General features: G+C 50.8%; 1 protein-coding gene and 2 long non-coding RNA genes across 3 annotated transcripts; 2 read left to right on the top strand and 1 right to left on the bottom strand.

The window, feature by feature from the left end:
- The first annotated feature begins 6,631 nt into the window (after positions 1–6,631).
- LOC147579550 (uncharacterized) lies at positions 6,632–9,826 on the top strand. The gene is made up of 3 exons (XR_015254066.1): positions 6,632–6,782; positions 7,209–8,646; positions 8,923–9,826. It is a non-coding gene; the product is annotated as an uncharacterized LOC147579550 (long non-coding RNA).
- Positions 9,827–11,175: 1,349 nt separating this feature from the next.
- On the top strand, positions 11,176–12,848 carry LOC147579549 (uncharacterized). Its single transcript, XR_015253191.1, has 3 exons — positions 11,176–11,342; positions 11,604–11,763; positions 12,635–12,848. It is a non-coding gene; the product is annotated as an uncharacterized LOC147579549 (long non-coding RNA).
- Positions 12,849–35,494: 22,646 nt separating this feature from the next.
- Positions 35,495–56,787, bottom strand: ASB13 (ankyrin repeat and SOCS box containing 13). The gene is made up of 6 exons (XM_086715043.1): positions 56,637–56,787; positions 48,760–48,947; positions 47,592–47,742; positions 45,388–45,522; positions 39,400–39,591; positions 35,495–37,724 (listed from the first exon to the last, which is right to left on the bottom strand). Exons 1-6 carry the CDS (start codon positions 56,677–56,679, stop codon positions 37,597–37,599), a joined length of 837 nt encoding a protein of 278 aa, XP_086571169.1. The 5' UTR covers positions 56,680–56,787; the 3' UTR covers positions 35,495–37,596.
- Positions 56,788–70,503: the final 13,716 nt, after the last annotated feature.

Raw genomic sequence — 70,503 nt, 5'->3', positions numbered from 1 at the left:
ATAGATAACAACATAATATGTTGAATAATGTTTAATACACATAATATAAAATAACTAGTATTTCTTAAGTGCTTGTGATCTAACTGGCCCTTTACCTGCTGAGTCTCATTTAATGACCAAAAACCCTTCTCATTTTGCAGATGAGGAAACTAAGGCTCAAAGAGGTAAAACCCAGTGCCGATCATCTCTTGGGGTTCACGAAGCCTGGCTCGATGTCTCACTCTGGGCTCTCTTCGTGTTCACATAGCCTTGCTGTTCACGATCTGTACACTAACCCCACACCTCCATCGTCTGCCCTTCCAGTCTGTCCCCCTCTGGACAAGAGTCCCTTGAGGGCAGGGACCAGGTGTCTGTCTGCCTTGTGGCCCCAGCCCTTTGGCCACTGCTGACTCACAAGCTATCAGCACAATAGCAGATGCCAGCCAAGGGCTAGAAGGACAGCCAAGGCAAGAAGAGGACATCCGTCCCTGTCCTACAAGACTCTGGAAAGTCAGAAAGGCCGTCAGCCTCCATGGTCACCCAGAGGAACAGAGTGGGAAGAGGAGAGGCGGGAGCAGCCGACCCCTCCCCCCGCCAGGAAGGAGATGAGCAAGTGTCTGCTGGAGGGGACGCTGAGGAACATAGCCCGTCTCTCAGAAAGCCTCCAGCCACGAAAGGAGCCAAGGACCACCGCATGCACACATCAACACACACACAGCTGTGCGCACACACGCAGGCATGCTTGTGCACACAGGCGCATACACACAACAGACCCACCATCTACACAGGACCTGCTGTAACAGCAGAGGCCTCAGCGCCCGCAGAACCGGACTGAGACCGGGGGTCACTGCCACCAACCACACTCTCACTCAGGTAAGCCAAACTGCTATGCATCCCCTCTTTCTTCTAACTTCTGAAAAATCGTAAAGCGTAACGCACATTGAGAAGACTGCATAAAACTCAAGCGTTCATCGATGTTCGTGAAGGAATAGCAGGTAGGAAGCAACCGCGTCAGCACCCCGTCTTGTCTGCTCAGCTGCAGCGACTAACCCTGCAGGCTGAGCGGCTTTCGGGACAGACACACGCGGACGTCCTCCTCCGTCCTGGTCAGGGCGCTGGGGCCTCCTTCGGGTTTCAGGCTGCTGCCTTCTCCCGGGGCCGACAGCGGAGAGAGGAAGCCGGCTTTCCGGGGACCCTTATAAGGGCATGAGTCGCATTCGGGAGGCCCCACGTCCACGTACCTCGGCATCAGGGAGGGGGCAGGGTTTCAACATGCGAATCTGGGGGCCGGGGGGAGACAGGGGCCACAGGGCGCAGGCAGGGGGCAGAGCATGGCCGGGCCCCAGAACCTCCCTGAAGGTTCTCGGTCCTCCCTCCTCCCAACCATCCCTGCTGCCCTCACTTCCAGCGCTGCCCTCTAAGAGCTTTGTCTGGCTTTGACTGCAACCACTTCTTACCTTTCCCCCCCCACACCCTGGAATACTAGGGAAGCGTCACGGTTGAACTGTGTCTCTCCAAACTGGGGACGTTGAAGCCCTTAGCACCCAGGACCTCCGAATGTGACCTCACTTAACAATAGAGTCTTTGCAGATGCGATCGGTTAAGATGAGGTCACACCAGAGTAGGGCGGCCCTAATCCAACATGCCAGGATCCCTATAAAGGGGGGGAAATTTGGACACAGAGGTACACACGAGGAGAACACCACGAGCCAGTGAGGGCGGCGGTGGGGCTGATGCCTCTACGAGCCACGGAATGCGAAACCAGAAGCAGGAGAGGGGCATGAACAGACTCCCCTCGCAGCCTCGGGAGGGTCCAGCCCTGCCCCCCACCCTTTATCTCGAACCTCCGTAATTTCTGTGGTTGGAGCCCCAGTGTGATGTTTTGTTACAAGAGCTCCGGCAAATGGAAACAAATAACTAGAGCCTCGAAGGGGGTATAAAAGAGAGGCCTCCAACTGGGTCTTGGATCGTTGTTTCACGCCAGGCCAGCTGCGTGTTAATCACCAAGCGTGTTCCGAAGGCCGCGGACCTGCCCGTGTCGGGGGAGAAGAGGTGGGCATTGGAGAGTCGGATGCGGCTCCAGCCGTCTATGGGACGGCTGAAGCCCGAAGGCATTCCTTGGGGCGCCTGTGCTCGGTGCTCCAGCAGGTGGGGGACCCGGCTGGGCCCCAGGAGGAAGCAGGCACAGGTATGCTGACAGCGAGTTGCGACGGGACTGGCTCCCGCCCGCGTGGTCTGCTCTCGCGCCTCCAAAGGGAAGCTGAGCTCTCTGCCCAACCCGACCTCATGTTCTGTTCCTTATTTCTCTGTGTGTCCGGTAAGGTGAAAGAGAAAAGTCTCCTTTTGAGTTAGCGGCGTGAGGAAAACTGAAAGAAAGGTGGTTCGAGGCTTTGGTGACGTGTGAGTTGCTTTAGAGGTTTTCAAGGAAGCACGTGAGCTTTTCTCAGCTCACGTGAACGGCAGGCGTCGGGCACACGTCATTCTCAGGAGACGTCTGCCTCTTTTCTAAACTACTGGGTCAAGAATTTGGTTAGAGAAGAAAGACAGGAAGAGGAAGGGGGAGGAAGAGGAAGAAAAGGAAGAGAGAGAGGAGGGAGAGGAAGCCGGCTCCCGGCGACAGCGCGTGCACGGGCTGCGGTGGCTGTGGTCCCTTCACGACGACCTCCTGGGCCAGGACAGGGCTCCCTGCCTGCCTCAGCCGCCCCAGCGCTCTGGCAGGTGGGCGGGCCCTGGGAGCCGTGGTGGGACAGCAGGGGACAGCATCGCTCCCGGCTCTGGACCGAGGTTTCCCCGAAGCACCCGTCTTCTGTGCACGCGGTCCTATTTGGAGGTGCCAGTTTTCACAGACATCTGATGACATGGCTTCGTTTTCAGGTCCCTCAGAAGAGGAGGGACAGACAACGGCAGCCAGAGGAAGCCAGGCACAAGGCTCTGTCTGCTCCCACTCATCTGAGCTGTAAGGACAAGGCGAACCTACTGGGCCGTTCGCCATGGGCCCTGCAGCTCCCCTGGGGTGGCGGGGGCGTGGAGGGGACAGCCAGGGCACTTCCGGGGGCCCGAGGTTGTGTTTCTTGAGCTGGGTGCTCACGTGTATAAAATTTCACCTAGCTGAACACTCTTGGCATGGGTGTTTTTCTGTAAGTATATTCACTGGCAAGCTAAAGAGAACAAGAGAGAGAGAGAGAGAGAGAGAGAAGGCCAGCACAGCTAAGCCACTCTTCAAATGTTCGGGGTTTCTGCAGACTTGTGTGCTGGCTTGTCCTCTACGGAGGACTTCCTTCCTGCGTCCCATAAAAGTTGTAGTAACGTCTCATGCCCCAAATCAGGAAGAACCTGCTCTTGGATTTCGCAAGGGGGAAGTTCTGAAGTCCACTGTCCCATTGTCCACACTGGACCCCTCAAAGTGAACCGGCACCATGATGCGGAGGTCTGGGTGACCCTCGGGCCCCGGGACGCGGAGCAGGGCCCTGTATTCAGCTAATGCGGGCACCTGCACAGACGTGCGTGTGCACTCCCGGCCAAGACCCTCCCCGCCTGTCTCAGAACTCGACTCCGTTCCCCTGACTTGAAGGATCTCCACGTGCGTCACCACAAGGTTCTTCTGAGGAAGACCTAGAATGTGAGGTGTAAACTGAGGCCGCAGGGGGCCAGAATCAGGGTGCAGCCTGAGCAACATTCCTCAGGCAGCTCGACGGCCAAAACTCGGGTGAAAACACCACCTTATTTCCCAGAACAGGCATCAGGCACGCTGAGTCCCACGCCTCATAAAACCTAGTAAGTAATATCTATCTCCACCTGAAAATAGAATCGGGCTTTAAAACCAGCCCACAGCTGAGGTGCCTGGGGGGCTCAGTCGGTTAAGCGTCCCACTTGAGCTCAGGTCATGATCTTGCGGTTCGTGGGTTCAAGCCCCGCCTGGGGCTCTGCGCTGACAGCTCAGAGCCTGCTTCGGATTCTGTGTCTGCCTCTCTCGCTGCCCCTTCCCTGCTCGCGCTCTGTCTCTCTCTCTCTCTCAAAAATAAATACACATTACAAGAAATTAAAACCAGCCCACAGTTCCAAAAAGGCATACAGAGCAAGAAAAATGGAAAGATAAGTTCGTGTTCTCAAATGTAAACATCATGCCCACGAGCAAGCGTGGACCTTGTTGGGGAGACCCTGTGAATATCCTCTTGTGCTCTGTCATCCCCTTCAGTGCCCACAATGTCCCCAGGGTAAGTCCTGAGGACTTCAGGATGCCTCCAGAAATACCTCACTGACTCACAGTAAAATCTTTATTTGGCAGACTCTCTCGCGTCACACTTTTCCTAAGGCATCTTAAGGCAAAACTGTCCCCGAAACAGACTGGGGAGCCGCTCCCAAGCCAGTGAGCTCCCTGAAAGCCGGGGCGACCCCTGCCCATCTGAGTTGGGCGTCACGGACAGGTGAGCATCGATCCCGTTGTGAGTGGAAGACCAGAAACAGGGAGGCGATAAGACTCCCCGGGGCTGTTCATACTTCTGCCTTTAGGTCTCAAAAGAGTCGAGAGTGTACAATATTTGAGCCATGAATTCTTCTTTTAATGTTTATCTATGGAGAGAGAGAGGGAGCGAGAATGAGTGGGGGAGGGGCAGAGAGAGAAAGAGACAGAGAGAGAGAGAATCGCAAGCAGGCTTCGTGCTGTCCGTGCAGAGCCTGACATGGGACTTGAACCCACAAACCGTAAGATCGTGACCTGAGCAGAAATCAAGAGTCACATACTTAACCAACTGAGCCACTCAGGAGCCATAAATTCTTTAAAAGGTGACACGTATCCACGTACATGATACATTTGTAATAAGAAGTCCAGGAACAGAGATCAGGAGGCAGTAAGTCCAAGTTCAAGTTCTAATGGCATCGCTTTCTAGTGCTTAATTTTGGGGGTGAATCTTGTCCTCTTCTCTAGGCATCAACGTCCTTCTATATCAGCTCGAAGGAGGGAATCCGATGACCTCTAGGGTCACCTGTGTCTGTTTCAATTCTTCCCGGGTTGTCCCATCTCAGCTTTCAACCCCCCTCAGCAGCGGTGCCTTGTGGGGTCCGACAGTCCCCACAGGGCCCCAGCCGCCGGGTCCAGCCAGGTCACACCGGTGGGTCTAACTGCTACGAAACTTGAGGTCCGGCAGGCCCAGTGCCTCCCAGGGGTCGTTGAGTGACCCCCGAGTCAGTGGCCGCGAGTGGGTGCAGAGGCCCCCGTCACAGAGCAGTCAGCACTGAACCACGCAGAACGCAGCTTCCCTGGGAGCCAGAGCCCCTTCCCTTCACCGCACGGATTAATGTGCTTTCCCGCTTAGGAAATGCCGTGGGGCTGGACACCGAGGACAGCAAGTGCCGCCTGTGGCTTCCGGCCTCCCGGAAGCAAAGAACGGAGAGGTCACATATCATCGCGAACTGGGTGGGCAGGGGCCTCTTCCGGACTTTCTGCCATAAAAGAAACAGAAAGGGCTGATACCAGTTCTAAGGAAATCACGTATCAGATCGGTGCTCGAGGTGAAGGCTGGTAACTAGAAGCCTCTCTCCTGGTTTCCTGCTGACTCGTCTCTGCTTCCTCCCTGGAGAAACCGAGGCATGTAGCCGGGTCAGTGGGAACCAGGTCCAACGTGTTCAGCAAAGGGCTAATTTTAAACTGCCTCACGGGGCGCCTGGGTGGCTCAGTCAGTTAAGCGTCTGACTTCGGCTCAGGTCATGATCTCGCAGTCTGCGTGGTCCGTGAGTTCGTGAGTTCGAGCCCCGCGTCGGGCTCTGTGCTGACAGCTCAGAGCCTGGAGCCTGCTTCCGATCCTGTGTCTCCCCCTCTCTCTGCCGCTCCCCTGCTCATGCTCTCTCTCTCAGAACTATATAAAACGTAAAAAAGATTCACACTGCCAAGAAAGAGTTGGAGGCGTGTGCGAGGTGGAGAGGAACGATTCCAGTCCTTCAGGGCAGCCATACTGGACGCCACCAGTCGGGCTATCCCAGGACGGGCGTCCAGAAGGGGCCCCGCTGCCTGTGTCCCTCTCTTCTTTCCGCAGACGTGATGTGCTCTCAGGTACCTTGCTTGGACTCAAGCCAAACTCGAAGAGAAGGTCCTTCTAAACCCACCCTTTCCAAAGCGTAAGTGGTTCTCTCAAGAAGCTCCCCGCACTGTCTCAAATACCACCTCTTTCTAGAACGGCTCTCTCATGCCCAGAAGCCTCGCATTTGGGGGCCGGGCAGGAGCTGGGGCTTGAGCATTCCCGACACCCACACATGATCCCCATCAAGTGCCCCCACCCACACCTCCCCTCGACCTTGCTAACATTTGATGCTATTTTCTCAATCTTATGGACACCGGGGACCATCCCGCCCACGCCGACCGTTTGCACGGGGCCTGACACAGCCCCAGGCTCCCGGCGAACTCTTGCTACAGATGGTTCGGGGAGGGACACGAAAACTCAATCCGTGCGTTTGGAGTGAAATGCAGGCTTTGTTCCCCCTTAGAGAGAAGAGGCACCCTCCTCCTCCTCCTGGAGGTGAACCAGGAGGCACATGCCTCCCCCGAGGGTCCCAGCCTGGGGACAGGCTGCCCCTCAGAAGAGCTGAGGGCTCAGCGAAGAACATGCAGGCCCGAAGAGACTGAGAACTCGAGAGCAAATCACCCAGAAAGAAGCTCTGGGTGTTTCTGTTGACACCAGTAGGATGTGGATTTTCTGTTGCTGAACAGAAGCCCTCTGCTAAAATCGCCTTTGGAAACCTTTGCTGTTCGTAGGCATCTGTGATCGCAAAGAAGTAAAACCAGTATGCCTGCTACAGAAGTGGCCTCCGAGGTGAGCCCTCACCCCTCCCCCCCGCCAGACTGTCCTCCTATAGATACTCTGGAGCCTCCCAAAAGTCCCATCAGACACCCCGACTTGTCCTGCACCCTGAGACGGCGGGTTCCCGGGCAGGATGGACAGCGTGAAGAATGAGGTGTTCTAGAAGGCTGGTCTGGAGGGATTCCGCAGACCAGCGGCAGCTGGCAGCAACGGAGGCCAAAAGAGAGGAAGGAGGGAGTGCGAGAGCCCCTCCGGGGAGAAATGGCCTGATGGAGTTAGACGGCGGGCTTTCACAAAGGACAAAATGGGCAGGGAGGGGGGTTAGCGCCTTGGTTACATGAACCGCGATGCCCGCAGGGTGGTGGAGGCGGCTATCTTGGCCTTAGACGGTCCGCAGCGTCGTCCACTCTTTTAGTTTCGCACCCTTTGCTTTGGCAGGGGCGGCGTGGGAGCTCCAGCGGGCACGCGGGAGAGTCGCGGGCCTGAGAGTGTGAGAAATCACGATTCTGCTGAAAGCAGCGAAGGCAGAGATGGAGACACCGTTCCTCCTCTTTCACGGCAAACACCCCGCGGGGTCACGGGGCAAATATCACCGGTGCTGACACGTGGCCACGGGGCTTGGCGCCTTACGAGGCAAGCTCAGCTACAAGGCCCTCCCTTCCAGGAGGTGTTCTGGAACACGTGGGGCAGGTCGCCCCTCCGCAGAAACGAGCCGGACTACTGCCATTCGGGAGCTAGAGGCCAAAGCAGCGTCCGGTAGAATCACACCGTCCAACAGCCGGGGAAGCCGTGGAGGAAGCCAAGACGGCCCGTGGCCTCGTGGCCTGGCGTGCAGACCTCCTGTGGGCACCCGTCTGGGGCCCCTCCACATCCGGCGTCGCCACCGCGTACCCCTTTCACTCTGAAAAGGGCCAGATGTGGGCCGCCAATGATCCGGACCACCACCTCCAGGACTGACACGTCTGGGAACGTAGCAACACCAAGTCCTTTTCTTTGTTGACCGGGACAGCCCGGAGGAGAGATTTGGGTCCGGTGGAAAGCGACCCCGAGCCTTCCAGCACAGCGTCTCGTGCCTTCGGGGCACGCTGCGGGGCTGGGAGGGGGGCCCTCTCTCCCGGGGGTGCGTGCTGTGGGCCCTCCCCCCTTCTCTTCTGTGATGGGGGGGTGAGGACAGCGCCTGCACACGCGGGGGGGGCGTGCTGGTTGCCTCCCCCCAGGCACACACCATGCACACACCGTGCACGCGGGCTGAGCACTCGAAACACAAGCTCGACTGCGGTCCCGGTCTCCCGGGGCCCTCAGAGGTGTGGGGGGCTAGCCTGGGCCAGTGTCGGGCACAGGGTCAGCAACCGTGAGGCAAGGGCAAGGACTCGGGGGTTCACGGCTGAGGAAGGCAGGAGAGGGGCTGGAAGGTTCTCACGTGGTTGACAGTCCGTATGGATTCCGCCAGCGGATGGGGATACTGTGTCACGCCAGGGCCTCCTTTTTCCCCCAGGCAGCTGTGCACGGCTCGACTTCGGGATTTCCCTGTGCACGGGTTACGGAGCAAGGCGGGCACGACCTGTCCAAAGAGGAGAAGGTCAAGGCCCAGGAGAAGAGACCCAGGGCAACTGTCCTGCGCCCCGATCCCCCCCACTGCTGTCCTAGGAGGCAGGAGGGCCCTGCTGGAACCCATCCCTCTGGTTACTGTCCCATCAACAGCGAATCTTGGCATCCGCGCTGCTCGCTGATCCGGACAGCCTCCAGACAGCAGGATGTACCCTCGCTTTGCATTTAGAGCCTGAGCTCCGTCTCTCCTAGTCTCTCCGCACAGACCGCCGTGCCTGAGACCCCAGCCAGGGCAGAGTGAGGGGTCTGACCCCAAAGGCGCAGTCAGGTATCTGAATGCTGACCTCCTCTTTTGCACTAAAATGCTTGTGTGTTATCAGAGGGGAGCGCACAAGAACGAAACCGCTTGAGCCTCTGCGTCCTCAGGCTGCGGTCGGTCCCTGGGGCACACCGCTAGTGGATGTGTTTGCGGACTCGCGTGTCCTTCAGGTCTGCTCACCAGCGCCGGAGCCACCAAGTGGCCGGTTTTGATTTATCAGGTCACTTCAGCACCACACACCGAAGCATCTCGGCAAATGTCCTCTTCCCCTGTCTTGCCTTCCAGACTCTCCCAGGCTCTGGCGGACCAGCGAGGACGAGCACGTCTGGTGGTGTCCACTCTCTTGTCGGTGTGCCCCGTCTGTGCGTGTGCGTGTGCAATGCCATCGTGGACGAGGATCAGGTTGGGGATCTGAGGGGAGGCTCACTGTGGCCCACCGCCCTCAGCGGTCCGTTTGGCTCTTGGCCACGGAGAGGAGAGAACTACGGTCTCTGGGTAACTCACTCTCTCTTTGGCCTTGTAAGGAAATATCTAGGGAAGACAGCAGAAGGTGTGTCGGTGAGATTTGCAGGTGGCATCAGAAGGTATGAGAGAAAAGTGGGTTCTTCCCCTGCCCCTCCCTCCCCATCCACCTGGCCCCACCCCCTGGCACGTAACTTCTCTTTCTTTTTTTTTTTGTTTTTTGTTTTAAATATTTATTTATTATTGAGAGACAGAGAGACACAGCGTGGGCAGAGGAGGGGCGTAGAGAGGGGGAGACACAGAGTCCGAAGCAAGCTCCAGGCTCTGAGCCCGACGCGGGGCTCGAACTCACAAACCGCAAGATCGTGACCCGAGCCGAAGTCGGGTGCTTAACCGACTGAGCCACCCAGGCGCCCCGGTAACTTGTCTTTCTTTCCTCATTTCCCTCTGGCATTTCACCTCCCTGCCTCATCGCCCACTCAACGTATCTGGAACCTACTCTGTGCGACATTTTGTGTGAAGGCCTGAGGATACAAGGATGGATGAGGCCGCATCCCCACCCGGAAGGTCCAAACGGAGGCCGTCCAGGAGGATAATCTTGGGTCACGTCACCCCGAGCGCTGGGCAAGGGGAAAACGGAAGCTGAGTCCTTGGCTACTACTTCTTGCAAGTGAACGGTTCAAAGAGGAAAGCCTTCCGAGCTTCAGGCCTTACCTGGAAACCTGCAGCCAGCCGCCCAGAAGGAACTCGCTGAAGCATAGAGTCTTAAGCTTAGGAGATGGCCTCCGTGTGGTTGGTAATGGCCAACCTGCCCAACCAGACCCCCTAAAGATGGCGGGATGGAACCAGGGTTCCCCTGGAAAGGCCTGCCGCCTTCCCACAGAAGCGTGGAAGGAAGGAGGGGCCGCCTGGACAGGTTTCCGAACCCAGGCCACTTAGGCCTGGCATTTTTTTTTTTTATTAAATTTTTGTTTTAAATGTTTATTTATTTTTGAGACAGAGAGAGACAGAGCATGAACGGGGGAGGGTCATAGAGAGAGGGGGACACAGAATCCGAAGCAGGCTCCAGGCCCTGAGCTATCAGCACAGAGCCTGACGCGGGGCTCGAACTCACGGACCGCGAGATCATGACCCGAGCCGAAGTCGGACGCTTAACCGACTGAGCCACCCAGGCGCCCCAGGCCTGGCATTTTTGTCTGCTTCTTATTGAAGTCCGCAAGCCAAGCCATGTCACGGGGTGACACTGACAATCAGGAAGCAGACAGAAGACCTGCGTTCACAAGCCCCTTGAATCTGGTGACTTCTCCGTTAGTCAAGACTGAATTTCCCGAAGCAGACAAGGTCTGGGCATTTGGAAGGGCTTTTGTTTGCTTGTGTGTTGTGTTTTGTTTTGTTTGATGGGAGGGGGATGTGGGGGCAGCTTGGAAGTGACAGAGGGTGACCGTTGACCTTTTACCCAGTTAAGGTCCTAAGGGCCCAGAGCCCAAGCATGTGAACAGGTGGTTAAGGGACCTGGGAAGCCAAGCCACAGGCTCCCCCTTAGCCCTGCTGATCAGGAAGCATAATGCAGATAATAGTCAATCCATGGAATCCTTGGACAGCCATGTGGGGGGTTACCTCTCCCGTTCCAGCAGAATTATGGTGGCCAACTGAGAGACGACTGCCGGGAAGACAGGACTTGATGGTGCACAGTCCCTCCCGCCTGGAAGCATGCTTCTTCAGGACTGGGCCCCGCCAGAGACTCAGCCTCACATCCGCAGCTGTCTGTCCCACCTCCGTCACCTCCCTGCAGGCTCCGGGAGGCTTAGCTGCTAGAGGTGGTAGACTCTGTGAGGCTCCAGCCCATCGGAGAGCTTGGTGGCGTCCCCAGGGATTCCGGGGATGGACGTATGCAGGCCTGGTGTGTGCAGGGGCCATTACTGAGGCTCACAAGCCCAGAGAACCTGGGCGGGGCTGGGGAGGCAAATGGGAACCTCTCCTGGGCTTTAGGAACATTTGTTCATGTACAAATTCAACAACCTCAAAGCTGCTGCCTGTGGTTAGTGGGGGGGATGGGGGGGCATCTAATGAGGGCCATTTAGCTAAAGCTGTGTGATCACTTTGTGGAATATTTCTCAGGAAATCGAAGTCTGCCAGGAACTCGGAATCTGGGTGTGCTCGGCTCTGCACACTACCCCTGACGGTCATGGGATCCCCTGAAACCCACCCCGCCCGGCCCACCCTAAACTCAGCGTTTTGGTCAGGTTTGTTTTGCGCTGTCTCATCACAAACCCTGTGGTTTTCAAATGCCTCCTCCCTGCCCTGGTCCACGAGGTTCCTCTATCCCCAGGAGGGTCTGGTGTCCAGAGCCAAAATAAACCCCGGGCATTGGAAAAGAGGGCTGAGAGCCACGGGTCCTTCTCTCTGTAGGGTTCACACACGTCCACTGCGTTTTAGCTGCGCACCACGGCCGGCTAAAGGCGTCTCCGTGGCCCTGGCTGCTAACGTTCCGTGAGTTTCTTTAGGTCAGCAGCTGCAGTGGAAAAGACCCCTTTCCTCCAATGGTCATGAACGTGGGTGTCCCTGCCCTACCACTGCTGGGAAGCAAGGACAAACCATTAACAGATGCTCGAAGTGGGGCACAGTCCACGAAGTGGGGCTCAAGGACAGTCTTGGCTGGCTTGGGTAAGGGTTCTGCTTTCGTTATGTCCCTAAAGGATAAACTGCTAGCGTTTCACAGCCGGGGCTCAGATGCCATCAGTCCTCTCCTGTAATAACCCACTGCAAGATATAGAATCTTCGTTAAGTAAGCAAATATTTATCATAACTGAGATGCAAATAGGAGCCTGAGTAGCAATTGATTTTCATTCTTCTTGGCTGTGATGTTTTAGCTATTTATTTTTCTTTTTTTTAATGTTTAAAAAAAATTTTTTTTTCATCTTTGAGGGGGGTGGGGGGAGAGTCAGTGGGGGAGGGGCAGAGAGAGAGAGGGAGACACAGAATCCAAAGCAGGCTCCAGGCTCCAAGCGGTCAGCACAGGGCCTGACGCGGGGCTCGAACTCGTGAACTGTAAGATCGAGACGTGAGCCAAAGTCAGACGCTTGATCGACTGAGCCACCAGGCGCCCCTATGCATTTCTTTTTTTATCTTGAGACCTAACATCCTTATTATTTTTCAAAGTGTTTAGATAAGGTGAGTCCCCAAAAAGCTGCGGTCACTTATTCCAGTGCCATTCAATGGCCACAGTCAGCAAGGTCTACCCAGGCTCTAACGTAAATCGTGTTGGCAACTGAAATAGGCCTGTCTTCTTGGGTGGGTTCCTGTCCTGTCATTTTGTATGGACCTCACAAGACTGTAACCTAAACCGAAGTTGTGGGAAGAAGAAACACTAAGGAGGGTGAGAAAATGGTATCTCAGTAGATGAAGCAAGAGACTAAGTCTCTCACAGACCCGGCATCAGAAGGAAGCTCATGAAATAATTTATCGAGTGACTTCTATAGGCCAGTCCTGTGCTAAGCAAGTGCGTACGTATCACATCATTTCGTCCTCCCAACAGCCCTCTGAAGTAGATCTTCTTACCTCAATCCTACAATCAACAGCTGCGGAATCCATGACTGTGCCAAGGACACACGGCCACTCAGAGGCACAACCGGGTCCAGGCTGGGCCATCTGCCTGGGCTCCTAGTCCCTGGGGTCCTGGGGTCCGTCTGGATCTGGTTCCCTTGGTCGTATACTCAGCACCTGACAATAAATTACTTTTCTTCCATGGCTTCAGTCTCCTGAACAGCCCTCCTACAACGAACGTCATCGTCAACCATTGGCTCAAGAACCTCCTGGAATCCAGTGCCCGGCACAGGCTGAGCTCTGTGAGCGGGAGGTTCTGCTAAGCTCCCCCGCCCCTCGGCCACAGGTATGGTACAGATTGAACATGACGGGGTAGAGGGATCGATACACAGAGCCGGCTCGTGGTTGGCACCCCATGGATGGCCCCACCAAGCCTTGCTGGAGAGCCCACGGCCACCAAACTTCTCTTCTTCTGAACACGCTGTGACACTCACTTAGCACGTCTGCTCCCCACCACGACACAGGATCTGCCCCTTACCCGTTGAGCCTGGCCCTGGCTCACCTCTGTGTCCTCCAGCATCTAGCAAAGTGCTGACAGCATAGACGAGGCCCCCAAACATTGCTTAGTCGATCCCCAAAAAGCTCTCTACCCAAAGCACTGGGCATACCCCCCCACCCTTGCCAAGGCTGGGGGCATGGTTGATTCTATGTGTGACCTTGACTAGTCTAAGGGAGGAGAGCTGGGAAGGATTATTTTTCTGGTGGGTGTCTCAGGGTGGTTTAGCATTTGAATGGGTGCTCAGAGTGTGGGAGGAGACTTCCCCTATGGGGGGGATGGGCATGGGGAGCATCATCAATCCTGAGGGCGAGAATGGAACAAGAGGTAGAGGCAGGGAGAATTAGCTCTCCGAGCTGAGACATCCACTTTGTCCTACCCTCAGAGGGACGCTGTTTCCCAAGCCTGGCCCTTGGGTTTGACGCGGAACTATGGCGTCCAGCCTGCAGATGGTGGGATTTCTCACGTCCTTAATGGCAAGAACGAGTTCTTCTGTGTATCCTGTGTGTCCCGTTGGTCCTGTTTTTTCCTGAGCTTCCTCACCTAATACACTGAGTCCTCCTCTTTCTCTTCCCACCAAAGCCATTGAGACCATCAACCCCCTTGGCACAGAATGACGCAATTCTCTTCTTTGAATAACTGCAGGGTGGTTGTTGTTGTTGTTGTTTTCCAGTCATTCTTGTCCTGAGCGATCTCAAGTGTTCTTAAGGACTCTTGAAGCTCGAGGAGACTTCTGGTGTATCGGCTGTCGGAGGAACCTTGCGGTCCCTCCGCTGTCGGTGAGCAAACATCAGATCCAGGCGTCTTTAGAAGGGGGTGGTTTGAGTTTTCTTTGGCTTTGGGACCGGGCAGAGACCCCCAGGTACCCCCGGAGGCTGTGGGGGGAGGGGGCGATGAGATCATGTCTGCAGAGGCCCGCAGCCCCTTGGAAGGAGGTCCCTCTGTAAGTTCTTGGAAAAGCCCCCCCTTCTAGCCATTTCTGCTCACACCGGCTCGGTTTTCCTGGTCTGGCTGCCGCTACAAATAGCCTGCGTGCTCTCGCCAAGTTTCCGTCTGCTTGCCCTCTGCTCTCTTCTCATGGTTGGGTTTCTCCCTTCGGGACCAGGTGTATGTCTGACACATGAGCCTGGGGGTAAAACTGTGTGGTCTCCCCCCATCCCCGTTACTTAATCCTTCAGATAACTCTAAAGGGTGTTTGGGGATTGGGGGAACATGTTTTGTTTTTTCATTTGAACGCATTCCCTCCCTCTATCCGGATACAGCAGCCTGGGAAGGGAGGGAGAAGGTAAGTTTTCTCAGTAGGAGATGTTTGCCCGTGATTTGGGATTTGGGGACAGTCCTCTTTGGGCTCCTTCTCAGTGCACTGGTGGGGACGCGGGCAGGGAGGCCCTGTGGCTCCCTAAACAGCCCCACCCGGGACTCCACGGGACTGGGCTCCAGTCTGGCTTTTCCCGTGGATTTTCTTGGGGGTTGATGGAAAATCCTTTACATCTTTAGTTTGGATCCTCTCACCTGCAAGATAGTCACTGTCAGCTTTCCACAATTTTCCCTGTGGACATGAAGGTGCTCAGGCGGAAGTCGCTGACCCAAGGAGGTTGGGGGGGGGGTGCGGGGCAGAGGGAGTGGGAGCTCCCCAGCTGGTGGGGGAGGGTGCAGGCCCTGCGGCCGATGCATGGGCTGGCTGGGACGGCAGACAGGAATGCAGGTGGCTGCTGGGACAGGGAGGGCTGGACAGGCAAGTCGGGGCAGGCGGCAGGACCTCGAATAACAGGCCAAGGACGTTGGGGTTTGCTCTGAGGACCAAAGGTCCTCAGCAGGATGTCAAGGGGGCTTGGTGAGACTACAGACAGGAAGATTCGGCCAACGCCTGGGGGAGAGGGCGGCCCTCACGTACGTGACATTAGAAGAGGGCCCAGGGGGGCCCCTGGGTGGCTCAGTCCATTAAGCATTCGACTCTTGGTTTCAGCTCAGGTCATGATCTCACAATAGGTGAGTTCAAGCCCCACACTGGGCTCTGTGCTGACAGTGCAGAGCCTGCTTGGGATTCTCTCTCTCTCTCTCCCTCTCCCCCCAAAATAAATAAATAAACTTCAAAAAAAAAAGTTTAAAAAAAAAAGAAGAAGTAGAAGAAGAGGGCCCAGTGGAAACCCAACAACTTTGAGACGTCAAGGCAAGAAGGAGCCTTGACCTCTGGAGACAGGGCTGGAGCCAGAAGCAGGATTTCTGAAGGAAGGAAGAGTGCTATGCTTCAGAGCGAGATCCTCGCCCCCATGCTGGATGGTGGTCACGCAACTGAACCAGCATAGTGACCTCGCCCCATCGCCCAAGGGCGGGAGGGGGAGGGCAGGGCAGGGCAGGACTCGGCATTCTGCTTTGAAGGGAAGGCCAAGGTGCCATAAAGCAGGGGCCCTTGGTGGCTGACCGTCTTTTCCGCACTGGGAGATGGAACGGGGCCATGGCTACTGCGGGCTCTCAGTTGTACCCCTTAAACGGACGTGATGTTCTACGTCAAGCGGGCCTCAGGGAGGCCGAGGGGTGCGGCAGGTTGGGGCTCCGGAGTCCCACCAACATCCAGGATGGAATCCCAACTCACCTCTACTAGATATGTGACTTTGCACACATGCTTTACTTTCTCTGGACCTCTGCTCCCTCACTAGCAAGCTAGCCATCCTGGTAACATCTATTCCGTAGAGACAGTCTGAGCACGCGTAAAACACCGAGAGCCACACCTGGTATTTTGTAAGACCACCATAAAATGAAAATCGAATTAATAACGAGCCTCTTGAGATTGCGGAGGTAAGAAGGGCAATTACCCTCGCGTTCCTGATGAGGCAATGAACCTTCAAAGGTTAAACAATGTGCAGAATGGCAGGGCCGTGCAAGGGTAATGCTCGGGAGGCTGGCCCCCCTTCTCATACTTGGGTCAGGGAGGAGGGATGTGCCGGCCTGAGCCTTACGCGGTGTCTGGTGTTCAAAAGGAGGGGGACAAAAGCTATGGAGGGCCATGTGCTGGAGGCTGATTTCCTGGAGGGCTCAGGTGGGCAGAATTAGGGCTCCGCCGGCTCCGTGAGAGCACACACAGCTGCATTTCCGCACAGGTTGTGGGAGGCGCTGGATTTTCCTCTCCGGAGCACGGGCCCCAGGCTGGCTGGAGAGCTCTGGGTGCAGGCCCCGCCACGGTCGCGGCTGCGGTCAAGGCTCCAGCTCCGGGCTGGGCGGTCTCGCAGCAGAGGGGACACAGGAGCCCGAGCCTAGAGACCAAGTCTTTCCAGCCCCACACCTGCAGGGCCACCTGCCAGGCTAAGAAAGAGCCTGGAACAGAGCGAGTGCTCAGGAGATGCTCAAAGCCTGGACGCACGAGTGGGTGAGTGACGCCTTCCTCTCCTGGGTGGCAGGGGTACCGGCCCAGTCTGCGGAGGGTGGGGGGGCCATCTCCAGGCCCCAGGAAGGGGTCCCGCGCCTCCCCTCCTGCGGGGACCCCTCGGGCTCCAGGTGTGCTAGGGCCGGACCCGCCCCGCCTCCTGGAAAGGTGAGCAAAGGGGTGCTCCCTTCCCAAAGGAGGCCGCGGGCCAGAGCGCAGTCCCCGCCGTGCCAGGGGAGGCCCAGGCCCGCTCGCTCCCTGACCCCAACCCCCCCCCCCCCCCCCCCCCCCCCCGCCGACTCTGCAGGCCCCCTCCCAGCCCTGCCCCACGGGGACTGTCCCTCCTGCGGCGCGTTCCCCACTTCCCCGGGCAGACCCTCTCCTTACTGGTGCTTTGGAAGTGAACCCAGCTCTGGGCTTTGAGGTCAAGATACATTTTTTAACTTGTCCCCCTTTGTTTTGTGCTGGTGTTAGGGCTGGTTTGGATCCCCGCGTTGGGGGAGCAGATGCGCCGCAGGGTGGGGGGCGGTGGGCAGGAAGGGCGCAGCGTCCTGGCTCTGTGAGGTCCCTCAGGTGAGCGGGACAGGGACAGACAGGAAGACGCAGGGAGCCCTTAATGCGAGTACTCGGCGTCCGTGTTCTGGAGCGACCCCTGGTGCCTGGGGTCGTTGAGGGGCAGGACGCAGGCCTCCCCCCAGGGCCGATGGGGTGGAGGGGGCGGGGATGCGTGCGGCCCCAGACTAAACAGGAGACTGGAAATGCTGGCTCGCAACAAGGCTATTTTTACATCCTCCATATGCCAGAATTCCAAGGCACTGAGATACGATTTAAAACAAAAAGAAACAAAAAAAGAAAGGGTAGAAGAAAAAAAAATAAAGAACACCCACTAATGAAAATTGTTCTTTCAACAACATTTCTACGGCCTTATTTCACCTGGCCAGCTGGTTGGGAGAATGGCGATTTCTGGCCCCACCCCAGGCCTAGGGAATCAGTCTCAGGAACAGGGCCTAGAACTCCGTTTTCGTCACCAACACCCCCTCTTGTGCGCCACTGCTGTGGGGGGCTGCTGCTGCCAGCCCCTGGGCCCCGTGCTGGAGACACGGAAATGTTCAAGTACAAGGGCATTCACAGCACCGTGAAGGCACTGCCATTAAAAAGCAACAATCAGCATTTCTCATTGCAACGGTCTCTGAGCAAGGCTAAGGCAGAGCTCTTGTTGGGAGATGAGTTGTTGGAGGAGACCGTGGAATTTGCAACTGGGGCTCGGCCCTCCTCCCAATTTCTGCCCGTACCCCTAAGCCTTAGAACAGCAGAAAGGTGGAAGGTTCTAGTTTCCAGGTGCAGAGGGCCTGGCAGCCACCCTGGGAGGCAGGTGAGAGAAGGCAAAGGTCGTGAGGGCCCGAGGACGCTGCGGACAGGCTGGGGGCCCAGTGAAAGGCCTCTCTCTTACAGAGGAGGCAGGTGAGAGCCACAGAGATTCCCTGGGCAAAAGTAGGCCTGGGCAGGGAGGGCAGCAGGCTGGCTCATTGGTGCCCCCATGTGGCCAAACACAAAAGGCCAGTCTGGGGACCCATAGTGCAAGTGCCACTTTGCCCCAACCAACCGGCACCTTTCACCCCTGTGGGTCACTGGCCTTATGCTAAGGAAGCCTTAATTGAGACTAAGACTCAGGCTATAAATGTGTGTCCTACCCGTGGCTGGCCAATATCTTGGACCGAACCCTTGGCTCCTTTATGAAAGCTGAGGACACGTGGGGGACCCCAAGCTTATAGGAGCAGAATGGTGACATTAAAAAGCTAACCTCCAGGGGCACCTGTGTGGCTCAGTTGGTTAAGTGTCCGACTTCAGCTCAGGTCATGATCTCACAGTTCGTGGGTTCGAGCCCCGTGTCGGGCTCTGTGCTGACAGCTCAGACAGAGCCTGGGGCCTGCTTTGGATTCTGTGCCTCCCTCTCTCTCTGCCCCTCCCCACCCCCTGCTCACACTCTTTCTCTCTCTCAAAAATAAATAAAACATTAAAAACATTTTTTTTTTAAAAAGCTAACCTCCAGAACCTCCCCTTTGGTTCTGTCTTCAGCAGTTACAGAATTCCAGAACAGCCTCTTAGCCACCCATCCCAGTGACTAACTTCCTATTCAGTATCAAGGGTTAAGACACACAGGGCCACCTGGTCTCTGTGCACAGTAGGGACAGTGCTTCAGGCCCACAATACTTGTAACGTCGAACTCTTTTAAAATGAGAAGAAAACATGAATATAATAATAATGAATCTATAATAATGAGCCCAGCCTGGATTAAATTCATCTTTGTACCAATACAGTGGTTAATGTAAAAAATTTTTCTTAGCAGAGGCAGAGACCATGAGAGCAAAAGTGTGTAGGGCTCACAACACTCATAATGTGGGCCTCAACGTGACATGCCTCCAGAAAGCTCTTATTAAAGTAAAATTATAGAGGTGCTTGGGTGGCTCAGTTGGTTAAGCATCTGACTTCGGCTCAGGTCATGATCTCACAGTTCATGAGTTCAAGCCCCGCGTTGGGCTCTCTGCTGACAGCTCAGAGCCTAGAGCCTGCTTCAGATTCTGTGTGTGTCCCTCTCTCTGTCCTTCCCCTGCTCACACTGTCTCTCTCTGCCTCTCAAAAAAGGAATAAATGTTAAAAAAAAAAAAAAAAAGTTCTAGGGGTGCCTGGGTGGCTCAGTTGGTTAAGCGTCCGACTTCGGCTCAGGTCACGATCTTGCCGTTCCCGAGTTCAAGCCCCGTGTCGAGCTCTGTGCTGACAGCTCAGAGCCTGGAGCCTGTTTTGGATTCTATGTCTCCCTCTCTTTCCCTGCCCCTCCCCCACTCATGCTCTGTCTCTGTCTCTCAAAAATAAACATTAAAAAAATGTTTTTTAAATAAATAAAGTAAAATTCTATTTCCAGAGATAAGGAACACGATTAACACATTCTCACCTGTTTGCAAAGAAGTTCATTTGTTCTCTGACGCAGGGCAGTCATTTGAGGGAGCGAGGTCAGGCCATGCAGCCAGAAAGGTGAAGTCGTCTGAAGAAGTGATGAAGGGAAGGGAGACACTTAGCGTTGAGACAGGAAAACTCAGAGGGTTGGGCAGATGGACTGTGGGGCACGCAAGCCATCTCCACAGGCAACAAAGCAACAAGAAGAAACTAGAAGATACGCCCAGGTTCCTCTCCACCTGCCGTCTCTTCCTTACAATGTAATCTTGAGTAAATGGTTTAACTTCTCAGAACCTTCTCTCATCTGAAAACAAGACAGGCACACTTACCTGGGATAGCTTTGGGGATACATCGTGCATGCTCAAGAAATAGGGCTCAAGGATACAAAACCGGTATACAGAAATCTGTTGCATTTCTACACACTAATCACTAAGTAGGAGAAAGAGAAATTAAGAAATCAATTGCCTCGACAGTTGTACCAGAAATAACGAAATACTCAGGAGTAAACTTAACCAAGGAAGCAAAAGACCTGTATGCTGAAAACTGCAAAATGCTGATGAAAAAAAAAAAAACTGAAGAGGGCACAAATGGAAAGATATTCCATGTTCATGGATTGGAAGAACAAATATTGTTAAAATGTCCGTACTGCCCAAAGTAATCTACAGATTTAATGCAATTCCTATCAAAATACCAGCAGCATTTTTCACAGAACTAGAACAAAGAATCCTCAAATTTGTATGCAACCACAAAAGACCCAGAATAGCCAAAGAAATCTTGAAAAATAACAAAACTGGAGGTTATCACAATCCCAGATTTCAAGACATACTACTAAGCTATAGTAATCAAAAATGGTACTGGCACATAGATCAATAGAACAGAATAGAACTTACATGGTCCATTATGACAAAGGAGGCAAGGATACGCAATGAGAAAAAAGACAGTCTCCTCAACAAATAGTGTTGAGAAAACTGGACAGCTACATGCAAAAGAATGAAACTGAACCGCTTCCTTACACTATATACAAAAATAAACTCAGCATGGATTAAAGACCTAAATGTGACACCTGAAACCATAAAATTCCTAGAAGAAAACCTAGGCAGCAATTTGTTTTTGAAATTAGCCATAGAAACATGTTTCTAGGTATATCGCCTATGGCAAGCAAAATTAGCAAAATAAGACAAAACAAAAGAAAAATTAAAGTATTGGGATTATACCAAAATAAAAAGCTTCTGCACAGCAAAGGAGAGCATCAACAAAGCAAAAAGACAACCTACCAAATGGGAGAAGATATTTGCAAATGATACATCTGCTAAGGGGTTAACATCCAAAATATATTAAGAACTTATAGAACTCAATATCAGGAAAAAAAAAACCAAATAATTAAAAATGGGCAGAAGACATGAACAGACATGTCTCCAAAAAGATGGCCAACACGCACACGAAAATGTGCTCGACATCACTCATCATCAAGGAAATGACAGTCAAAACGACAATGAGATATCATCTCACACCTTTCAGAATGGCTAAAAGAAACAACGCAAACAACAGGTATTGGAGAGGATGTGGAGAAAGGGGAACCCTCCTGCACTGTTAGTGGGAATGCAGACTGGTGCAGCCACTCTGGAAGACAGAGGGAGGTTCTTCAAAAAATTATAGAGTTACTAGAGGTGGGTGCTTGGGTGGTTCAGTTGGTTAAGCGTCCGACTCTTGACTTCAGCTCAGGTGGTGATCTCACCATTTGTGGTATCAAGCCCCTTGGGCTCTGTGCTGACACCATGGAGCCTGCTTGGGATTCTCTGCCTCCCTCTCTGTCCCTCCCCTACCTCGTGCGAGCATGCACTCTCTCATACTCTCTGTTTCTCTCTCTCTCAAAATAAAGTTTTTTTTAAAAGATTAAAAAAAATAGAATTACTATAAGATCCAGTAACCCCATTAGTGGGTATTTACCCAAAGAAAACAAAAACACTAATTCAACAAGATCCATGCACCCCTATGTGTATAGCAGCATTACATACAATAGCCAATTTATGGAAGCGGCCAAAAGTGCCCATCGACACATGAACAGATAAAGAAGATGTGCTATGAATACACAGTGGAAGATTAGCCATAAAGAAGAATGGAGTCTTGCCATTGGCAACAACACGGATGGGTCTGGAGAGGATAATACTAAGTGAAATAAGCCGGTCGGAGAAAGACAAATACCGTATGATTTTACTCATGTGGAATTTAAGAAACAAAACAAAGAAAAAGACCAGAAAAACCAGGCTCTTCAATACAGAGGACACACTGATGGTCACCAGGGGGAGGGAGGGACAGCAAGCAGGTGGTGGGGACTAAGAGTACACTCCTCACGATGAGCACTGAGTAGTGTATAGAATTGTTGAATCACTATATTGTCCATCTGAAACCAATACAATGCTGTGTTAACTATACGGGAATTTTCAGAATAAATAAACTTTAAAAAAGAGAGAAATGGAAGCTTCATAATAGTGACAAGGAATCAGGTTGTGGGAGCATTCGTGTCTTTATAAGAGAGACCAGAGCTGACTCTCGCCACCGTGTGAGGACATGGCAAGAAGGCTGCCATCTGCATGCTGGGAAGAGAGCTCTTACCAGGAATCAAATCTGCCGGCACTTTGGTCTTGAACTTGCAGCCTCCAGAACCGCGAGGAATAAATGTCTGTGGCTAAGGTGGCCCAAGCTGATGAAGACAAATCATCATCGTCGTTGTTATTTGCAGAAAAAGTAGCCATGTTTCCTTTAGTCCCAAGGATAGAGCAAAGGCCCATGATTCAAAAGCTTCCCTGTCCTCTCAGAGCAAATCCTGACTTGTCCAAAGATGGGCAGATGCCCTCTGGTGGTGGTGGCCAGTCCCTGCCTCAGGTAGCAGGGCCCCCTCAGCACCGGATGGTGAGGCGGCTAGAGCTCAGGACAGACGGCCAGACCAGGGCACATACACTCCCTTGGGAGATACAGGGGAGGGAGGAGGAAGCCTTCTCTCCCTGGGAGAGAGGGAGGACCGGCCTTGGGAGAGAGAACCTTCACAGAAGTTTCCAGAAAAATCGCGAGCGATTTCCTCCATTGATCCTCCAGGAGCTGGCCCATCACTGACCACCCTGCATGGCAGGGCTGGTCTCTGATATAGAAGCCACCCAGCTTTGTCTCTGGTTGTTACAGACTCCGGCTTGAGGACAAGGCTCTGCAGACTGGTCGTGAGGCCAGGATGTGCCGATCACTACTGGTTCAAAGGTGAGAAAGCCCAAAGGGCAGTTGAACTTCTGTCTGCTGTGGGGGTGAAGCTGGTGGTGGCCGACATCTTGGCCAGAAGGCTACTTCTTTCTGGCAGGTTCTGGAAATCTCCATGGAAGGCTTCCTGCCTTGTCTGGTCAACAAGCTCAGGGCAGGGACGTCATCACCTGTTCACGCCATGCTGCAGCTGAAGCTCAAACTCCGCTATGAGGCAGCCCCCTCTCTTTAGCCACTGACCCCAGAAATGGCCTAGCCAAGCTGTCCACTCTCGGACCTCTCGGCGTCTCCAGGGGGCTTCGCCTGCAGTCATGCTACTCGTGGCTCAGTGTCTATGTGGAAATGATAACAAAATAAAGTCCTGAGATGTTCGGGCTCTTTCCTCAGTGCCCAGAATGCACCGGAGAGACGGGGAGGGCGCGGCAGCACCCCTCCCCCGCACTGTGGGCACCCGGGGACAGGACACGCCATCCTGAGGCACACCCAGGCAGGTGCACCAGGATTATGGCTGATGAGAGCCAGGACCCGGTCGCCACCCTCAGGGCACCTACGGTTTGGGCAACTCCACAAGCTCATGAATTAATTATTAGAATGGCGTCTGATCAGACTGTCACAGAAGCGTCAGGTGCTTTGAGTGCGGCTGTAAGTAACACAGGCGGAAGCCCAGAGAGGGAGCGCGTCTTCAGTTGGAAAGAATTTATGAAGATTCCGAAAAGGTCTCACATGAGCTGAAGCCCTGAAAACCGAGGAGTTTAGCTCTGAGCTGGCGAGCCTTCCACACAGTCTGAGCTCATTTTCACAGCGAGACGGAGAAGAGGCAGAGAAGGCCGCGTGGGGTTTGCAGCTGGCCAGACGCCTCCTCGTGTTCACAGGATGTCTGGCAGGGGGCGGGGGGGTACCGATTACGGTGGGAGACACAGATTCCAGTCCCAAAGCCACAGATCTCCAGCACGAATCTCCTTCCAGAACCACCAGCTGCACAGACAGGGTCTGAGCCATGCACTAGAAAACATGGAAGCTGGACGAGAAAGTGCCAGAAAGAGTCAGAAGGGAGGGACCCAGATGGGTGTCAGAGTCACTAAAAATACGTAAAAACCAGGGGACGCAAACCACCACCTAGGGCCGTCACTCGACCAAGGGGACAGGCTGGCGGGGGGGGCATGGCAGTCCCCTCCTCTTCCCTACCAGCCCTCCCGGGTTCTAATGCTAACTTCTCGTCCTGTCCTTGTCACCAGTCGCTCAAAAGAAGGCGCCCATTCTGCAGAGGAGAAAGGGATGCTGGGAAAGAGAATGGAAGAGACTATGACACTTTCGTCCCCAAGGACATGGGCCCCCCTGGGTGTGCAGGTCAGGCACCCTCTGCAGCACTCCGTGCCTCAGGACCAAGAGTGTCCGCAGGGTCTCTGCTCTGCAGTTTGGAGACACTTGCAGAAAAACAGAGCAAAACCTGGGGCTTGAGTACTCCCACCCTGTCATAAAATGCTTTTGGAAGACGGAGCATTAGAAATGACGGCCCAGAGACGTCATGGAATCTGCTTCCCCGGACAGAGTCCCAGGCACCCACCGTGGGCCGTCAGTCCTGTCCCCGAGTCCGGGAGCCTCCAGCTGTCCCCTCCAGCTGCCCACGGTCACTGTGGGCAGCCCCACACCACATCCTTGCTCCCCGGCCTCCGCCTTCTCGTTCCCCACGCAGCTGGACAGGAGTTGTTGACTTGTGTGGCCTCTTGTTTTCGACAAGGATCAGAAAGTTCCAGAAGTCTTTTTGCAGCGTTACACTGTGAAGGTGGTACCCTCCTCTGAGGACTTCAGCACTGAGTGAAGTTAGTGACCTGAAATGAGTGAATGGGGGAGGCTTTATGGACAGATCCATAAAAACAAGCAGCAGTGGTAGGAAATGCTGGGTGCTATTTAACATCTGTTATTTGTTTTCTTATAAGTTTTATTCATCTAAGTCGCCCTTAACTATTTGTTCTTCTTTCTTCGTTAATAAGAATATCTTCGTTAAACAGAAGCTATTAGGGACGCTTGGGTGGCTCAGTAGGTTAAGTGTCCGACTTGGGCTCAGGTCATGATCTCACAGTTCATGAGCTCAAGCCCCATGTCGGGCTCTGTGTTGACAGCTCAGAGCCTGGATTCTGTATCTCCCTCTCTCTCTGCCCCTCCCCTGCTCACGTTCTGTCTCTCTCAAAAATAAACATTAAAACAATTTTTTTTAATTTTTCAGTTTTTTTAAAAAAACTGAAGCTATTGGGTGGGGCCTCCAATAAACAAGGCTTATGTAGCTGGCAGACCCCGCTTTGTCCCTGCTCCTTGCTTTTTCTTCCTGCCTGGAACAAGGACATGGTGGTTGGAGCTGTGGCAGCCATCTTGGGACCACTTGGGAAAAGTCAAGAAAGTTGAAAAACTTTGGCACTGGCATATTTAAGCTTTGACAGCAGGGGTTGGCCAACTATGGCCCATGAGCTGAATCTGGCCCACCACCACCGAGGGAAATTCTAGGAGGAGGATGCGTTTGGCATGTCTCAATACATGCACATGACCTGGGCACAGTGGCAGACTCTGGCTAGCTGTTCGCCAGTATCCATGCTTGCAAACTCTCCACCAGAGAGCTATGCTACTTTCTCAGCCCCGCCCCATCGAGGGGGAACCTGTTCTCCCCAATAGGCTATAAGTGGCAGTGGCGGGCATCTCCCCCCAGTATCCGCCCTGGCTGAGGTGGGGGAGAAGGTGTCTTCCACGTGTCCTTTCTTCCCTTATCTGTGGGAAGAGATTCAGAGAATCCCAAGGCCCTACGTGTTGACCACAGGGAGCAGAGCCCTCCCACCAACCCACGTCCCCAGTGCCATGGAGAAAACGTAAACTATATCGTATTATACCCCTGGGGCTTGGGACTATTTGTTACAGCAGCTGGCTCCCCTGACCACTGCAGAGACTGAAGAATGGAGCCTTGGAGAAGGCTCAGAGTGGAACTCTCAGGCTTTCAAGAGGACGGTCCCATTCCTTCTCCCCTGAGGAACCGACTCACAAGGGTGACGAGACTGGACGCCGAGGTTTTTACAGGACAGAATGAACCTCTAGGCTGAGCTTGTTGCTGGAAACATGTGGAAATAGTGGGACTGCTTTCGGGGGGCTAACTCCCCCAAATAAAGATTGCAGGGACTCTCTTCCTGTCGCTATTTGGGTTACATAAAAGGAGAGAGAACCTTCCCAGCTTGGCCAAGGTCAGAGAGCCAAGGATGCCCTCGAGCTTTTGAGTGCCAGCAAGGACCAGCTGGCCCCTGCGGGGAGAAAGGAAGTTCTGTACTCTGGGAATCTCGGCTCTGTTGATGCTACAGGCTGAGTGGGGAGTTAGGCCGTTAGCACACGGGCGGGACCGAGGCTCCCCGGCCCTCATTTCCACCAGTTCTTTTTGTTCTGGACTTGGCTGTTTCACTGCCTCTGCCTCCTGGCTCTGAGCGGCAAGGTCAGATGCGTGACCTTAGAGCGCCCCTGTCAGGTGACTGGGAACCAGGGTCCTCAGGTGGGTGAGGGAGTGGCCGCAGGGCAGCCTGCCCCATTTCTCCATCCCTTTATGTTGTTTTATACGGCATCCCATTTTCCCAGGAGCTGAGGCTTGGGTTCACCAGGCCAGCCACCCCCACACTTACCCTGTTGGTCACCCATCCAGTGGACGGTAGTCCGGATTGACAGGCACCACCCTCCTCACTTTTCTCCCTCCCTCTCATACCTCTCACAGACCCTGCGCCCCCCTTCGCTGCTTGCTGCCCATCTTCCAGAACATTCCAGAATATGCACGCGTGTTTCTGCTCTTATCACCCCCTGACTGAAATCGGTCCCCGGAATAAAACTCCCCTGCGCTCCTTCCCCTGGCATTTACAGCCCAGCCATCTCCTCCTCCTTATTCACGGATCAGCACCTCACGTGTCCTGTGCCACGGAAGGTGGTCTTTTTCTCTGTTCCCTGCGCTCCCTTCACGGGGGTCCCCGTGGACTCCCGACACCCACTCCCCCCAGTGATAGTGTGGACAAATCTCAGTGACTCCTTGTTGGCGACTGGTTCAGGGTTGGACGTGAATTCAAATCTACCCCTTGTCTTCTGAGTGGGGCGGAGGGGGGGGGGTGCTGTAGAAAGACAAGGGACATCGGCTGGGGGGATTTAGGGAATGCTTCCCCCTCCCACAAGAGAACAACAGAAAAGAGATGATGTCGCTTCCTCCTCTGGACACTGTCGTGTGGGGGCGTCACAGTGGCCCTCTGCCCAGGGGACCACCTGCGATGGTCTAGGGCCGGGGGTTAGATGACCTGGGGCCTGCCCGCAGCTCACTCCCTATTCCCTGAGAGAACACAGTTTAAAAAAAAATTTTTTTTAATGTTTATTTTTGAGGGGGTGGGGAGACACAGAATCTGAAGCAGGCTGCAGGCCCTGAGCTGTCAGCACAGAGTCCGACGCGGGGCTTGAACTCAGGAACCCCGAGATCAGGACCTGAGCCAAAGTCGGACGCTCAACCGACTGCTCCACCCGAGTGCCCCAAGAGAACACATTTGTCTTTAATGTCAACTTATTTATTTTGAGAGAGAGAGAGAAAGCGGGAGTGGGGGGGGGGGCTGGGGGCGAGGAGAGAACCCCAAGAAGGCACAGTGCTGTCATTGCAGAGTATAACAGGGGCTCGATCTTATAAACCTTGAGATCATGACCTGAGTCGAAATCAAGAGTCGGATGCTCAACCCACTGAGCCACCCCGACGCCCCCCACTTTGATTCTGGGGGTCTCCTTGTGGTCGAATATACCCTAAACGCTCCTAAAAGCCTCAGCTTTCCTGTCCCTCACCTTGGGCTGCTGTCCCATTCCCTCCCTGCAGGAAATCATCCCGACCCCAGGCAGCGGCCTTCCCCATGTCCCCCCGGGAGCCCGCCACAAGCCCAGGGGGGCATCCTGATTTCCTAAGGGGACCAGATGTCCCAGCTTGGGCCAAAGGGCCTCCTGAGGAAATAGGGTGAGGCCCAGGACACAGTCTGGCAAATTCCCAAAAGTGAGAGGCCCTCCCCACCCTGCCATGTGCTTGGATGTGGCTGCTTCCCGATATGAGCGGGTATCTCACGGAGAGACGCTGTCTCAAGGTGACCTTCTGGTGGGCAGCACTGTCCCCCTAAGCTGCGTCTTTGTTCTCCGTGTCTCGGTGCAGAAAGATGGCAGGATTCGTCCCCTTGACCTCACAAAGCTGCGGAGGGCCGGCTTTCCAAAGGGCCTTGACTTGCTTGGAAGTAGAAGAAACACCAAAGAACCCCGCTTCGCGGGGCAAGGGCTTACCCACTGGTAAGACAGAGATTTATCTGACGTCGCGGGGCCCCTTCCGTTCATCAATCATTTCCTTCAGCGGCCGGAGCGGCCTGAGGAAAATGGTTTGCAGCTGGTGTCAGGTAATGTGCCCTCCTCTGTCGGCACCACATTCACCGGGCAGCTGGGCCACAGCTGGACGCCTAAGCAGAGGGCGGCACGGGGGACAACACCACCGTGTGCCTTACGGTCAAGGCCTGCAGAGCGCGTCTCCGGGGCCTCAGCCTTAGGAACCTGGTCCCTGGGGTGCCTGTGGGGGCTCAGGTCATGATCTCGCGGTTTGTGGGTTCGAGCCCCGCGTCGGGCTCTGGGCTGACAGCTCGGATTCTGCTTCGGAATCCTGTGTCTGCTTTGGATTCTGTGTCTCTGTCTCTGCCACTTCCCCGCTCGTGCTCTGTCTCTGTCTCTCAAAAATAAACATTAAAAAAAATAATATATTTTAAGAAAGAGAAAGAGAAAAGAGAGAGAGAGAGGAAGGAAGGGAGGGAGGGAGGGAGGGAGGAAGGGAGGGAGGGAGGGAGGGAAAAAGAGAAAGAGAAGGAAGAGAAAGAAGGAAAGAAAGAAATGTGGTCCAAGCGGTTCCTCCAGGAAGCATGGAGCAGGGTCCACACGGGAAACAGCCTGGCTGGGTGCGGAGTCTCGAAACTCCGTGTTTCCCTAACAAATGAGGCTTCAAGGACATTTCATTACACCCGGGCTAGAAAGTAAAACAACACTGGTGAAGGGCAGACTGCAGCAGACAAGGGCAGTGGCCTCACGGTGTGGCTTCTCCCGATACCCCCACCAGCAGCAGCAGCCCTGGAACTTACTAGAAATGTACCTCAGGCCCCACCCCAGACCCACCGAGTCAGAAACTCTGGGAGTGGGGCTCAGCGATCTGTTTGAACAAGCCCTCCAGGTGACTGATCGGCGCTGAGAGCAACTGGAATAGATCAGGAAGGTTGCATGACCACCATTGCCGCCCCCCTGGTAAATCGGGGTGCGGGATTTGACGTTTCAGCTCCGTCTGACCCTGAGCCCCGGAAATCCCAGCCTAGCTGCTTTCCTACATTACCGCCCTGACAAAAAGCAAAAAGCTCAGGAGGTAATAGGCTATATCTTCACAAATGCCAAATCTAAACAACACTGGTGCATAGCAAATGATGGGTCCTAGGTTCAAGGTCAAACGGCATCACCACGTTGAGTTATGACAGCGAGACTGGCGAACCACTCAGTCGTTGTGGTAGCCAGGGTTCTCCAGGGAACTAGAACTAACGGGGTATAGAGAGATAAGCGCAGGTATAAGGGTTTATTATCAGAGTCGGCTCACGTGGTTGTGGAGACCGAGAAGTCCCACCGTCTCCCATCTGTGGCTGGAGAACCTGGGAGCCGCTGGTGTGATTCAGTCCAAGCGCAAAAGCCTGAGAAGCAAGGGAACCTGTCGTGTAAGTCCGGGTCTGAGAGCAGGACAAAAGCGATGGCCCAGCTCAGGCAGGGAGGGCAAACCCTCCCGTCCCCCACCTCTCTGTTGTACGCAGGCCCTCAGCCGAGCGGGCAATGCCTACCTTGCCCATGGCCGCCTGCTTTACCCAGTCTTGCAAACACAGTGCTCATCTCTTGTGAAAACACCCTCACGCGTGTGCCTGGAAATGATAACTGGAAATAATAGCTGGAAAATAACCTTCCAGCTACCTGGGCGTCCCTTGGCCCCGTCAGGGTGACACATAAAATTAACCCTCACACCCCCCATAGAATCCCTTTCTCTCCATCCACCCTCAAGAGTCCTGTCTGTGAATGTTTCCAGGTAGTAACTAGGCTATGCTGGGCCAGATTTCTGATTATCTCTAACCTATATATTGTTGCTTTCTTTATAATCTTTTTAGTGTGTATTTACTTTGAGAGAGTAGGGAGGGGGTGGAGGTGAAGGGCGGAGAGAGGGAGACAGAGGATCCCAAGCAGGCTCCACACTGTCAGCGTAGAGTCTGATGTGGGGCTCGAACTCACGAACTGTGAGGTCATGCCCTGAGCTGAAACCATGAGTCAGAGGCTTACCTGAGTGACCCACCCAGGCACCCCAACATTGTCGCTTTCTCACCTGACTTTTGCCCAGTAGCTTGAGAAACTTTTTTCAAATCTCTCTCACTCTCCCCCTGCCATTGTTGGCTCAGACTGGCCTCTCTGGTGACACACAATAGATCTGGAAGTGCACCTGTGATGAGAAGGAACCACCCGATGGTACAAACTTGTAAAACCCTTCCAGGTTCCCACAGCCCCTCTAGCATCCCAGGAAAGCTTCCCCGCCCCCTCCACCTCTTCCTGCTTTTTCTCATGGTCCGTACAAATCGGAAGCCTATCTTGGAAATCATGTTTTGTTTTGCTGGGCTCCGGTAGATGCAGTCACGTTTCTTGACCATCTGTCCTTTGGACTCCATCATACGTGCTTACGGGACATGGTTGCCCATTCCCGACAGCCCCCAGCAGGAACCTGTGTTTGCAGCTGGCCGGCTGCCTTACTCTGGGTTTCATTCCTCCGGGACCCGGGCAGAAGCCCGCAGAATGTCCTAACCATCACAGTTAAGTGTTTCTAGAATGTGAAGGGATACGTGCTTGGAGGCTGCTGGTCCGGGAACCTGTAATATTTGTTTCTGTGAAGGAACGTGTTCAAAATAAGAACGGAAGGCCCCCGTCTTGGGCCACAGTCTCCTCGTCACTACAAATGTCAGTTGGCTTCATTGAGGCTTAGTTATTACGCTGCCCTATTGTAGGGCCGCACAGGCGTGATCCGCGGACAAGGTCAGACCGTCTGGGGAAGGCCACCCGAGCCCTTCAGGTGCAGCTCTCAGGTCTGGGAATTGCTCGTTGGTGGGACAGCGGGGGCGGGGAGAGGCGGATGTCATCCAGGCGTTCAGATAACATCGCTCTGGTCGGCGCCATAGGCATCCAAAGCTGCACCCTACTGTCAACCTGCTCTGAGTGGAAAGTTCCCATCCCCACACGGCATTGGCTGGTGTCCCCTCCGGTGATGCCACAAAGGACAGCTGGTTTCCCTTGCCTGCCCTTCTTCCATTTCCAGTCTGGTATATGGGATTAAAGCATATTGTTGCTATGTTCCTTGAATAAAATTGTATACTCTTTGTTTTAACGTCCATTATTTGGAGAGAAGGAGACAGCGTGAGCGGGAGAGGGGCAGAGAGAGAGGGAGATGCAGGATCCGAAGCGGGCTCCGGGCTCCGAGCTGTCAGCACAGAGCCCGACGCGGGGCTCGAACCCACAGACCATGAGATCATGACCTGAGCCGAAGTTGGACACTTACGTGACTGAGCCCTCCAGGCGCCCCCTCTTTGTTTTTTGTTTGTTTGTTTGTTTTTTTAATTTTTTTTTTTTTAACGTTTATTATTTTTGGGACAGAGAGAGACAGAGCATGAACGGGGGAGGGGCAGAGAGAGAGGGAGACACAGAATCGGAAACAGGCTCCAGGCTCTGAGCCATCAGCCCAGAGCCCGACGCGGGGCTCGAACTCACAGACCGCGAGATCGTGACCTGGCTGAAGTCGGACGCTTAACCGACTGTGCCACCCAGGCGCCCCGCCCTCTTTGTTTTTTTTAAAAGAAGCAAGGGACCCCTCTGACTTCCATCCCCCACTCACCGCCACCAAAAGAAAAAAACCTAACAATGAGTCATCTACCACAGAAACGTACAGCCAGTAAATGGCCATTTTATAAGGCTTTGTAAACTACACAGCACCGTGAATATAAAAATGAACGTAGTTGCACTGATTGACCCAAGACCCGGGAGCTGAATCCCGGGCATCCCGCTTCCCTGCTCTGCCGAGAGCAGAGTTAGCTCTTCGTCCTGTGTGAGGCTCAGGCCCCAACCACCACGTTTCTGGACACAGCACTTGCTCCCGTGTCTCCTCCCCGAGAAATGGTCCCTGAAATCCTTCAGGGCCAAGCTTCGTTTTTATGGATTTTTTTTTCCCAACTTTTTTTAAATTTATTTATTTTTGGGACAGAGAGAGACAGAGCATGAACGGGGGAGGGGCAGAGAGAGAGGGAGACACAGAATCGGAAACAGGCTCCAGGCTCTGAGCCATCAGCCCAGAGCCCGACGCGGGGCTCGAACTCACAGACCGCGAGATCGTGACCTGGCTGAAGTCGGATGCTTAACCGACTGCGCCACCCAGGCGCCCCTGGATTTTTTTTTTTTTTTAATCCTTAGTGACCAGCAGAGAACCTGAAATGAAACAACTGGTTTAAAGTAAATAAAAAGAAAGGAACAAAGGATAAATGTACGGAGGGAGGGAGGAGGGATGGCTGGCTGGATGGATGGGTGGAGAGAGGGCAGGAGGGGAAACTGAGTGCATGGAGGGAGGGAGGGAGGGAGGGAGGGCTGGATGGGTGGCTAGAGGGAGGGTAGGCTCGCGGGCGGGCGGGCTGGCTGGCTGCACGAGGAAAGTGAACTGAGGTTTGAGTCAACGTTCCTGCCTCCTGTCCCATCTGGCACTCTGTCTCTAACACAGCAGAATGAGTCTCAGGATTTGCATTAACAACAGGAAGCAATGGGGTTTTCTGCATCGATCACGCAGAGAGCAGGAAGCCGAAGTAATCGCACAACCTGGCTCCGGGTTCAGCTTCAACTTCTCTCTCCACTCTGACGTCTGGGTCCCCAGAACCACACACCTGCAGACCAGCTGCTGGAAAGGAAAATTTCATATAAAGAAGTAAGTGTGTGTTTGGGCGGTGGGGTGGGGGAGACCTCTCATGAATCTTCTCTCCCTTGATTTATGGTTTTGAGACATTAGGCTTATAGGAGGCGCCTTGTTTAGATTGGACCCGCTTAAGACACAGTTTCATTCAAACTGCCGGAGATCACAGGACTTTCACACCAACATAATGGGGCTCGGCTGTCAATGCCATGAGGTGCCCACACGGAGGAAAGAGAGAAAGCAAAGCCCCAGGGCTGGAGGTGTTTTCTGGGCCATTACAGGGAGAAGAATAAAGGCTACAGAGCAGCCCTGAGGCCGGGACAGCCGCCAGCCTGCTGGCCCTCCTGACGGCTGTGGGACAGCAACTCATGACGTGAGCACACAGGGGGCCTTGTGTGCAGGGCCCGCGTCAGGCCCACGTTCATGAATAACGGAGCGCGGCGGCTTGAAAGTAAGGGTGGCTTGCTGCCCCCGGACAGAAAGCACGGCCAAGCAACCCAGGAGGGAAAGGGGACGTGCTACGAAAGGCATTCTTTTTGTCCCCAACAACTTCAAAGCTTTGCGCAGACTCATCCCGAAGTAAGGACGGGATGCCACGTGCAGCATTTCAGTGAGTGCGAACATCAGCGCGGGAAGGAGGAAAGGAGGAGACGCCTCGTCCTTCCGTCGTGACAGGAGGGGGCCCAGAGAGGGGCAGGACGGTGCACCTCCCCTCGCTTCAACCTGTGGGGGGGCCCGCAGCGCCCCGGAGCCCGAAGATGGGTCTTCCTAGTGAACCAGGTCCTCAGGCTCCCATCTCTCCAAAGAGGAGGATTTGTGGCTGGGAGCGTTGCCCAGAGCCACATCTAGAAGGTTCACAATCACCTAAGGGCTAAAACCTCAGACGAGAGGCGGGCAGGCCCCGGGAGCCACACGGCACGCTCAGGGCTTTCGGAGTCTAGTTTACCTAAGAAAGTAGCTACAACCTGTTTCCCTGCCCAAAAATACGGGCCGTGAGCGAGTGTCAGCAACTGTTGTGAAACGTAAGGTCTCCCGACCAAAATAGGACCTCGTAGCCGGTACGAAGCTGCAAAGTATTTTTTTTTTAATTTTTTTTCTATGTTTATTTTTTGAGAGCGAGAGACAGAGAGCATGAGCTGGAGAGAGGCAGAGAGCGAGGGAGACACAGAATCGGAAGCAGGCTCCAGGCTCTGAGTCATCAGCACAGGGCTTGACGCAGGGCTCGACTTCACAGACTGAGAGATCATGACCTGAGCCGAAGTCGGACGCTCAACCGACTGAGCCACCCAGGTGCGTGGCCCAAGCTGAAAAGTATTCCTAAACAGAGTCCACTTTATAACAGTGGCAGGGATCTCTTCCTCTTTTCTTAAAAGACATTTTTGCCATTTGTTCCTCCTCTGGGCCTTACATTGTTATTATGAAAAAACACAAAACACCAAAACACATAGAGAATACACCCATGTTACCTGTTTGCTGCCCAACCTGAACAAATAGAATTCTGTGTTTGCTTATAACTTTAAGAAATTAAATGTCACAGAGAGATGACACTCCCTTTGTGCCTGTTCCCAAGTCACACGTCCCTTCCTTGCCTGGAGGAGACCCCAGCATGACATTGGCTCCGTGATGGTGTGCATTGACTATACACACAGGTATCCTTAGATACTCAGGATATGAATGGATCCATACTGCACATAAATAAGGTGCACAACTTTTTTTTCCATCTCCCATTCTAAGTCTTAAATCTATTAGCATTTAGATTAGTCTATTAGTGAAAACATGTAACTCTAATTCGTCTTCACCTTAACAGAACATAGGCATTATAAGAATATACTCTCCAACTGTTACCAACACTGCTGTGCTAAACGTCCTCATACACGTCTCTGCAAGATATGCCTGAGTTTAACGTACGTTTATGAAAAGAGAAATACTGAGCACGTGTGGTATGCACTTCTAATGGGGCTCAGTATCATCTACTACCCTTCAAAATACACACTTCAACTGACACCCCATTAGCTGTGTCCCCCTTATGCCCCATCCACATAAACTATCAGACCTTTTAACTTTAATCAGGAAGATGCTATATATTGATATCCTTTTGTTGAATTAAATATTTACTAATCTGCATTTCCTTGATCATTACTAACCACCTTTTCCCTTCAGGGGACATTCGAGGTTTCTCTTTCATAAATTTCTTGTCCAGAGTCTTGGCCGGTTTTCCTTCATCTGTTGGGTTATGAATCCTTTTCTTAATGATTTCTAGGTCTTTATTTATTTTGATTACGTCATTTGTTATCTGTGCTGCAAATGTCTCTCCAAATCTGTCAGCGACACATCGAGTTTTAAAATGTAAACTGAGTGGGGCACCTGGGTGCCTCAGTCAGTTAAGTCTGACTCTTGGTTTTGGCTCAGGTCATGATCTCATGGCTTTGTGAGTTTGAGCCCCATGTTGGGCTCTGTGCTGGCAGCGAGAACCTACTTGGGATTCTCTCTCACTTTCTCTGCCCCTCTCCCACTTGTGCTGTCTCCGCATCTCTCAAAATAAATACTCTTAAAATATATATATATAAATACGATGTAAACTGAGCGCTCTTTCTGATCTATGAAATAAGTCCGGGCCATCCTAAGTCAGGACTATCTTGAAATAAGCCAGGACCATCCCAGGGTCAGAAGAGAATCATTTACACGGCTGTAAAGTCTACAGACATCAACAAAACCACAGTACCGACACAAACATGTAACTTTTATGTTTGGGGAGCACTTTATACTTTTCAAGGCATCTTTTAATCACCTTATTTTTCAGCTTCACAAGAACATAGGAGGGTGTCGGGGACCCACTTTCAAATGTGTAAGATTGAGGAGTTGGTCACCGATGTCCTTCTAATGATCGAAGTCAACCTCCCTCCTTCCGCTGCAGTGGGGGAGGCCGGGGCTCCGAGGGGCAGAGATGCATCTACGGTCACAGCCCTACTAAGGGTTCGGGTGGGTTCCATGTCGATTACATCTCAATAAAGCCGGGGGGCGGGGGAGTGGGGGAGGGACAGGAGGCCCTAAAATCTTAGTCATCTGATCCCCCGGGGCAGCGTGTCCCCACCTGAGGGCGGTACATCAGCACGAGGAGACAAGGAGAGGCAGGAGGGAATGAATCTGGGGGGCGGCAGGGCCCCATCACATGACCTTCTAAAACATGAGAAGAGGACAGCAGCCCCTCTCGACAGGGCGAAGCCCGTCCCGCGTTTCTGCTCCCGACACAAGGGCCACGGGAACGTAAGGATGGACTCAAACGATTTTTATTGAGCAGTGGGTGTGGGGGTCTGATCCTGCACTCAGTGTGCCGCGTGAGGAAGTGTCGTGGGCGTTCACTGCTAGGGGCAAGCTTCTGTTCCAGAGATTCCCGGGCAGATCCCGGTGCTTTGTTTGTCGCTGTCGTTACTGGCACATGCAAAAACACGGATTTACCCCCAACTCGGATCTCAGACTCTAACGGAACGGGAGTGGCTCATTCTCAGCTCAAACAGCCCAGACAGAAAATACCTGCGGCAGCGGTGAAACTCTCCCCAGATGTGGGCCCCACCGAGGAACCGTGAAGAGACCCCGCCGGTCGGTCATGCAGCCCAGCAATCCAGGCTCCTTCTGTTCGGCAGGGCTTCCTGGAAGCACCTGGCGACATTGCCGTTTCTGGGGACGCCGGCTTCCGGCATGACTCATAGGAGGGTGCCTTCCCCGTTCCCTCAGAAACTAGATACACCTGAGCTAATTGTACAACTGTCCTCTAGTTTAACTCCCCGGTTTCGGTTTTTCAATTAGGAGACAATCTTAGACAAATGCAATCCGAATATCAATGAGTTCACCTCCTGCCTACAGTGTGGAATTCGTTGTTTCTAGCACTACAGGAATAGATTCCTTCACTGCCCTGGACAGGGAGCCTGATTCCCACCGGTTCAAAGCACTCCGACAACTCCTGAAACGTAACAGATGTCCCGTAAGTGGCTGCAAAATGCACGAATCGGTGGTTGTGAATACCCGCTGGGCGCTGGCGACCTCTTCTGCCGACTTCAGAGCTTCAAAGGAGTGAGCAAAATTCAGGGTAGGAGAAGGTTTCAGTCGGCAACAGCAGGAACAGAGGACACCTCATCCCTAAAGTCGGCTAACGGCGCTCCGTGCCAGGAACAACTCCTGGAACACGTCGCCTGTCGTAGAGATCCACTGACAGCACCCAAGCGCCACAGCCTATATACGCTCTGCAAGCGTCTTATCCCCACATAAGCTTTTTCAGAGTTGGGGCCTGAAAAGGTCCCAAGAAGCACTGTGCTGGTTGTGGGGAATAAACGGCCCGAGCCCTTCCCCGACCAAGATCCGTGTAGAGCCCCCTGAGTGACGGGTGCACCCGGGCACAGGTGGGCCCTGGAAAGTGCCAACCGCAGCTCCAGAAAAGAGCATCCGAGCGGCAGGACATCGCCAAAGCAGCTGTCCCAGGCCACAGGGTCGGCACCCGACCATGACCTCCGTAGCTCAGGCTCCTCCCTCCGGATGCCCAGGGCCACCCTGGTGCCCGGCTCCGCCCGGCCCTCCCCTGCGCTCCCTGCAGAGCCCTTCCTGAGAGCGCCGGACGGCCGGGACCAGGCAGGGCCTTCTCAGTGCCTTGGCAACACTGTCCAGGAGTCTGCAGAGAAGACAAAGCAGGCCAGCCGGCACGGCCCCCGGGAGCATTGCTCTATCTACAGCAGTGGAACGGCCGCAGACGAGGCAGGGCCGAGTGACCCAGCGCTGGGCTCGGAGAGGCCAGGGGGCCCCCAGCCGGCTCCTGCCTCGCGCGCCTGCAGCTCAGTTGTAGGAAAGGTAATCGATGAGCCGGGGAGGGATGTTCAACTTGCTGATTTTCTCCAGTCCTCGGACGCCAGTGGCCTTCCGCAAGCTCACCCTGCAGAGCTGTGCCAGGGACAGAGGGGTTTCTGAAAGGGAACAGGAAGCACATGAGGTCAGCCTAAGGAAATAGCATAACATCCTTCAACTTAGCAAATACCGAGGCGGAACCGGAAATAGGCCAGCCCTGCATGCTTTCCCTGGATGGCTACCAGGACGGACGGACGGGACCTAGGAAGGAAGATCAGGAAATGGGATACGGGTGATGTGCGCTGGGGTTTCATTTTGTGGGATTCTGGGGAGGTTTTTCCTCTTTTCTATAAAGTCGTAAGTTGACACACAGATTTGTCAGCCAAGGACTAATCTAAGGCTAGTAGGCTCGTTTCTCAAACTTGCGGACAATTGAGGGCCAGGGCGAGGGCTAGCGCTGGGCAGGGGCCTGGCCGCCGGCTCCTGTGGGTCCAGGCTCTCAGCACCGTGTGCGGCAGGGCCAAGGCGCCCGACGAGAAGTGGCACGCGTCACAAAACTGCTCCGGCTGACACCGTCTGCGCATGCACATCCCAGTGCTGAGGGTCCGGCCTTCAGGACCAGAGACAACGCCTGCCGCTAGGAGGCCAGCACACCAGGGCCAAAGATGGAAAGTACCTGGAGGCCCCTGGAGCTGAGGTGCCAGAACATGTGCAGAGTCTGGCCTCACAACTGCCTTTTGGAACGATTTGATTCTTTTTTTTTTTTAATTTTTTAAAAATCTTTTTCATGTTTATTTTTGAAAGAGAGAGAATGTGTGTGCAAGCAGGGGAGGGGCAGGGAGAGAGGGGGACAGAATAAGAAGCAGGCTCCAGGCTCTGATCTGTCAGCCCAGAGCCTGATGCGGGGCTCGAGCCCACGGACTGTGAGATCATGACCTGAGCTGAAGTCCGCTTAATGGACTGAGCCACCCAGGTGCCCCTAGAACAATTCGATTCTTTACAACCAAGTAGAGGGGTGCCTGGATGGCTCAGCCCATTAAGTGTCTGACTCTTGATTTCGGCTCAGGTCATGATCTCACGGTCATGAGATCAAGCCCCACACTGGGTTCCACGCTGAGCAGTGGAGCCTACGTGGGATTCTCTCTCTTTCCCCCTCACTCTGCCCCTCCCCTCCGCTCGCTCTCTCTCAAAATAAATAAACTTAAAAAAAATATTTAAAAAACCCCCATGTTTGATGCAAATATCTGCTTGATAAAAATATAAATAAGCCAAACACAATATTCTCAACTTCTGCAGATTCATGAAATAAGTTCTTTGAGAGAGAAAAAAACAAGTCCTGGAGAAATTCATTTTCCCATGTTCCTTTATCTCCAGATTATTTGGATGCAGGAAAACTGTCTTCCAGGAAACATTTGACAGATGTGGATGGTATTTGCCTCTAAATTCTTTTGGAGTTTGGTTGGGTGGGGCCGACAAAAATTTGAATAAATCATTCACCACACCCCCCTCCGCCCCGTAAGCAAGAGGTGTTTGAAAGCCTCATGTGGTTGTAAGGCGGTGTGAACTCATTTAAAAATCTGTACCCAGAGAAGTCTTGTCCTTTTTCCCCGATCACTTGTCCCTTGTCCCCTGAAGGGCGAGCGAGGGCTGCTCACAGGGATCGGGACAGCTGACTGCCTTGTACAGGGCTGGACAGACCATCTGGGACAAAGTTTCCTGCACAGCGGACCCGTGCAATTCCAAACAAGCAAGCACCACTCAAACAACAACAACAGGAAAGTGAGTTCTACTCACTTTCGTAGAACTCGAGGCGCTTGGCGGGTGCGCTGCTACTCCACGTGTAGTCAGACGGCTTCTTGCCCCGGTTGTCTCGCGCGTAGATGTTGCCTCCGAACTCGACGAGCATCTCAATGAGGTCGACGTTCTTCACCTTGGCTGCGTGATGCAGGGCTGTCTCGTGAAGCTTCGCTGCGTTCACATTGGCCCCTGTGGGTCCAAAGCGAGGAACGGTATCACCGAGGAGGGTACGCGCAGCCAGGAGAAACCCCGACCGGTACCTTCTTGTTCAGCACAGTGCACAGAAGCGATCCCACAGGAGAGAAAATCCAGACAGGCTCTGCCACAGCCTTTTCAAAATCTTTTTGTCTACAAGACCATGGAGCCTTCCACCTGTCTTCTTTTTCTTAATATTTGTTTATTATTTATTTTCAGAGAGAGGTGTGCCCAGGGGGCTCAGTTGATTGAACATCTGACTCCAGCTCAGGCCATGATCTCCTGGTTCATGGGTTCGAGCCCTGCATCGGGCTCTGTGCTGACAGCTCAGAGCCTGGAGCGTGCTTCAGATTCTGGGTCTCCCTCTCTCTCTCTCTCTCTGCTCCTCTCCCGATTGTGATTGCTCTCTCTCTCTCAAAAATGAATAAACACTAAAAAAGAATTTTGAGTGAGAGTGCATGCACATGGAGGGGAGGGCAGAGAGAGAGTAAAAGAGAATCCCAAGCAGGCTCCATGCCGTTAGTGCAGAGCCAGACTCAGGGACTCCATCCCACGAACCGTGAGCTCATGACTGAGCCAAAGTCCAGAGTTGGACACTTAACTGACTGAGCCACCCAGGCGCCCCACTCAAAATCATTTTCAAGATCCAAATGCGGTAATTGACGTTTTTTCTTATGGCAAGAGAGCTAAACACAGATCGCGGTAAGAAAGTAATATAATTGGAAACAGAAGCAAAAAGAAGAAAAATAAAACCGAAAACTCCCCTGTGAGTCAGAAGCAGTTCTAAGACCCTATGTAGTCCGTCCCCACTGGTCCTGAGGCTCTCTGATGGTTCCCACACGCGCACGGCGGGTGCAGGGCAGGGGCGCTAACAACGTGTGCTGCATGAATGGATGAAGAGTCCTTAAACATAAACATCTTTCACAAAAGAGAAGCTCAAAGGGAAAACAGGTAATGTTCCCCAAACATTGTCCACCAGTTCAGGTAAGAGATGAGGTGTCTCACTTGTGAATCCATCTGTTTTGGGGACAATAGTAGACACCCAGAAAGAGGTGAACAAGTAGTGGCTAATTCCAGTAGTTTTAGATGCTTTAAAAAGTAAAGATTTTGCTAAAACTATGATTTGTGTAAGGCGTCATTCTTAGGGCACGGCCACCACCAATTCTATGCAAGGGGATCTCCTACAGCCTTGGAATTTTTTTTTAAGAAAACACCAACTTCTTTGAAGTCTGCACCTAATGGATAAGGAGGTTATAAGAGAAAGGGGGGTAGGAGAAAAGCATTTTATTTTATTTTATTTTATTTTATTAAATATTTATTTATTCTGGGGACAGCATGAGCAGGAACACAGAGAAAGTAGGACAGAGGATCCGAAACAGGCTCCAGCCTCCCAACTGTCAGCACAGAGCCCAATGTGAGGCTCAAACTCACAAATGGAGATCATGGCCTGAGCCAAAGTCAGACGCTTAACCAACTGAGCCACCCAGGTGGCCAGAAGAAAAGAATTTTAAAGAAGCCAAGCAAAGAGTCCAGCATCACTGAAGCTATCCCCCCAAAATAGATTCAAGTCACAGTCACAAAATATCAGCAAAGTGGGGTTTAAAGAAATCATATCACCAGCCTGTCTCCATGTAATGATAAATTTAGAGGCCGAAAACAGGAAATAAGGGGTGTAAGGCTATTAGATTTCCTGTCCCACTGAAAATAGTGGGTAATTCGGATTTCTGACTTAAAATAGTTTTAATCCCCTGGTAGACATAAAAACCGTGTACATACACAGAGGTCATCGCGTGACCCTAAGAACACAGCAAGCACCGCAATGAGACAATACAAGTAATGCTCTCCAATGCCCACAGCCCAAACTCCCAAGTCAGGTCCGGGAAAAAAAAAAAATCCCTCAGTTAGAAGACTACATTACCTAGCTATTTAATTCAACAGCTATGCATGGTAAAAATAGTACTAAAGAGCAATCCGTTCAAAAACATCCCCGCACCGTGCACCCGCTCCACCACCTGAGGGCGCTCTTCCAACACCTGCCCGGTAGAATACAGCCTCGCATAGTTCCGCGGTCATAAAGCAAAGGCAGGTCTGGACGCTAGACGCAAACTTGCAACGAAAAATAAACTGTAAAGTCTAACGATCTGAAGTGCAGGTAGCTGTCTCGCAGGTCATTAATTGTCACAATAATCTTGCCAAGTGGGGAGGAAAGAGACTGTCTCTACTTATAGCAAGAGAGAAGGGGGCCCAGGCGGTCAAGCTCCTCTCAAGGTCAAGGAGAACACTATGGCTAGGGGTGGCTGTACAACTCACACCTCCCTTCCATCCCGCTTACTAGGGCTTCTCACGATTCCAGGCCTCGCCTCAGAAGGTGACTCTTTCCACCAGGTGGCGTACCAAGGTACACAACAGGACCTTTTTACACCGTGCGCTGGGCTCCCTTGGACGGGAGACTAGGAGGGGTCCGGCATGCTCTGCAGCTGGGGAGCCACACCCCTGGGCAAACAGAGTACATGGGGGTGGGGGGGCTTGAGACTACAGAGCAGGACAAAAAACAGCAAAAAGGCAAACTCTGTAACACAGCACCACTTAGGTCGATTAAAAATACATGCCCCAACCCGTAACGAGTGTCTTACAAAAACACAGATGAAGCACATACACATACATGTTAGAATGGGGGCTGGGGGGCAGGGTAGAGGAAAGAGGGAAGGGGAAGAAGGTGGCTTCGTGGGAACTGATGATGATAATGTGCCTTGAACTGAGAAAGAGAGGGAGGGAGGGGGGCAGGGGGAAAGGGAGAAAGAGGGATGGGGTAGGGGGGAGGAGGAGGGAGGGAGAGGGGAAGAGGACAGGAGGAGGGAGGGGGAGGGGAGAAGAGGGATGGGAGGGGGAGAAAGAGAGGGAAAGAGAGGAAGGGGAGAAAGGGGGAGAGGGTGGGAGAGGAGGGGGAGGAGGAGAGAGGGGGTTGGAGGAGACAGGGAGAGGGAAAGAGGGGGAGGGAGCCGGTTCAGGGACATTAAAGCCAAGCAGCTCAGTACCTGGCCCTGTGACACCCATCACTCCTTCTGACCACTTCCTGCGGAGCTAAATGCTGTGGCAGCTGTTAAGCGTCGCTATTACTTCCCCACGCTGCACCTTCACCCTCCCCCTCCTCTGCACAACCAACCTGCAGCTGGGCCATCCGGTGCCCACCCCGTGGGTCGGGGGGCACCTGCTTTCCAGAGATGCCGCTTCCACTGGGCTTTCCAAGGGGCCTGCCCACCCCCCCCCCACCACCAACGTGAAGAATGGCTACTTTAAGAGGAACCCATGTGCTGCCCTCCCTACTTTTTCTGTATGCTTGAGGTTTCCTGTAGCTGAAAACGTTTTCTTTGAAAAGAATCCATTTGATCTAGGGAGGAGGAGCTGTCACAGGAGAGCTGCAGTCAAACCCAGAGCTGACGGCCTGGTGGTGGCGGCCACCACTGTCGCATCCGGGGAACCCCTGCTTGAGACCGGCGTGAACCCCACAGCCGCCCTCCCACTCTGACCAGCCAGCCCCGCCGCGCTGACAGCCTGCAGTGGCGGCGGCGTGCTATCAGGGTGGGGGTGGGATGACCTAGGCTCCAGCCTTGGGCGTGGGTCCTGATTGGCTAATCCCTCTCCCTGGCCCCAGTAATTGGTTCAAATAATCTGGGCCCCACCCAATCAGAATTCGGCTGAGTCTGGAAGAAGGGCCTGGATTCGGTTTGGGCGCAGGTTCCTCTTGGACACAAGAGGGAAGGGTTGGGCAGGCATCTGGGCAAGTGGTTTTTCACTCTTCTCACAAAGCTACCAGAAGCCTCCAGAAGCCTCCTGAGCAAAAGTATTTGGATTTCAGCCCGACCCTGATGCAGCCATTTTAACCCCGTTAGGGGCCCCGGGCATAGGATCAAGTGAACACTTTGGACAGGAGACCTCCAAATTTCAGGGAAAGTGAGGGCTCGATGATCTTGCTGACCCTCAGGACAAACTGGCCTCGAAAGCTGCCTCCTTCTGGTCCCCGCAGCCCCTACAGTGGGTTTTCCATTGCTTACACATGAGGAACCATTTCCATTAAGTTAGGGCTTTGTGCAGAAAGGATGTTGGGGTTCCAACCCCTAGTCTTATCCTTCCCCCTAGAGCCACAAGGAGAGGAAGGAAAAAAGGACGGGCGCTGAGATGTACTGAGCACACAGGTACCACGCGCTCTGCAGATGGCTATGGATCAGAAAACTATTTCAAAAGTTCGGCAATAATGCCCGGCAGGTACCCTAGGCTGATAGAAAAGCTGAGTGAATCGGCCGGAAGATCTAGGGCTGCTTCTCATCTAGACATTCTTTCACTATACAAAAAGTAAAAACGTGGGGCACCTGGGGGGCTCAGTCGGTTAAGCAGCCGACTTTGGCTCAGGTCATGATCTCACAGTTCATGAGTTCGAGCCCCGCGTCAGGCTCCGTACTGACAGCTCAGAGCCTGGAGCCTGTTTCAGATTCTGTCTCCCTCTCTCTCTGCCCCTCCCCTGCTCACCCTCTCTTTCTTTCTCTCTCTCAAAAATAAATAAACATTAAAAAAATTTTTTTAATATATAAATAAAAACGACCCCAATGGCAAACCTTATACAAAATGAATCCTTTTTGCTCAAGACTTAAAAGTGCACATTAAAGTGAGCAAGACCCACAAATAGAAAAGTACATACAACCTAAGCTCAAACGACCATCCTCCGGAGAGAACTGGTAAGCTTTCTATTCCTGACCAGTTTTGTTTTTTTATCCTAAGTTGCACCCAGCGTGGCTGAGCTAAAATTTTCCAACAAAATATTTAAGTTGGGTTCATAATAAAAACTCCTTCCCAATACCCAGTTTGGCTACATTTGCAGACTCCTGTGGTAGACAGGTCCCGAAGCCAACCTCCACTTGACTGGGTTGTTTTCCATCTTGTTTTTTATTTTTCATCCTGGGAGCCTCCCTATCTTTTTTTTGAACACCCGACAAGGATCTGGATTCCACATGCTGCCAGCTCCATTTCCCTCGAATCCCCGTCTCTTTCTGATTTAGAAGGCACCCGGGGCGCCTGGATGGCTTAGTTGGTTGAGCGTCCGACCTCGGCTCAGGTCATGATCTCACAGTCCGTGGGTTCGAGCCCTGTGCTGACAGCTCGGAGCCTGGAGCCTGCTTCGGATTCTGTGTCTCCCACTCTCTCTCTGCCCCTCCCCCACTCACACTCTATCTCACTCAATAATAAATAAACATTAAAAAAAATTTAGATGGCGATCGAATTAGGCAGGTCTTGGGGATGGTCCCGAGGCCACCAAAAATAACGATTAGCATTCACTCAGCATCAGGCCCTGCAGAAACGTGATCACAAATCCTTCTGACAACCCTCCAAAATAAGGTTTCCTTTTCCAGTTGTATAGATACAGAAACTGAGGCCCACGGTCTCGGCTGGCAAGAGGGAGAGCCAACTTCCAACCTGGTCTGAGTCCACCGCCCAGTGCTCGGCCAGCGCACGGTGCAGGTAAACAGAACACCTGTGCCGAGCAGGGCGGATACGATCACCAACACCCCTGCACCAAGCAGGGCAGGCAGAAACAGGACACACCTGCCCTGAGGAGACCAGCCATAAAAGCCAATGGACTTGCACACCTGCCCTGAAGAGCAGGAGTAAACACAGCACACCTGCACTGAGGAGCACGCCTATAAATGCAACACCCCACACCGAGCACCACGGGTGTAAGCCCACCACGCCTGCGCCGCATAAATACCGACACGCCAGCGGCAGCAGGCGCCAGCACACCTGCGTTAAGCAGCACTTTGACGCAGTCCAGATGCTCCCGGGCACAGGCGACGTGAAGAGGGGTCCCGAAGTGGCAGTCGTGTGCTTCCAGATTGGCCCCCACGTCAATAAGAAGCCTCACGCATTCGGAACTTCCTTAAAGCAAGCGGAAAAGGATGGGGACCGTTAATGAGCATACACATCTGAAATAAGCCTGAGAGAAGCACAGCTGAACAGGTAAGCCCCACGCCTGGCTGCTGGGGGAGAACGGGGAACCAGAACCGCACCCCAACTGAAAGCGGGTCACAACCCCGAGTTGCCTTGCGGAGCCAGAACGTTGTGCTTTCTGGGCGTGCACGGTTCCCCCGGCCTGGCAGCACGAGGGACAGAGGGCACGGGTGAGCCTCTCGTGGGAGAGCAGTAGGTTTGGGAACAGCACCTCTGAGCAGCCAGGCCCGGCTCCTCAGCAGGAAGGTGCTCCCCACCTCCGGGGTCTCCTAAGCGGCGTCGGGAGCACCAGGCCTGGAGGTGATAAGCTGAAGCTGCCGGCAGCCCAAGTCCGAGCCCCCTGGAGGAGCTTCCCGAAGCTTCCTGACCTCGGAGCTCCCCCAGCCTTCTCCCTGGCAGGTGTTTTTCTGCCTCTTTCCCGGCATCTTTAACTGGGTTTGGGTGGAGGTTCATTCTGTCCCAGGCTCCATCCTCTCTCCTCACTTATTCGTGCTTCATCGTCAGCAGCGGCCAAGTTTTCCACCTGTGGCCCTGAAATCCAGCCTCTTCCCTACAGCCCTCTGCTGGCCACTCTCTTGGGGATGTCTGGACCACTGCGTAGTCCTCTCCCCCGTACTAAATCCTGCTGACTCTTCCCCTAAAGGTTTCTAAATGAATCCACCCTGTCTGGGCTCCAACTCCTCTCTCCACGTCAGGATACCCCAGCCCCATCGCTCCTCTATGGGAGAGCAGCAGCTACGCCACCCCCAAAATCTGCTTCTTTAGCATAAGGATTATTTTGAGCTTAAAGCAATTATATGGCAGATATAAGAAAAGCTCTCTGCCCCCCTCCCCATCTGCCTAATAGCGGGACAGAAATTTATAATGGTCTCCCCATCCCCCTCTACCAGGAAAGACAGAAAGTAATGACCAGAGAAAATTCCAGACCCTTATCAGCCCAGAGCATTGAGAGGACTCTACGGACCAGGTGGAGCACGTAACCTCTAACAGGAGATTCTCCTGTCCCAGCGCTCCAGTCTGCAGAGGTGGGGATCCCAGGCAGAGAGGCAGGTGTGGAAGGGCGGTGGGCACGGAGCAGCTACAGGTGGCACCGGAGAGGGGTTGGTGGTGGGGGACGGCTCAAAGAGGTGAGCAGGTCCCAGGTCACCACCCCCGACAGGCCAACGAGTATGACTGGTAGGCCCGTCCAGCAGTGAGGATGACCCAAGGATTTTGAGGAGCGTTGGGACCAACTCTGTGATCCTACGCAGGGTCCTGGGTTTCATAAAGTGCCCTTGGAACTGCTCTTGACTTGAGTGCAAGTGGCATCTCAGCAGAGAATGATGGCTCTGAGTGGAGCCACGAAAGGACACGCACCCACACCCGAACATAACACTGGCCGGCACTGTGTCGGCCAATCAAAATATTGGCCGCAAGTTTGCAAACTTTGCTCAGAAGAGTAGAATCGAAACTCCTTAGTGTGTCATTTAAAGATTTCCCACCTGCCGGTCTCGCCCTAAATTTCGTCTTCTCTGTCACCCCTCTCCTGGGAGCTTCCGGTCCAATGAGCCTAGACAAGTCACTTTCTGTCGCTTGGAGTGGCCTTCCTCTTCCTCTGAAACCTACTCCTTCTTGCAGGGCGGCTGAAGTCCCACCTGTTCCCCGAGCCCCCAGGATGAGCGCCCTGTCCTCGGCCCGTGCTGGGTCTCCTCGAAATATAACAGGGGTCCACAGGGCAGAAGACGGTGAAGACCAAGTGAGCCATCACAGGGTAGGCTGATTTCCAGCGTTAGTATCTGGAAGGCACTAGAGACCCAGCTAAGAATTAGAATCCTACCCTAGAAACCATGGCCCCTGCTCCTGGCGGGGAAGGGTCTGCAGGAGGAAAAGCTGAGGATTTCCACGGCTGGGGACCCGAGCTCCAGAAACAGAATGCGGGGCGGGGGGGGGGGGGGGGGGGGGTTCTCGGCCGGCTGACGGCTTCAGCTACAATGCTCGCTTTGCTGGTGCGGACTCACCGCTCATGCAGGCCTCGTGCAACGGGGACGCCGTGTACAGGGGGGGGTTGACCTTGGCCCCGTAGGAGAGCAAGAGCTTCACACACTCGACGCTGCCGGAGGCACAGGCATCGCAGAGGGGCGTGCTGCCGTCGATGTTGCGGGCGTCCACCTGGCGGGGAGGAAGAAACGAGCGTCAGGGTGGAGGGGGAAGCCCACACGACTCGCTTCCTCATCCTGACACACATCCATCTCTGCAGAGTCCCTTAGTAGCAGTTTTGCAGCGTGTGCCAAGGTGCTGTCGCAGGCAAGGGCGTTCAAGGACCAAGGGAGATGGGCTGGCAGCGCCTCTGAGCCCACCAAGTGCGGGAGGGGCCCTTTTCCGGGCTCTTCTCTTGGGACAGGGTCAACTCGGCCTCACTCCTGCCACCTCCTACCCGTCCCCTAGGCCCCCCCCCCCCCAAGACTGCAAGGTGACGAAGGCAGGATGTAAAAAGGGCGTTTTAATTCCGGCTTAGGGCTGCCCGGAGCTGCTTATCGTGCCCCCTCTAGCCGGGAAATGACCCGGAGGGGAAAGCCGACCCCCAGGCTGGCGGGCTGTGCTCAGACTTCAGCTGCTGCGTGGGTACGCGCGACAGCTCGGTCCGCTTCCTGTGGGAGCGCCCTCACAGCCAAGCTCCTGGGTGCGTTCGGCCCGGAGGCTGCAGCCCATGCTCCGGGCTCCTGGCCCGCTGCTGCTGCTGCTGCTGCTGCTGCCGCTGCCCTCCGCCCAGCGACTCTGCCCGCGGCGACGGCTGGAGGCTCAAGCCAGCCCGCAAGCAGGAGCAGGTGCGCAGGGAAGCAGATCCCAATCTTGTGCTTAGAATCCTGCTCTTGGACCCAGGCAGTGGCTCTTTGGCCACAGCCTCCAGCCCTCACAGACGTCTCCCTCGCGAGAAACTAGAACCACCGGCTCTTTGGCCACCCGTGCCCTCCCGGCAGCCCAGCCGTGAACCACTGCTGCCCCAGAGCCGGCTCCTCTGCTGGCCTCCACTACACCCCACGCTGGAGGCTTCCTTCCCCTCCCCCGTGGTTTCTCTACTTTCTGTGCATTTGCAACTCAAATCCCGAGCCTCTTAGTATTTCCCCTCCCTCCATACGCGCTCCATCCATTCCCGTCCCCGGGGGTCTGTCCCAAAGGGCCCCTCACCTGGGCCCCGGCGGCCAGCAGCAGCTGAACACACTGCGCCTGGCCCTGCAGGCTGGCCGCGTGCAGGGGCGTGATGGAGTCCACGGTGACCTGGTTGACACAGGCCCCGCTCTCAATCAGCTGCTGCAGCTGCAGGGTCTCGCCACGCTGGGCAGCCTCGTGCACAGGGGTGCGCTCCACCCAGAAACCTGGAAAGGAAGGCAGACCCAGTGCTGAGACCCGGGGACATGTGTACCCAGGTCAGGAGACCATGGCAGTGTCGCAAGGACGCTTCATGAAACCCAGCACCCGATGCAGGATCACGGAGTTGGCCGAAACGCTCCTCAAAATGCTCGGGTCATCCCCACTGCCGGAGCGTGGAGGTCATACTCGTTGGCACGGCCTGTCGGGGGTGGCGACCTGGGCCCTGCTCACCTCTTTGAGCCCTCCCCCCCCACCGACCCCTCTCTGGTGCCACCTGTAGCTGCTCCGTGCCCACCGCCCTTCCACACCTGCCTCTCCGCCTGGGATCCCCCCCTCTGCAGACTGGAGCGCCGGGACGGGAGAATCTCCCGTTAGAGTCTCCTGTCACTTGCCATACCTGCACCAGTTTGAAGTCCCCCCTTCTTCCACGACACTCGCGCGCACACCCTCATCTACAGCTTGACGCCCTCTCCACCCCATCCTTGCCCAGGAGTGCCTTGAAAGTGGGGACCACCTTTAATCCACTTTAACAGGTTCCTCAGGACTTTGTACATGTAAAATCGTGTCACCTGCTAACAGCAGTAGTTTCACCACCTCCTTTCCAATCTGGATGCCTCTTCTCTTTCCGGCCTCACTGCCCTGGCTCGGACTTCCAGCTCGATGCTGAACAGAAGCGGTAAGAGCACGTCCCGGTCTTATTCGTCGACTTTCACGTCAGGGATGAGCTTAGCTGTGACTTTTTCACAGGTGGCCTTTATCAGGTGGAGGACATTCACCTCCCTTTCTAGTTGTTGTTGTTGTTTCTAATCACCAGATGGCGTTGGATTTTTGTTCAATGCTTTTTCTGCATCTAATGCAGTGCTCCTGCCGGCGTTCCTTAATTGTGGAAGTGGTTAGTACATTAACAGACTCTCAGATGTTAAGCCAACTATGTATTTCTGGCATAAACCCCCTTGGTCATGATGCCATAGCATGTTTGGTTTGCTAGTGTTCTCGGGATTCTTATATCTACACTCGTAAGTCAGTTGTCTTATGATTGATGTTTTTATCTGGTTTTTCCGGCTCCATAGAATGAGTCAGGAAATTATTGTCTCTTCCAAAAATTGGAAAGCACTGGTATCGAATCTTTAAATGTTGGGTCAAGTTCATCTGGGAAGATCTCTGGGTCTGGGCTTTCCTTTGCTATAAGCTTTAATTCCTAATTCCACATCTTCATTTGCTACAGGTCTATTCAGAGTTTCTATTTTTTTTGAGTCAGTTTTGGTGTCTATTTTTTGCCAATTTTGGTAGTTTGTGTCTTTATTGGAATTTCTCCACTTCGCGTACATCCTCTAATCTGTTGGCCTACAATTGGTTATGGACTGAATTTTGTCCCCAAAATTCGTAAGCAAAGCCTGAACCCTATATACCTCTGAATGTGACTGTGCTTGGAGTCTGCACGGTTTCAGAAGTAATGAAGTCAAGGTGAGGTCATTAGAGCCTGCCCTAAACCCATCTAAGTGGAGTCTTCATGAGGGGAGATTAGGACACAGACACCTGGGATGGGCTGAACAGAGGAAGGGCCATGTGAGGACACAGTTAGAAAGTGGCCATCTGTAAGCCAAGGGGTGGAGGGGCCTCAGCAAAAACCAGCCTGGCTGAGCCCCTGATCTTGGACTTCCAACCTCCAGAGCTGTGAGAAAATGAACGTGCACTGTGTAGGCCACCCAGTGGCATTTTGTCACAGCAGCCCTGGCAGACTGACACGCCACCGTTCACACTGTCCCTCTGTGGTCCTCCTTTCTAGAAAGGCCAGAGTAACGTCATCCCTTTCCTCCTTGATCTTCGTGATCTGCATCTTTTTCCTTGAGGTTTGTCGATTTCATTGCTCTTTCCAGAGAACTTTTGGTTTTGTTGGCTTTCTGTGTTGTTTTTTCTATTCCCTATTTCACGGATGTCCTGTCTAATCTTTATTTTTTCCCTTCTACCTCCTTCAGCTCTAGTTTTCTATTTCCGGTGTCTTAAGGTGGAAGGATATTGATTTGAGCTGTTTCCTCTTAATATAAATGTTTACGGCTATAAAAGTCCTTCAAGTGCTACTGAGACTCTCCTCTCATGAGTTTGGTAGATTATCCGCATTTTTATTCATCTCAAACTAAAACTATTTTTACATTCATTCCAACCGCAATGTATACATTCAACAAACCTGTAACTGATCAAGGCACTGCTCTGATCCCAAAATGGAGTAAAATTCTCTCTCCTACACTGGCTCACCCCTCCCCATCACTCCCTTTGGCTATACAAAAAGTGTTCTGACCTCCTGATCCCTTTAACCAGTGGCCCTCACACCTGAGCATCCAACAGTGTCACCTGGGGGCTATGAGAATGGACTGCTGAGCCCCACCCCAGAGTCAGCAGGTCTTGGTGCCTGAGAATCTGCGTCTCTAATAAGTTCCCACATGATGCTGATGTTGACGCTGTGGTCTGGGGACTACACTTTGAGAACCACTGCTTTAGACAATACCTCTCCCTCTGAATGAAGGCCCTTTTCTCCCCCCATCTCACCTCACTCCCACCTTTTCCCACTCACCCTGGATGAGTTCTGCTTGTACCTCTCCACGCTGCAATCCAGTGCTTATTTCTTCCAGGAGGACTTGCCCCACCTCTGCCCCTACGCACCCTGGGTTAGCATCTCGTCTGTGTCCCGTCAGCCTGCCTCCCTGTCCCCACCAGCCTGTGGCAAGGACAGCACGGGGACTAAGCTCTGCTACATCTGAAACTTGGCTCAGCCACTTATGAGCTTCTGTGGGACATAGCTTCCCTTGACTGTCTCTTCACCTGTACATGGGGATGATGATAATAGTTTATTCATTGGTGGGTTATGAAAATTCAGTAGATTATAGTGAGTGAAAGCACCTACTGTGGGGACTGGCACAAAGTGCTCAGTAAATGCGATCTATTTATAATACCCCTCCTCCCCCATCGTGCCTACCTGTCTTGTCCGCTAGCCAAAGAGCCTGTGACCCCATGAAATGGGGACTTGATCGTATGAGTGGCGGAGGGTGGAGGATGGAGCAAAAGGAGAGCTGAAACTCAGAAAGATTTGATTCTCACAAAATATAAAAGCCAAGCTTGTGGAACTTTCTATTTACCACTTCAAGAAGGGGACCCCCAGTATGTTTGTTTAGCAGTGACTACCAGGCATGGGCACACCTGTCTTGGGGGTTAGTGAAAAGTGGCTATCATTCCAGAGTCACACTGGAAGAAGCAAAACCCCACAGGTAGGACAAGGAGTTGCAACCTTCAAAAGAGGAGGGCAGGGTGAGGCCCTCAATCATATAGCAAAAAAGGGAAATGCAGCTGAGGAAAGCCAGTGCACCTTCCATTTCTTGCACTTTGCGGATAATTGTGTTTTTTTTCCGAATCGAAGGCTTGTGGCAATCCTGTGTTGCAATTTTTCCAGCAGTGTTTGCTCACTTTGTGTCTGTCATGCTTTGCTAATTCTTGCAATATTTCAGACTTCACTACATCTGTCATGGTGATCTGTGACTAATAATCTTTGTTAGTATGGTGATGTTTCAGGATGCCATGAACCGTGCCCACGTAAGATGGTGAACTTAATCGACAAACATTGTGTTCCAACTTCTCCACCAACCAGCTCTTTTCCCCAGCCTCCCTATTCCCTAAGACCACCACACTGAAATTACGACCAATTAATAACCCTACGATGGCCTCTGGGTCTTCAAGTGAAGGGAAGAGTCCTACATCCCTCACTTTAAATCAAAAGCTAGAAATGATTAAGTTCGGTACGGGAGGCATGTCGGAGGCAAAGACGGGCTGAAAGCTAGGCTTCTTGACCCCAACAGCCAAGGTGTGAATGCTAAATTTTCTTGAAGAAAATTAAAAGTGCTACTCCAGCGAACACGTGGATGATAAGAAAATGAAACCGACTTACAGCTGATCTGGAGAAAGTTCAGATGGTCTGGACAGAAGATCAAAGCAGCCACAACATTCCCTTAAGCCAGAGCCTAACCTAGGGCGAGGCCCCACCTCTCCTCAATTCCATGGAGGCTGAAAGGTGAGGAAGCTGTATAAGAAAAACTGGAGGCTGGCAGAGGTTGGTTTGTGAGGTCTGAGGAAAGAGGACAACTCTAAAACATGGAGGCACAGGATGATGCAGCAAGTGCTGATGTCAAAGCTGCAGCAGGCTATCCAGAAGATGTAGCTAAGAAAATTAACGAAGGTGGCTATGCCAAACAGATGATCGGTGGAGATGAAACAGCCTTCTATTGGAAGAAGATGCCATCTAGGACTCTCATAGCTAGAGAGAAGTCAGCCTGACTCTCTTGCTGGGGTTAATGAAGCTGGTGACTTTCAATTGAAGCCAGTGCTCGCTGACCATTTCAAAAATCCCAAGGCCCTTAAGAATTAGGCTACCTGGGCTCTATAAATGGAACGACAAAGCCCAGGTGACAGCACATATGTTTGCAACATGGTTTACTGACTACTTTAGGCCCACTGTTGAGACTTACTCCTTGGAAAAAGATTCCTTCCAAAATATTCATTAATAATGTGCCTGGTCACCCAAGAGCTCCAATGGAGATGAACGAGATTCATGGTTCCATACCTGCTAACACGACGTCATTCTGCAGCCCATGGATCAAGGAGTCATTTCAGCTTTCAAGTCTTATTATTTAAGAAATACATTCCATAAGGCTATAGCTACCATAGTGATTCCTCTGATGGATCTGGGCAAAGAAAACTGAAAACCTTCTGGAAAGGATTCACCACTCCAGATGCCATTAAGAACTTTCATAATTCATGGGAAGAGGCCAAAATATCAACATTCACAGGATAACAGGAGTTGGGAGACGTTGGTTCCAGCCCTCGTGGATGACTTTGAGGGGCTCATGACCTCAGTGGAGGGAGTCACTGCAGATGAGATGGAAAGAGAGAGCAGACCAGAATCAGAAGTGGGGCCGTAAAGTGGAATAATAGCTGTAATCTCCTGACAAAACTTGAACGGAAAAGAAGTTGCTTCTCACGGAGGAGCAAAGAAAGTGGTTTCTTGAGATGGAATCTACTCCTGGTAAAGACTGTTGAAATGACAGCAAAGGATTTAGAATATAACATAAACTCCGCTGACACGGCAGCAGCAAGGTTTGAGAAGACTGACTCCAATTTTGAAAGAACTTCTGGGGATAAAGTGCTATCAAACAGCATCACATGCTCCAGAAAAAGTTTGTGAAGGCAAGAGTCCAGCAACGCGGCCAAGTTCGTTGTTATCTTAAGAAACTGCCACAGCCACCCCAACTTTCACCACCCTGCTAAATCAGCAGCCATCACCATCGAGGCAGGACCCTTCACCAGCAAGACGATCAGATGACAGCATTCTTCGCACGAAAGCACTTTTACAGTTAAGGTTTGTTTTCAGAGGATCGCATACTCGACAGGCCAGTGTAAACATAACTTTTATATGCACTGGGAACCCCCCAAAATTCATGTGATTCTATTGCAACATCCACTTACTGTGGTGGTCTGGAACTGAACCCAAAATATTTCCAAGGTGTGCCTGTGTAGGTTCCCAGGCACGCGGATGCAGACCAAGCTGTGCTTCTGATCGTGGACCCCACAGGCAGACACATGTCTCACGGTGGGAAAGGCCATATAGTAACAAGTGGAGACGGGAGGTAGGCAGTAAAAGCTTTCCATGTCCCCTGAGAAACCCACAGCAGGACGCGGCTTATCCACCCAGCCCAGCAGTCCAAGTAGCCCTACAAACCGATTATAGATGAATGTGCTTGATGTGAAGGGTGTGAGCCTTTTAGCATAAAACCAGCAACCCAGGAAAGCCCCGCCTGGGTTTAAACCTCAGCCTTGCCTCTTTCTAGCTGTGTGAACTCCACCGTACCTCCAAATTATCAATGATAAGTGTATTGCAGCTGCCTCTGGGCTTGTGACCAGCACTGGCACATAACCTAAGCAGCACCAGGCTCTTATCGTGGTCCCAGAAACCGTCTCTCCTTTCTCTCTCCAGCTGACCAGATGGCAGCGATCCCCCCAGATGGCAGCGAGCTGTGTTTAGAGTTCACGGCTAAGGATGACAGAAAAAATCCAGCTCACCTTGCTTAGAACCTCAAATCCTTAACGTACCCTTTTATCATTGTCTGCCAGCCTCTCGAATACAGCTCTTGAGTATAGATCCTGAACATAGGATCACTTTTTCCACTTCGCAAAAGGATGCTTGCTCTTGGGTCCCTAACAACCTGTATTACATTGGCTAAGTTATAAATATAGGATTCACTTAGGAGGTGGCTTGCCCTAAATTCTCTGCAGAGCTTTACAATATGGCCTTAATAAGTATAATCTTTACCTCTGTGAGGCGTTCTATAAAAAAAAAAAAAAAAGGAAAAATCTACGTGCTTTGAAGTATACATACCACACATCTACAATTTCAGATCAGAAAGTTAAAATGGGTTATCGTCCCTACAGTGGGCCATTGCTTCTGCTGGGATAGCGGTGTTCTGGATTCAATACATTCAGCTTATCCCTTAATGCTGAGAATGAAAATGTCAGGAACCTATTTTTAGAGGAAATAAACAATGACAGTCAAAAATATCCATGAACCCCAGAAGCTGTAAAATCCATTGGTTGAGCAAGCTTTTCTCTTAAAGATTCCTTAAACCATGCTCAGAAAAGTGAAGGCTGCGCTCTTGAAGATTCTCCCTGAACAAAAACATGAAAACGTGTCCACGTGGCCGTGGTTAGCCATTCTTTGCTTATTTTAACTGAACCAAACACAGATGCACTGGAGGGGTCAAAGTCTTGCACCTGCCTGCGGTGGAATGCCAAGTAAAACCAGATGTTTACTAAATGTCTTTGATCATGTTCAAGGTGGCTATTTTCCAGGATCCATTCAAATATCTGCCTTGCTGTGACTTCAAGTCCCCTTACGCCAAATTTACCCTTAAGATGTCTCACTTTTATCGGCACTGTTTTTACCAGTGTGAAAGTACTTTACTTTTGTTTGGTTGGTTGGTTTTGGTTTTTTGCTTCCAGGCTTTCTAAGTGCTTTCTCAGGTCACTTCATCTGCTGTAGTATTTACTTCGTAGGGAAGTCTCCTTCCCCACAGAATGTCCCTTTGCCCTCGGATCCATTTTATTCTCCCGTAGCCTGAATGGTAGGAAGAACCGAGATGGCTTTTTTTTTTTTAAACATGGGGTGACCTGTCACAAGGGCATTATCTTCCTTCTGGGGCACACGCCTTCGGTCACAGCCGGATAGACCTGTAGGATGCTAATGACAGTGCGACACGACCTTCCCACAGGGTCCCTGGAAGATGTTCCGGCTCCCACACGGGGCTCTGCGGGGCTGCCCTAGGAGCGGTCCCGCAGAGGCAACTCTGGGTGCTCTGAACTTGGGGATGACCGTGCCCACCCCTCCCTGCGCCTTCCCCAAGGTGCGCCGATGGGTCTGCGGTTGGGAAGTCCCGCGACTGGCGCGTCACAACGCTGACCGGGGCCAAGACGCCGGACGCAGAGAGCGCCTGAGATGCTTGGGGTTACCGACCTCGCTCCCCGTAAGGACACGGCGGCGCTCCAACCTGGGCCCACCGAAACGCCCCTGCCGGCGTCCTCCGACGCACCTGTCCGGCCGGGAACAGCCCCGCGGTCCCCGCGCCCCCAGCACCCATGCCGCCCGCACCCGCACGTACCCACGTCGCCCAGGTAGCAGCCGTCCGCCGCGCGGGGCTCCATGCCGCACGCCCGCCCGCTCGCCGCCGCGCGCCCGCCCGCATACCCCGGCGGCTCGGGTGCCCGCGACCTGGGCGGGGCTCCGCTGGCTGGGCGGGCCTACGGGGCGCGGCGTCCTCCCGAGGGACCACGGGAGTTGTAGTTCCGCCGCGGCCTGGCGCCGGGTAGTCCGTGCGCGCCCCGCTGGTGCTCCCGGCCCGGCTTCGGCTGCAGCCTCCGCGGCGCCCCAGGGCCGCTCAGCCCTTGTGACGCCGAGTCGGGCTTCCTGCCGGAGCGGGGACGCTCCCCGTGTCTGTCACCTGAATCGCTTAGGTTCGGGAGAACTCAGCAGGCGCGCCTTTCCGAGCCTCGCGGCGGGAAAGAGCCGGTTTCCTAATAAGTCCAGGCGGACAACTGAATGAGCCCTTGTGCTTTGCTTTGCTTTTACCAAAGGCAGTTGCGTGATGCGGCAGGTTTACCTTTGTCCAAGTTCCTTGCGGCCTGGTCACGAGATTTCTCACCAGGTCTGACCTGTATTGAGCCTACCTGTAGAAGTTAGCTTGGGCTGGAAAGTAAAAATACCAGAAATTACCTGATGCGGAAATACAGGAGGACTACTGGAGTGCGGAAGGTCTGATCTCTCGCTTGGACGACTCGAATGTTCCTCCGGTCCAGACCACAGGCACGCACTGAGTGGAGGCTGAACCTTGTCGGTCTGACCAGAGCTGCTGGGGAGTCACAGCCCCAGCCTTGCAAGTGACATCTCAAGCCTATTAGTGTGGCTTTGCACCCCTTTGCGTACCATAATTAGGCTTTTGCATTTTTCTTGCCAGTTTCTGGCATTCTGTATTAACTGTACGTTTAAAAAATCTGTTTGCTGCGGGATGTTATGTTTTTTCCTATGACAATGCCTTGTTTGTATGTTTGTATTTTCTTTGATTTTTCTTCCTTGGCAAAGTCTCTTCTAGGTCTTAGTATAGACTGTATATTTGTGTAAGCCATATATATTTATAAACCATTTTTTTTGTTTGTATACGTACCTAGTACTTATTTGTTAAATGTTAGCAGATATTTCCTCAGCTTATTTTGGAAATTTTTCCTTCTTCTGTTGCTTGATTTCAGTATTACAGAAGAGCTTTAAGTGTTTATATATTCAGACACACATACTCTGAGAGTGTTCCCTCTTCATATTCAGAATGTACTTCCCTAGCAAGGGCCAGAGCAGGTATGTTATTTTTGTTCTGTTCTGCTGGTAAGTATTTAAGTCTGGATTTTTTTGCGGCGGTTAGAATCTAAGTTAATTTTCCTCCAAGTTAAAATACATTTCTTTAAAATATTATTAAACAGTAACTTATCTATCTTTGTGTTAATTTCCTTTTATTGCATACAGGCATACTCATTTTATTGCATTTCACTTTATTGCACTTTGCAAATCTTGCCCTTTTTTTTTCTTAACAAATTGGAGTTTGTGACAACCTGTGGCAAGCATCTATCAGCACCATTTTTCCAACAGCATTTGCTCACTTTGTGTCTCAGTGTCACTTTTTGGTAACTTTGGCAGTATTTCAAATGTTTTCAGTATCATGATGATCTATGATCAATAATCCTCGATGTTACTGTTGTAATTGTTTGGAGGCGCCATGAACCACACCCATGGAAGACCTCAGACTTACTTGATAAATGCTGTGTGCTCCACTGACAGGCTGTTTCCCTCAGTCTCCCCCTCTCAGGCCTCTCTATTCCCTCAGATGCAATAATGTTGAAATCAGGCCAATCAACAACCCTACGATGGCCTCTACCTGTTCAAGTGAAAGAAGAGTCGCACATCTCTCACTTTAAATGAAAAGCTAGACATGAGTGAGCTTAGTGGGGAAAGCATGTCGAAAACCAAGATGGGCTGAAAGCTAGGCCTCTTGCAACAAACAATTAGCCAAGTTGCAAAGGCAAAGGAAAAGTTCTGTTCTTTTTTTTTTTTTTAACGTTTATTTCTGAGAGAGTGCACGTGGGGGAGGGGCAGAGAGAGGGAGACACAGAATCCAAAGCAGACTCCAGGCTCCAAGCTGTCAGCACAGAGCCCAACTCGAGGGCTTGAACTCACAGACCATGAGATCATGACCTGAGCCTAAGTCGGACGCTCAACCGACTGAGCCACCCAGGCACCCCAGGAAAAGTTCTTCAAGGAAACTGAAAGTGCTACTCCAGCAAATACAGGGATGATAAGAAAGCAAACAGCCTTATTGTTGATACAAAGTTTGGTCTAGATGAGAGAGCGAACCAGACACATTCCCTTAAGCCAAAGCCTCATCCAGAGCAAGGCCCTGACTCCTCAATTGCACAAAGGCAGAGAGGTGAGGAAGCCGCAGAAGAAAAACTCGCAGACCTGGGTTGCCCGTCTCCCGAACAAAAAACTGCGTGGTGAAGCAGCAAGGTCCAGAAGATCTAGCAAAGAAAACAAAGTTGGCTACGCCAGCTTATCAATGTAGATAAAACAGCCTTATGTTGGAAGAAACCACCACATCAAATTAGTGTCTTCATTTTCTTCATATGAATACCCAGAAGTAGTAGTTCTATTTTTTTATTTTTTTGAGGAACCTCCATACTGTTTCCCATGATGGCTGTGCCACAGTGCGGTGTTCCCTTTTCTCTGCGTCCTCACCAATGCTTGTTATTTCTTGGGGTTTTTTGTTAATAGCTAGTCTAACAGGTGTGGAGTGATATCCCATTGTGATTTTGATGATTAATGATGTTGAGCATGTTTTCATGTACCTGTTGGCCAATTGTATGTCACCTTTGGAAAAGTGACTGTTCAGGTCCTCTGCCCATGTTTTAATCAGCTTATTTGTTTGCTATTGAGTTGTAGGAGTTCTTTATATATTTTGGGTATGAACTCCTTATCAGATCTATGATTTGCAAATATTTTTCTCTCATCCAATAGAGATGGCTTTTTATTTTGCTGATGGTTTCCTTTACTGTGCAGAAGTTTTTACTTTTTTTTTTTTAAGTTTATTTATTTTGAGACAGACAGTGATAATGCAAGTGGGAGAAGGGCAGAGAGACAGGGAGACACAGATCCCAAGCAGTGGGGATTCTGCACCGTCAGTGCAGAGCCTGATGGCAGGACTCAAACTCATGAAACCATGAGATCACGACCTGAGGCAAAACCAAGATTTGGACACTTAACCGACTGAGTCACCCAGGCGCCCCAGAAGCTTTTTACTTTGATGTAGTTCCAATTGTTTGTCTTTGCTTTTGTTACCTTTGCTTGTGGTGTGAAATCCAAAAAGAAAAAAGAAATCACCAAAATCAATGTCCAGGAACTTACCGCTCATTTTCTTCTAGCAGTTTTATGGTTTCAGGTCTTAGGTCCAAGTTTTTAACCTATTTTGAGTTGATTTTTGTGTATTTTATAAGAGTGGTCCAGTTTCATTCTTTTGCATGTAGTTATCCAGTTTCCCCAACACCATTTGTCCAAGAGACTGTCCGTTCCCCATGGTATGGTCTCGGCTCATTTCTTGTGAAGTGATTCACCATATACACTCACGGACTTATTTCTGGGCATGCCGTTCTGTTCCATCAATTTATGCGTCTATTTTGTTAAATTCCAGTGTAGTGAACATACAGTGATATACTAGTCTCAGGTGTAGAATATGGTGACTCAGCAGTTCTGTACATTACTCGGTGTTCACCACATAAGTGTACTCTTGATCCCCTTCGCCTATTTCACCCATCCCCCACCCAGTCGTCTCTGGCAACCATTGGTTCTCTGTAGTTAAGAATCTGTTTCTTGATTTGTCTTTCTCTCATTTCCTTTGTTCATTTGTTTCTTAAATACTGCATATAAGTGAGAGCATATGATATTGCCTTTCTCTTTTATTTTGTTTAGCATCATACTCTCTAACCCATTCGTGTTGTTGCAAATGGCAAGATTTCACTTGTCTTATGGCTAAATAATATTCCACTGTGTATATATACCACATATTTATCGATTCATCTATCTACAGATACTTGGGCTGCTTCCGTAACTTGGCTGTTGTAAACAATGCTACAATAAGCATGCAGATACATGTACCCCTTTGAATCAGTGTTTTTGTATTTGGGGGGTAAGTACCCAGTAATGTGATTGCTGGATCATAGAGTACATCTATTTTTAACTTTTTGAGAAATCTCCATACTGTTTTCCACAGTGAATGCACCAGTTTGCATTCCCACCAACTGTGCACAGGGCTTCCTATTTCTCCAGGTGGACATTTGTTATTTATTGCGTTTTTTTATTTTAGCCATTCTGATTGATGTGAGGTGATCTCTCATAGTGGTTTTGATTTGCATTTCTCTGGTGATGAGTGATGTTGAGCATCTTTTCACGTGTCTGTTGGCCATCGGCATGTATTCTTTGGAAAAATGGATGTTTATGTCTTCTGCCCATTTTTAATTGAATTTTTTTTTTTTGGTGTTGAGTTGTATCAGTTTCTTATATGTTTTGTATACTAACCCGTTATCAGATATGTCATTTACAAATATCTTCTATTCGGTAGGTTGCCTTTTAGTTGTATTGCTTGTTTCCCTTGCGGTGCAGAAGCGTTTATTTGATGTGGTTCCATTAGTTTATATTTGCTTTTATTTCCCGTGCCGCAGGAGACATAATCTAGAAAAACATTGTTTCATCCAATGTCACACACATTGCTGTGTGTGGTGCCTGTGCTCTCTTCTATGATTTTTATGGTATCACGTTTAGGTTTTTTTTTTTTTATCCATTTTGATTTTGAATTTATTTTTGTATATGGTATATAAGAAAGTGATTCAGTTTCATTCTTCTGCATGTAGCGAGCTGTCCAGTTTTCCCAACATCATTTACTGAAAATTATCTTTTTTCCACCAGTTATTCTTTCCTGCTTTGTTGGAGATTAATTGACCATATAGTTATGGGATTATTTCTGGATTTTGTATTCATCTGTATTCATCTACATGGCTGTTTTTATGCCAGTACCATACTGTCTTGATTCCTACAGCTTTGTAATAAAACTTGAAGTCAAGAATTGTGATACCTCTAGCTTCGCTTTTCTTTGCCTTTGGATATTCAGAGTCTTTGGTGGTTGCATACAAGTTTTAGGATTATTTGTTCTAGCTCTGTGAAAAATGCTGCTGATATTTTGATAGGGATTGTGTTGAATCTGTAGATTGCTTTGGATGGTAGAGTCATCGAAACGATATTTGTTACTCCATCCCATGAGCGTGGGATGTCTTTCCATTTCTTTGCATCATCTTTAATTTCTCTCATCAGTGTTTTATAGTTTTCAGAGTGGTAGGTCTTTCACCCCTTTGAGTTTATTCCTAGGTGTTTTATTATTTTTGGTGCTATTATGAATATGGTTGTTTTCTTAATTTCTCTTTCTGCAGCTTCATTCTATCATGTATAAAAATGCAATGGATTTCTGTACATTGATTTTGTATCCTGAGACTTTACTGAATTCATTGGCCGGTTCTAGTGGTGTTTTGGTGGAGTCTTTAAAATTTTCTGTATATACTTTCATGCCATCTGCAAATAGTGCAAATTTTACTTCTTCCTTACAATTTGTATTCCTTTTATTCCTTTTTCTTGTGTGATTGCTGTGGCTAGGACTTCCAATATGATGGTGAATAAATGTTTTGAGTGGGTATCGTTGTCTTGTCCCTGACCTTAGAGGAAAAGCTCTCAGTTTTTCACCATTGAGTACATTATTGGCTGTGAGTTTTTCAAACATGGCCTTTATTGTATTGAGGTATATTCCCTCTAAGCCTGCTTTGTGGAGGGTTTTCATCATGAATGGATGTTGTGCATTTTCAGCATCTATTGAAATGTCATATGGTTTTTTTTTTTTCAACGTTTATTTATTTTTGGGACAGAGAGAGACAGAGCATGAACGGGGGAGGGGCAGAGAGAGAGGAAGACACAGAATCAGAAACAGGCTCCAGGCTCTGAGCCATCAGCCCAGAGCCTGACGCGGGGCTCGAACTCACGGACCCTGACGCGGGGCTCGAACTCACGGACCGCGAGATCGTGACCTGGCTGAAGTCGGACGCTTAACCGACTGCGCCACCCAGGCGCCCCGAAATGTCATATGGTTTTTATCTTTTCCTCTTGTTGATGTGATGTAGCATGTTGATTGATTTGCAAATACTGAGCCACTTGGCACCTGGAAGTAAATCCCACATGATCGTGGTGAATGATTTTTTGGGTGGTTTATTGGATTTGGTTTGCTAGTATTTTGTTGAGGATTTTTACAGCAATGTTCATCAGATATTAGCCTCTACTTCTCTTTTTTTTTGGTGGTATCTTTATCTGGTTCTGGTAACAGAGTAATGCAGGCCTCATAGATTGAATTTGGAAGTTTTCCTCCCTCTTCAATTATTTGGAATAGTGTCAAAAATAGGTAATAACTCTTCTTTTAAATGTTTTATAGAGGGGCACCTTGGTGACTCAGTCAGTTGAGCATCCAGCTCTCGGCTTTGGTTCAGGTTATGATCTCATGGTTTCAGGGGTTTGAGCCGTGCATCAGGCTCCGAGCTGGCAGTGCAGAGGCTGCTTGGGATTCTCTCTCTCTCTCTCTCTCTCTCTCTCTCTCTCTCTCTCTCTCCCTCTCTCTCCCTCTCCCCCCCTCTCCCCACTCAAGCCGTCTCTGTCTCTCTCCAAATAAATAAACTTAAACTACTTTCTTAAAATTAATTAATTAACTAATTGAATGTTTGATAGAATTCTCCAGTGAAGCCATCTTCTCATGACTTTGTTTGTCGGGAGTTTTTTGATTACTGATTCAATTTCATTGCTGGTAATCAGTCTGTTCAAATTTTCTTCCTGTTTCAATTTTGGCAGGTTATATGTTTCTAGGAATTTATCCATTTCTTCTAGGTTGTCTGATTTGCTGGTCAATAGTTTTTCATGATATTCTCTTATAATCGTTTGTATTTTGTGGTATTGGTTGTTAATTCTCCTCTTTCATTTCTGATGTTGTATATTTAAGTCTTTTTTTTTTTTTTTTTTTTTTTATGAGTCTGGCTAAAGGATTATCAATTTTGTTGGTCTATTCAACAAACCAGCTTCTGGTTTCATTGATTTGTTCTTTTGTCTTTTTAGTTTCCATTTCATTTATTTCTGCTCTAATCCTTATTATTTCCTTCATCCTGCTACTTTTGTGTTCCGTTTGTTCTTTTTCTAGCTCCTTTGGATGTAATGTTAGGTTGTTTGAGATTTTTCTTGCTTCTTAAGGTAGGCCTGCATTGTTCTAAATCTCCCTCTTAGAACCACTTTGGTGTACCCCAAAAGTTTTCAACTGTTGTGTTTTCATTTATATTTGTTTCCATGTATTTTTTATTTCCTCTTTGATTCCTTGGTTGTCTCATTTTTTGTTTAGTAGCACGTTGTTTATTTTCCACGTATTTGTTCTCTTTCCATTACTTGTTCCCTGTGGTTGATTTCTAGCTTCATAATGTTGGTCACTATGGTCAGAAAAGACGCATAATATGACTTTTGTCTTTTGGAATCTGTTGAGGCTTGTTTTGTGGCCTAACATGATCTACCCTGGAGACTATTCATGTGCACTTGAAAGAATGCGTATTCTCCTCTTTTAAGATGGCATGTTCTGAATATATCTGTTAAATCCTTCTGGTGCAATGTGTCATTCAAAGCCACGGTTTCCTTGTTGCTTTTCTGTTTGGATGATCAGTCCGTTGATGTAAATGGGATGTTAACATCAAGTACTAGTATTGTATTACTATAGATTAGTTCCTTTATGTTTGTCACTAGCTGCTTTATGTATTTGGGTTCTTCCATGTTGGGTGCATAAATATTTACAATTGTTATGTCTTCCTGTTGGATTGTTCCCTGGATGATTATATAGACTGTCCTTCTTTGTCTCTTGGTTATAGTCTTTGTTTTAAAGACTATTTTGTCTGGTATAAGTATTGCTACCCCATATTCTTTTCACATCCCATGCGTGATAAACGCTTCTCCATCACTTCCCTTTCAATCTGCATGTATGTTTAGGTCAGAATTGAGTCACTTGTAGGCAGCATATGTATGAATCTTTTTATCCATTCCATCACCCTATGTCTTTTGATTGGAGCATTTAATCCATTAACATTCAAAGTAATTATTGATAACTATGTATTTTTTGCCTTTTGTTACTTGTTTCCAAAGGTCTTCTCTGTTCCTTTCTTCCCTTGCTCTCTTCTTTCATAATAAAGTGGCTTCCTTTAGTTATATAATTGGCTTCCTTCCTCTTTATTTTTACATATCTATTTCTGGTTTTTGAATTGGGGATACCATTAGGTTTGCATATAATATCTTCTGCATATAGTAGTGTATATTAAGTTGATGGTCACTTAAGTTTGAACTTGTTCTTTTTTGGGGAGATGTACCAAATTCCTTAATTTAAAGGAATGGTATAAATGAAAGAAGTTAAGTAGATGTTTTGGTACAACTTATAGAAAAGAGAACCCATTCTTTACTGCTCTCCCTCCCATCCCCATGTTTTAAGTATATGGTGTCATACTTTACATCCTTTTATTTTGTGAGTCTCTTGACTGATTTTTACGGATATACTTAATTTTCCTGCCTTTTTCCTTCCTACTTTTCTTACTCCTGCTTATGTTCTTTCCACTCAGAGTCACCTTTAACATTTCTTGCACAGCTGGTTTAGTGTTGGTAAATTCCTTTAACTTTTGTGTTTCTGGGAAACTCTTTATCTCTTCCTCTATTCTCAATGATAGCCCTTGGATACAGTATTCTTGGCCACAGATTTTCCCTTTTGGCACTTCAAATATATCATGCCACTCCCTTCTGGCCTGCCAACTTTCTGTTGAAAGATCCACTGATAGACTTACGGGATTTCCTTCATATATAAGTGTCATCTTTTCTCTTGCTGCTTTTTAAAAAAAGAATTTTTTTTAGTGTTTATTTTTGAGAGAGAGTATAAGAGGGGTAGGGGCAGAGAGACAGAGGGAGACACAGAATCTGAAGCAGACTCCAGGCTTTGAGCTGTCAGCACAGAGCCCTACGTGGGGCTCAAACCCACGAACTGTGAGATCATGACCTGAGCCGGAGTCAGATGCCTAACCGACTGAGCCACCCAGGTACCCTTCTCTTGCTGCTTTTAAGATTTATTTCTTTATTACTACTTTTTGCCACTTTAAGTACCATATGTCTTGGTGTGGACCTTTTTGGGTTGATTATGTTGCAGGCTCTCTGGGCCTCCTAGATCTGGATTTCTGTTTCCTTCCCCATATTGGAACTCTTTTCAGCTGTTATTTCTTCAAGTAACTTTTCTGTCCCCTTTACTCTTCTTCTTCTGGGATCCCTATAATGTGAATGTTATCGTATTTGATGGTGTCACTGAGTTCCCTAAGTCTATTGTCACTTTGCATAATGTTTTTTCTCTTCCTTGCTCAGCTTGAATATTTTCCATCACTCTGTCCTCCAGGTCGCTGATTCATTATTCTGCTCCCTCTCGTCTACTGTTGATTCCACCTAGTGAACTTTAATTTCATGTATTGTGTTCTTGGTCTCTGGTTGGTTCTTTGGATCTCTTTATTATGGGTCTCATCAGGTTCACCATGCTTTTCTCAAGTCCAGTGAGGATCTTTATGACCATTACTTCAAATTCTCTATCATATTACTTGTCTCCATTTCACTTAGGTCGCTTGCTGTGCTTCTTCTTTTTCTTGCATCTGTGACATGTTGCTGTGTCTCCTCTTTCTCTCTATGTCTGTTTCTATATGTCAGGAAATTCAGTTATATCTCCCTATTCTTGAAAGCAATGGCGTTATGAAGAAGAGGTCCTGTAGTACCCTAAAGTGTAGTATCCCTTGTGCACCAGGACCTGGTACTTCAAGGGTGTCTCTTAGGTGTGTTGTGTTACCCTACTTGTGGTTGGGACACTTTTTCCTTCGGCCCGGTTGTCTGCAGTGGCTCTCTTTGCCTGTTGTGAGCAGTGTTTGGTCCCTGTGGTGTTAGTGGGCCAGTCTGGGGCTGCCGTGGGTTTGAGTTGAGTCAGACCAGGCATTTGCCAGAGATGCAGTGGCATTAAACTGCAGGGTGCTTTTCCTGTGTTGTCCCCTGGGAAGCTTTCATTGGTGTGCGGGGCCTCTAGTCAGACCAGATGTCTGCCATTAGCCCACTGCTGGGCCCCAGTCTGACCGCTATGTGTGTTCACCTTTCCCTCTTCCCGGGGCAGGAATCACGGTATAGTGGTGTTGGCCCTTGATGGAGCTTTCGCACACTGCCAGGCCTGTGACGCCATCCTGGATGGCCTCTGGCCAAGAGTGTTTTAGAGGGCAGATCATCAACACGCACGGGCTGGCAGGGCAGTGTTGTGACATACTGCACACCACTGGTCCTCTGCAGGAGGGGCCCTGCTACACTGGGAATGAGACAGGCCTGGCTGGGGGTGGGAGGGTTGGATCTGCCGAAGCGTGCATTTCCCGTGGTGTGAACAAGTTGTATAGTGAGTGCAGGGAACACCGGGACCCATAAGTGGCTGTGTGTTTATGTTAGGAGGTGTTGTGGGGGATGGGAGAAGGAGGGAGCTCCTGCCAGCTCCTTTTTCGCTCTGGGAGTTGCTCTGAGATTAGTAAGTAACTCTCCCTTCTGTATGCCCCAGGAGATTTTCAAACTGCTGCTTCTTGTCTACATCTCTACAGGGTGTTTGTTGGGCTGCCTCTTTAAGGGTGGGCACTCAGTTGCCTCCTGCTCTCTGGGCTCGCCTTGATCCAGCCTGCTTATTTTTAAAATTCCATGTTTTGGGGCGCCTGGGTGGCGCAGTCGGTTAAGCGTCCGACTTCAGCCAGGTCACGATCTCGCGGTCCGTGAGTTCGAGCCCCGCGTCGGGCTCTGGGCTGATGGCTCAGAGCCTGGAGCCTGTTTCCGATTCTGTGTCTCCCTCTCTCTCTGCCCCTCCCCCGTTCATGCTCTGTCTCTCTCTGTCCCAAAAATAAATAAACGTTGAAAAAAAAAATTTTTTTTAATAAAATTCCATGTTTTAAGTCCAGTTTGACAGTGCACCTTCTCTGCACCTGTGGGGCCCTCCCTCCCACGGATAGTCCCTGGGGTCTGTTTAGCTCCCCACCCATCCCTGCCCTTCCCTACCCTCTTGATGTGGACCCTTCTCTACATTTAGTTGTGGAGTTTGGTTTGCCAGTCTTTGGGTCCTTTTGTGGGTTATACACACTAATGTGAGTGTCCTCTCGTTGTATCCATGAAACAAAGTGAGCTCAGGGTCCTCCTACTCTGCCATCTTCCCAGCGATCCCTCTACGTGTTTGTCTTCATGCTAATTTTATAGCGGTTTAATGACCGTGGATTCTGTAATATAGTTTGAAGTCAGGAAGTGTGATACCTCCCCTTTGTTGTTGTTCCTCAAGACTGCATTGACTCTTCAGGGTCCTTTTTTGGTTTCAGACCAATTTGAGGCTCGTTCTATTTCTGTGAAATGATGCCACTGGAATTTTAATAGCAATTGAACTGAAGCTATGGATTGCTTTGGGGAGGATGGGCATTCTGATGATATCCTTCAGTCCATGAGTACGAAATACCTTTCATCTATTTGTATCTTTCTTTCTCAGCTTATCTCATAAGTGTCATAATTTTCAGTGTACAGGTCTTTCACCTCCTTAGTTCAATTTATTCCTTGGTATTCTTTTTGATGGAATTGTAAATGGGATTGTTCAGTTCTTTTTCTGATAGTTTGTCATTTGTGTATAGAAATGCAACAGATTGTTGTAGAATGATTTTGTATCTTGAAACTGTACTTGAATGCATTCTAGCAGATTTTCTGTGGAATACTTTATGGTTTTCTATCATGTCATCTGAAAATGCCTTTTACTTTTCTTGCCTATTCGTTCTGGCTAGGACTTCCAATACTAGTTTAAATAAAAGTGGCAAGAGATGGGCATCCTTGTTTCTAATCTGAGAGAAAAACCTTTTGGCTTTTCAGTGTTGAGTATATGTTAGCTGTAGGCGTGTCACATGTGGCCTTCATTATGTTGAGGTATGTTCCCTGTATCCTCACTTCATTACGAGTGTCTGATTATCTTTCAAATCTATGGGAAGACTCTCTATGATATGATAAAAGTTCTGTTCATTTAGCAAATATTTACTGATCGCCTCTTTTTTAAGTAGGTAATTTTTAAACTAACCACTACATTTTTAACATAAATGTCCTTTTATAAGATCATAACTTTTTTCCTTTGAAATAAGACAGCTATTTGGAAAATGGTATATTAGGGACTCTCACACATCATGAACTAAGAAGTCTTAAAGAGTTAGATTGCCTGCCAGATAACTTTCTGTGAAGTGGCAATTAAGTCGGTAATAAAACAGCATGATAATGTGGAATGTAAAAGAACTTTCCAGAAACAGATTCACTTACACGAGGGAACCTGGTGTTCAGTAGAGGGAGCATCCATGGGAAAGACTGACGCATTTAATAAATTGTATTGAGTCAAATGTCTATGTGAAGAAACATAAAATCACATCACACATGAAAATTAACTCCAGATTAAAAAGCCAAGTGTGAAAAACAACAACATGAGTATAACATAGAAAAAAAAAAAAACTGTCCTGACACTATGATAGGGAAGAATTTTTTTTTTTTAACGTTTATTTATTTTTTGAGAGACAGAGACAGAGCATGAGCTGGGGAGGGGACAGAGAAAGAGGGAGAGTCACAGATTCCGAAGCAGGCTCCAGGCTAGAGTCCGACACGGGGCTCGAACTCATGAACCATGAGATCGTGACCTGAGCCGAAGTCGGCGACCCAACTGACTGAGCCACCCGGGAAGAATTTCTTAAGACACAAAACACACAAGCCTAAAGGAAAATATTGGTCGTGAAAAATATTGCAGTCAAATAAAAAGCTTTTGTATAACAAAAGACCCTATAAACAAACTGAGAAGATAAACCACAGTTAGAAGATAGTTGCAATCCATGTAGTCAACAAGGTTGATCCGTGGTATAACATAATGCAGTTCTACGGATCCATGAGAAAGAGATAAGCCAATAAAGTATACGGATGGGCAAGTCACAGAGAAAGAAATCATTTGATATGCCAGTGAGATGCCACTTTATACCCATTCGGCTGGGTTTAAAAGTTTAAAGTCTGACAATAAGGAGGGTCAGTGAGGCTGTGAGGAAATACAAACTCTTGTACATAGCTAGTAGAAGGGCAAAATGGTATCACCACTCTACCAAAGCCTAGGAAATCCGAAGAGGCACACACCTAAGGCTCTTTGGGGAAACTCCTGGCTTCAGCCTCTTGTCCCGGAATAATTATTAGTAAGCCTTCCTTTCATCTCCCGAGTGTCCTGGGCCACAGGGTAAATTATATGGTCACTCTATACACACCCTATGGTGACGCACTTCTGCCTCTCTGCCAAGTATGCTGTGAGAGATGTGCAGAAATCTGCACGGTGGCACTGTTTTCAACAGAAAATCTAGAAGCCATCTAATTGTAAGGGAACGAATGAATTGTGTTATTTTATTAATAAAACAAATATTTACATGCATCAACCTGAATATATATTTTAACAGCGTTTAAGTGTTTTTTAAAATATTTATTTATTTAGAGAACACTGGTGGGAGAGGAGCAGAGAAAGAGGGAGATGCAGAATCCGAAGCAGGCTCCAGGCTCTGAGCTGTCAGCACATAGCCTGACCCGGGGCTCAAAACGGCGAACCGTGAGATCATGACCTGAGCCGAAGTCAGACGCTCAACTGACTGAGCCACCCAGGCGCCCCATAAATGTTTTCAAATTTAAAAAACATTTTCTTTTTAATCTCTACACCCAATGTGGGACTTGAACTCACAAACCTGAGGTCAAGA

This window comes from Puma concolor, chromosome B4 (genome assembly GCF_028749965.1).
Source record: "Puma concolor isolate L17-30 chromosome B4, mPumCon1.1.hap2, whole genome shotgun sequence".
NCBI classification, from domain to species: domain Eukaryota; kingdom Metazoa; phylum Chordata; class Mammalia; order Carnivora; family Felidae; genus Puma; species Puma concolor.
The sequence above is the reverse complement of the archived record's forward strand: the minus strand, read 5'-3'. Positions and strand labels throughout refer to the sequence as shown.

Bases quoted from the DNA above. Each gene is read 5' to 3' on its own strand.
- ASB13 (XM_086715043.1), bottom strand. From the start codon at position 56,679: ATGGAGCCCCGCGCGGCGGACGGCTGCTACCTGGGCGACGTGG. The intron at 48,948-56,636 runs GTACGTGCGGGT...CTTCCTTTCCAG, and splicing joins CTGCTACCTGGGCGACGTGG to GTTTCTGGGTGGAGCGCACC. The intron at 47,743-48,759 runs GTGAGGGGCCCT...CCTCCCCGCCAG, and splicing joins TGCTGGCCGCCGGGGCCCAG to GTGGACGCCCGCAACATCGA.